The 72,089-nt window shown below is 36.1% G+C and overlaps 1 protein-coding gene across 1 annotated transcript; it reads left to right on the top strand.

The window, feature by feature from the left end:
- Positions 1-21,918: 21,918 nt before the first annotated feature.
- On the top strand, positions 21,919-34,373 carry Slitrk4 (SLIT and NTRK like family member 4). The gene is made up of 2 exons (XM_090326068.1): positions 21,919-22,037; positions 26,215-34,373. The coding sequence occupies exon 2, from the start codon at positions 26,265-26,267 to the stop codon at positions 28,776-28,778; it is 2,514 nt and encodes an 837-aa protein (XP_090182194.1). The 5' UTR covers positions 21,919-22,037; positions 26,215-26,264; the 3' UTR covers positions 28,779-34,373.
- Positions 34,374-72,089: the final 37,716 nt, after the last annotated feature.

The raw sequence follows: 72,089 nt of genomic DNA, 5'->3' as shown, positions 1-72,089 counted from the left end.
TTTTTCAAGTGGAGACAATTAATGGAAGCACTGAAGTTTAATTCATTACTTTCCAGAATTATCTTACATTTTTACTAGTTTAGCACTATGATGGCATATACATTTTACTAAGCAAGTCCCAAAACACTTGTATTCTCAATTGCTTCTTGTAGTGTACACCTAAAAATTTGATAAAGCATCCTCTTTCTTGACCTAACAAAAGAAAGCAGTGATTGACTATGTTGTGAGGGATTTTACTTGGGTGGGCATTTCCTGTGTCACATGCCTTGCTATCAGAGGTTGAGGGGTAGAGAAGAAAGTCTAATAGAAATAACTTTTGTATTGAAAGCAAAAATCTTTGGCAAATGCTAAGTCACTTGATGTACAAATGTGTCACATATGACAGATATATTTTCAAGGTTTTATGGAGGTTAATTTGTTTTCTCTGACTACCACTATATGCTAAAACTACATAATACAAAATTTATTCTTTTAAGCATTTCAAAATTCAGTCATATTGTATAACCACTTGCTCGAAATGCTTTTGTCCTGAAATAATGAAACTAGATACTGTGAACAATCCACGTTCTCCCTCACCTAATCTGTGGGATCGATATTTTGATTATTATTGATATCCCCTATACATAGAAACAAATTATTTGTTAGTGGCTTATTTCTCTTAACTCAAATGCTCTTATGATTCATGTATGCTTTAACATGTGGTATGATGTCCTTCTCTTAAAGACGGACGGGTAATTCATTATTTGTATATACCATGTTTATCTATTTCTTTCAGTGGATATTTAGATTATTTTCAAGTCTTGAGTATTGTGAGAAATGAGTAAGGAATTTGGGTGAAAGATAGGTAGACACACAGACAAGCAGACAGAAAACAGTTTTCTCAATTGTTTTTTTAAAGAATTTATTAACATTGATTTTTACATCATATTTCAAATGACATATTTAACAAACAAGTATTCAAGAAGGGAATCTCTTTATACAATCACTGGTACTTAGATTTTAGAACATAATGAAAATTAGGCTGAATGTTTGTATGTCATAGATACATATTAATCTATGTAATAAAACATTATGTCTATAGAGTCATAGATTTTTATGTCCTTGTAGTTATGTTTATATTTCCAGTACCATGTCCATAGCATTGGGTATGCAAATATTGGCTCCTTGCTGTTGTAATGTTCAGATCTAATAGCCACATATTAAGGATACCATGCGCCTTTTGTTCCTTAGGTCTTGACTTGTCTCACTCAACATGACTCCCTCTAGATTCATCCACTTCCCTGAAAATGCCATTATTTTATCTTATCTACTGACATGTAGAATTCCATTGTATATATATACCACATTTTCTGTATCCATTCATTTGCAGTTGGGCATCTGGATTGTTTCCATTGCCTGGCTATTGTGAATAGTGCAGAGATAAATATGGCTGAGCAGGTGTCCTTATCATATCCTGGGTTATGATGTTCAGGGTAGATGCCCAAGAGCGGTATGGTGGGATTATAGGGAAGGTCTATTTTCAGTTCTTTAAGAAACCTTCACACTGTTTTCCAGAGTGGCTGAACTTGCTTTCAATCCCACCAGCAGTGCAGTAGGGATCCATTTTCTCCATAAACCCGCCAGCATCTGTCATGGTCTGAGTTCAAAATCTTGGCCATTCTTGTTGGGGTGCGATGGTATCTTAGGGTTGTTTTTATTTTCATTTCCTTTATGACCATGGATGATGACCATTTTCTCATATACTTTTCTGCCATTTTAACCTCTTCTTTTGATAAGTCTCTCTTTAGTTCCCTTGCCCATTTAGTGATTGGTTTGTGGGGTTTTGGGGGGCTTAGTTTCTTGAGTTCTCTGTAGATACTTGTTTTGAATATATACTCAGAAGCAAAATTACTGGAAAATAAGGCAATTGTATGTTTAGGTGTGTGTTTTGGGTTTTTTAACCGAACTTCACACTGTCTTCCTCCATAAATTTTCATTCCTAATAGTGGTTCAGTTGTACTATATACTTAACAGTACTCATTATTTTTTCATTTGTATTTCTTTATGCTTAATATATTTGTTCTATTTGTATATGTTTTGCAAAGTGTCCACTTATATTCTTTGCCTATTTTTGTTTGCTGGGTTTTTATATCCTTGGATGAGTTGTAGCAGTTTTTTGTATAGTCTATGTATAAATGCCCTTATCAGACGCAAGAGTTATATTCTTCAGATTATTTATTCATTCTATTGGAAGTCCCTTTTAATGTGAAGTACATTTAAGGTTGAGAAAATCCCTTTAGTGTATTTGTTTCTTTTGATGGACACATTTTTGGTGTGATATCTGAAAAATCATCACGCTTAACATGGTGACTTTTCCTCTGTCTTTGTTATGCATTCTTAGGTCATATATTACGTAATGTCATACCATTTCAGTTAAATTTGCATACAATCTAAAAGGCAAGTCTAATGTCCCTCTTTTGAGTGTGTGTATCAAGATTTCTAGCAACATTGTTTGAAATGACTTTGCTATCCCAATGGTATGAGATTTCCACCCTGGTGTAATAGAATTTGAATAGATAAATTAGGGATTATTTATGTAAATTTTATTCTATTTCATTGGTCTGTATGTCTTCCTTTATACCAGTGTCATAGTATTTTGATTAGTGCACATTTGTAATATGCTTTCAAATCAGAAATTGTACATTGTCCAATCTCAGACTTGTTTCCGAAGACATTTATTCTAATGCAAATTCATTTTCTTCCTGAGAAGCATGAGAAAATATCTAGTTTTTGATGGTTAGTACCAATTTTTAACAGCATGTTTCATGCTAGCAAAGGAATCTCTTGAGGTTTGAATACAAATTCTCTTTCTCACAAAACAGGATTTATTCTTCACCTCTCATTTCAAAATTATCTATATTAATCATCATTCAAATAAGCCTTGTCAGGTCAAGTATAGCTACTTATTCATTTTCAGTCATGGAATTCCCTTTCTGTGGCTTACATATCAGAACCACTATTCTATTTTATGTTCTATTTTTTCCTTTAATGCTAATTAGACAGCTGTTTTTCTTCCTTGGACTGGCTTTGGGCAGTACCTTCTATGCTGCTAAGCAGTCACTAAATTTTCCCTACCAAACAACCAATAATCAGTAAAAAAAAAATACATTCATTAGTATTATGCCTTATCACACTGGCCCTGGCCCCAGGAAATAAGACACCCCTCACTGAAAGTGTCAAAGCTTAGGCACCAACATGTATAGTGACTGAGACTGTTTCTTTGGAATACATTATAGTATTCAACTATATGATCAAACTGATGTGAGAAGCCCTAGCAACTTTCTTTTTAAAATATATTTTATTGTAATTAATAGAAGGGTTACATTATATTCACCAGATAGATGGTGCATTACTTCACAAACATTGCTACCCTCTCTCATGTTTTGTCCCCATTTTCCTTAAGACTCAATGGAGTCTTTGTAGCTTTGTATCAGTACCCCAAAGCTGACTGAGTCTCAATCTTCTGTTGTGCAAAATAATAATAGAATTAAGGTTTACTTGACAAGGGGCATTTAGCAAAGAAAGTGCACTGGCTATCAAATGTAATTAATATGTTCTCTAAAGCATATAAGAACAATTTTTAAGAAGTAGAAATTTCATTTTGTCCACTTACAAACTTACCTAGTTGGTGATGTCTTGGTTGTTCTGTCATGTTCAAGTAGCTTAAATAAACAGACCTATACTTGAATATACTAGCATATTTGTAAATTTAAATGAATTATGACAATGGTATTGTCAGTTCAGTTCAGAAAGTATATATAGCTATTCAAGATAAATGCCATCCTTCATTTACAATGTCTTGTGGAGAAATTTATGCAAGCCATGGAAAACTTATTTCCAAACAAGATAGAGGAAAGGAGAAGCACATAGAGTTTCTGTACCTCAAGCTAGCTTTAAATAGATCATTTATTGTATACTTCTATTCACTCATTCAACTACACTTGACTACTAGCTAGGTGCAATGAAGGATTAGTTATATAGGGAAACATACACAGAACGTTGGAACTGGAGGTGTAGCTCATAGTGCTAGACCGGCAATCAGGAGGGAAGAAGCTGAGCAAGAGTGCGAGACTCTGAGTTCAAGTCCCAGAGACGGCACAAAAACAAAAGCAAACTTAAAACATATCCTTTTTTATTTTGTTGGGTGACCCACTTGTCTTTCTGAAGGCTCACCAAATACATCACAGGTAACTTGTCCTGGAAGTTAAATATTACCATTATTCATTCTCAGGAAGCCTGTACTCCTAGCACCTCCATCATACTGCAGGAATACAGCAATCTAACTTCACTCATTTACAATTATTATTGCTATAGCAAGAATGTTTTAAATTTTCTCAATGTTTTACCAGTGGTAGCAGTTTTACTCTTTAACACCAAGCTGCAGTTAAGAAATCATATTAGGTATTCTGGCAATCTGTTTTAATACTAATTAGCTAATAAAGTAATTAGCAAAGTAAGAAATTTATTACTACTATGCTGTATTATGATTTAGCTGAAATTGCATATGCAGATGCACAATGTGGAATTTCTAAAAATTCCATTTAGAAAATTTAGCAGTACATTTAAATATTTCTCATTCACAGGCAACCAGCTGTGATGGAGGAAGCTGTACTTAAATAGTTAGTCAAAATTGAAGGTGCCAGCAGATTTCAAACAGAACACGTGAAACAGAACTTTTTATAAACTCTGTATTCCTTCTTGGCATGGATTATCAAAACACACAGAAATTGAGGTGTTAGGTCTAATTTAGCAATCTATGTATACTTGAAACTTACATAACACAATGCTTCCTAAGTGTGCAACCATCTGATAATATTCATTGAAAATACCTGTATACCTGTCCCAGATCCTGTTCATGTGAGTGGTCATGACATTAGCATATATATCATCATACACCTGGACTATATTTTTATCTAACTTATAGACATAGTTACTTCAAGCTACCGTGTGTTTAAATTTGATTACATGTTTATTTATACAAAATATATATTTGGCTGTGTTTGTGTGTGCAGTATAGTTATGATGGGAATATGCATAGTTATTTCTGAATACATGTACATCCTCTGACCACAATTTAGTTACAATTATGTGGAACTATAGCATTGTTAATATATTTTTCTCATTTATTTTTATTGTAATTAATAGAGGGGCTACAGTTATATTCAGCAGAGAGAAGATGCATTACTTCACACACATTGATACATTTATAAAACTAAAATCTCAATCCTTCAAAAATAAATGTACTGGGCTGGGAATGTAGTATAGTGGTAAAGTGCTTGCCCAGCATGCATGAAGCCCTGGGTTCCACTCCTCCATACCACATACACAGAAAAAGCCAGAAGTGTCACTGTGGCTCAAGTGGTAGAATTCAAACTCATAGAGGACCTCAGGGACAAAGCCCGGGCCTTGAGCTCAAGCCACAGAACCAGCAAAACAAAAACAAAAAGACATGTACTCATTACTTGACATGCATATTTACCCCTCTGTACATTACTTTCACAATAAAATTTAAATTTAAAATAATAAAAGAAAAATTACAAGCCTTCAAATATTTAGACCACTGTATAATAAGCAATGCAAAAAATCTGAGAAGACTTTCATTTTTATTATAATCATCCTTTTCTTCCCATCATATCTTTCTTTCTATGCATAATGGCACAACACAGGACATTTCTAGGACAATGATACTTAAGTTGTAGTGATAATACATATCATTATTGATATTTCTAATTCATGATGTACATCAAAAATGGACTGCGAATAGTAGTCATCTGTCAATTGTAACAACTCTGCTACTCTGTTGGAGAATGTTGTTGAAACCAGAGGTAATGTATGTTTCAAGGAAGAAGGAGTAAGGGAATTCTCTGTACTTTCAACACACAGTTTTTGCTGTGAATCTAAAACAACTGTCAAGATATAAAAGGGAAAAAAGCATAGCAACCAATTATAACATGGGACAAATACTAATTTAGTCAAATCTATTTTAACATGATGAAAGGAACTTCTTTTCTTTAGGAGAAGATGCTTAATTAAAAGAAGTATGTGCATTGTTTTTCTTCTAAAAGGTCATATTCATCACTTAAAATGATCAGGCACCTTAATTTTCTTATACAATATGAATCACATACATTACTTATTGTGTCCTAGCAGCCTATATAAAATAATGAAAAGAGAATCAAAAAACCACAAAAGATAGCTAAGGCATAAGACGAAGACATATATAGAGTGAAAGCACAAAGAAAGAACACTGTAAAAGAGAACATAATTAGGTAAATTGCAAAACGTGGGAGGAAGTTACATTGCCAAATAGGAAAGGCAGAAGCAAAAGGCTGTTTTTTTCTAATCAGCGTGGGAATTCTGCAGGATTTCAGGGGTAACCGGGAATAGCCTAAAACACTTAGAATAAAAGAAAATAAAAGGAATATAGAGAGTAGAGTTGAATGTGATTTTTTTTGGAAATGTAAAATAATGTAATGTGTTCTTGGTAGAAGTAGTGTCTGCCTAATACTCTTTGCTCCATTGTGATTTAACTTTTAAATCCATTATAAATGCAAGTACAACTGAACAAATGTAATCTTGACTATTATCCTACCTACACTTAGTAATCTTTTCAACTGTTCTAGATCTATGACCTACTATATGATTGAAAGAGATGCTACAACGAAAGCACTAAGATGAAACAAAAACTAGTAAGCCAAAAATACATTAAAAGAAATGACAAAACATAAAGATTTCCCAAACCACTATCTATGACATTTTAATTGCATAGAAGATTGTATAATGTTGGCTGATTAAAAATTATTTTAAGAAAAGCTGATTAAAGTACATTGAATTTACTGCCAGAAACCTACAGTGATTTGCATGGATTTACAATGAGATTTATTTTGAGGGACAATATAAATCATTTAAAATTCAGATATAGTTAATGTTATTCACTGGTAGACTATCAGAAGTTATCCAGGAAACATGCTTTAACCTATTTTGTGAGGTACCTTAATTTAGGTGCATAGAAAGTTGTAATTATTCCCAGATTGGTGAGAGAAACAAGGGGAAAACTACTGGAAGGTCACCAGCCACTGACAAATTCAAGTGAACAGAAACACACCACTGATTATAGGTGTGAGAAGTTTAGGTGTGAAAGCCTAAGCCAGCTCCTGTTTTTGTTGTAGGATTTTAGGGTTTTTTTTCTTCTCTTACTTGACATTTATGATAACTTACTATAAACACAAGCAAGGATTATTTGTAAAGCCCATGTAAGGAAGAAATAAAGAAAAATCGGAGAGCTTGTCAGCACCCAAGATATTGAACTTATGAAAGGACAGTAGATTTGCCTTAAATATATTCATTATTGCATTTTTAAATCTAACCGTTATATGATAAGGCACTAAACAATCTCAGTTTCTTACTGCTGGCAATGAAATATAAATTAACCTCTTTTAATTGTAAAACTTGTGAAGTCTAATAAAAATCAATCCTTGACTTTTCCACATTTCCTATCAATTTTCTAGCCCAACCTGTCCTAATGTCCGTAGTCTTTTCCACTGTGCATCCTGTAGCCAAAGCAAGCAGAGATTTGGAAAACTAATACCAATAGAAGTTGTCATTTCATAATGAATATTATTTAAAACTGTGCCTATCAGAGTCATCCTCTACCTAAAGCTTTTGTCATCTCAGAAGATTAATCCTGATTAGAAAGCATAATTGGTTACAATGCAAATAGAAAGAAATGTGATTGAAAGTGTCTTATCACTTCCATTTTGGTAATACTGTCATTATCTTGAGAAAAAGTAAGTGGAAACTAAGAGGAAGAGGAGGAGGATGGAGAGGAGATGGAGAAGGTAGAGAAGGAGGAGAAGATAAACAGAGGAAGAGGAAGGAGGAGGAGGGCAGCAGCACCAGCAAGAGACTGGGTATGGTGGTTCGTGCCTATAATGCTAGATACTCGGGAAGTAGAGATCAGGAGAATTATGATTCAAAGTTAGCCCAGAGAAAACTCCACAAGTCTCCATCTGCTTGCACACCTGTTATTCAAACTAGATAGATCAAAAGGATTTCAGTTTCAAGCCAGTGTAGTGAGAAAGTTCAGGAGATTCCAACTTAATAGAAAAGATTTCCAGCCATGGCAGGGAGTGTTAAAAGGATCAGGGTTTTGAAAGCCTGAACAAAAATTAGACCCTATCTCAAAAATAACCACAGCAAAACGTTCCAAAGTCATGAATAAAATGTTAAGAATGCCTGCCTAGCAAGCATGAAGCACTGCATTCAAAATTCAATGCTATGGGGTGAATATCAAATACTACGTAGCCCAAGGGTAGGGCATTCAAAGTATAAAGCTGTGTAATGTCTTTCCAAGAAGCACTTGCATATACTGCTCTTTGACCCCAGGCAGGGGGTGGGAGGAATTTGGACTTCTTCTCATAACACCTTGCTTTCTGGTACTAGTTAGGTTTTGCCAAAAAAAAAAAAAGTGCTAAAGTGTGCCTGTCAGCTGTGATTTCATGGTTGCCTTTTGCTTTCATAGTCATAGTTGGTTACAAGCTCCAGTTCCTTAACCCAGTCCTTTTCTTTTTATACGTGCTGGGCATAGTTTGGCTACCTTTCTTCTAGAACTAAATACTTTTGTCCATCAGAAAGAAATAATTTAGTGTAACATACTGATTGCTAGAAGATCCAGTTTATTGCAAATTATTGTTATTTTTGGATTTTGCCAATTCCTAATATATTGAATAGTATGATATTAATTCAGTGAGTTTTAATATCTTTCTTATACTATAAATATTGTTGTGATTATGTATTTTTGTAATCTACAAGAATGCCATAAACATTAATAAGAACATATCTGTGAAGCTGTTTAAAGGAAGGGAAATGAGAAATCATTTTGAGCTAACATTCAATTTGATCAAATAATTTTCCATATTTAGTCTTTTGGAAAACATACAGGCAGCAATCCAGATGAATGACTAATAAACTGTAACTCAAATAATAGTACAGCAATAACAGCAGGAAAATATGTTCTTTTTCCCAAATAAATTATTTAAAGAAAAATTAAACTTCAAGTCAATTTATGAGCAACAGGGAAATTCAGCATAAGATACCCCAAACCAAATGTGAATAGTTACTTTTTGCCTTTCCATCTTTTCTTCGTTTGTGGAAAAATCATGCAATGAGGGATGGAATGGAGGTTTTTTCTTAATGCAGAAAAGGCCTGAAAGTAAGAACTACAAGGGTGAATCCTGACTTTTTCAAATGGTATCTTTCCTCAAGCTCAAGTATTCAAATGGGGCATTGAAACGAAATTATTTATTTGTGATGTACAAATTAGGTACTGTATTCGAAAAGGAATCACTGTAAACTGAAAAAAAAAGTGTAAAGTCTCTTGGCATCCATGATAATTAGAAGGCATCACTGTCAAGATGAGGTAAGAATCCCGAAGCTAAAGAAGTAAGAAGTTAATAATGCAATCAGATTTGACCTAAAAAGCAGTGAAATAGATAAAGGAATCCACTTTGCTATCTCGGTAAAATAATTTCAGTATAAGATTTCTCTCTTCCTTGAGAAATTTTTTTCAAATAAACCATTTAAATATTATGCTATATTTGTGTAAATCATTTACCAAAGAATCAATGCAATTGTGGTACTCACAAAACACTATGCTGGAAATGAACCTGGGGAGGAGGAATCAAGGAGGAGAAGATGAGGGAGAAGTGTTGGAGAAAAAATGTACTAATTACCTTACCTACATAGTTATGACCCCTCTGTGCATCATTCTTTACATTAAGAAAAAAAGAAAAGCAGACCTGATATAGGAGACTATTGCCAGTTGGCCTTATTTCCTTACAAGTTGAGGTTCTCTAGCCATGGTTTGTCCTTGTACACTCATCACTAGGTCAAGAAATACTACACAATACATAGGTGATTATACACATTCACTAGCCACATATTTATCACACATGTGCCTAGTGCATATAGGCACACACACACACACACGCACACACACCTAACCACCACTACTACTACCACCACCACCACCATGGGTAAGTGATAGGGATTTGGGAAGCTGAATTCCTAGTATTGACATGCTCATACTCCCGAAATGCATATGAATTCCTCTTTTCTGTCACTCATTTTGAACTTTTCATCATTTGGACATCAAATTTTAGATAATACTTTGTATTTTGTGGCTTCTTTTTCATTTTATTCCATTTGCTATTTGGGTTATTTCCATTTTTGACCCTTACAGATAATTTAATTTCTTATTTTATAGAACATTTCCTGTTAATGTCCCTTCCAAATATGCCTGGCACACGATGAATTTTGACTCTATATTCTGGAAGAATTTCAAAATTTTCGACTGTGTCATCTTCCGAAGGACATACAAGTTGATGACCTTGCCATTTGATGGAAGACAGTGTCCTGATTTTCTTAATTTCCTTGAACATGTGCCATGGAAGCCTACCAAAATTGCCTTCAACTATAGTATTTCACAACATTTAATAAAAGTGAGAAATTTGGTTATGTTTAAAGATGAGAATTCAATGGTTTGAGGGCATTTTCCTTTAACACATTTTTACAACAGAGTCCCATGCTATTATTACCAATCTCAGATCTAAAAGGACAGAGGTAGATGCTGTTACCTTGCTATGCAAAACCCCATGTTTGAGAGGCATTTAACAAAGAACTGAAGTTCTTAGAGTCCAAAAGGAAAGGCAATTTTTTCAGCTTGCCTAGATCAGGCAGAAAATGCCAGCTAATTTTCAGTATGTTTTCCAAGTTTCTCCATGCATGCTTATCAGTTATCACCAGTAAGGCTGGAATGGGAAAGATGACTGGTCAGAGTTGTTTCAGATTTTCAGATCTTATTATATGTAGTATATGATGCATTGTGGATAATTAGAAATTTTGAAGAAGCAATTTAGCTTCTAGAAAAGATTTAAGTGAAAATGCATTGACTTTTCAAGAAGGAAAATGCTGGGTTAATAAAAATTAATTATTGGATTAAGGTACTATTTTGACTGAGGACAAAAATGTATTCGAAAGTTTTATGTAACTTATAAATTGTATACATGAATATGCTAAAAATCATTTCTTCATCTTTACCCATTCTTTCCCTCTAGGCTAGTCTGTTATTGTTCCAAGTCTTTTATTTATTTATTTTTTGCCACTCATGGGACTTGAGCTCAGGACCTGAGCACGGTCCTTGGACTTTCTCTAAGCTATCACTTTACCACTTGAGCCACAGCACCAGTTCTGGCTTTTTCTATGTATGTGGTACCAAGGAATCAAACCCAGGACTTCATGCATGCTAGGCAAGCACTCTACCACTACACAAAACTTCCGACCCCGTTCCAAGTCTTAATAAGCAATATAAACAGAGAATCTAATGAATTGAAAAACTTTATATACTAATATTTAATACATTTGAAAAAGAGCCCCAAACACATGTACTTTTTTGAGCTAAAATCCACATACCCATCAAATCATCAGTTCTTTCTGCTATGAAAACAATGTATAAAACTATTAACAGAATGTCATTCTGTGTGCCAAATTCAATTTTTATTTTAATTATTGGAAGTGTTACGGTTATATTTACCAGATATAAGATGCATTGCTTCACACACATTGATACACCTTCTCATTTTTTGTCCCCATTTCCCTCCCGTAATCCACTCCCCTAAGTTCAATTTTTAAAGGACATAACATCACATCGCTTTACATTTTTAGTGTGTAAAATCTGACAGCCAATATCTGGGCACACTGGCTCCTGACAGTAAAGCCTGTACTTACATGGCAGAGCCCAGGTTGATTGCTGTTTGAGCCTTGGCAAAAAGTTAGCAAGTTCTCATCTCACCAAATATGCCAGGAATGGTGCTCTGTGCCTATGTTCCTCACAACTCAGGAGGCCATAGAAAGGGATCAATTGGAACTTTTCCCTGAGCAAATGCATGAGATCCTGTCCCAAGAAAAGAATTAAAGCAAAATGAACTATGGCTGTAGCTACAGCTTGAGGTATCTGTCTATTAGGTGTAAGACCCTGAGTTCAAACCTCAGCACCATACAAAACTAAAGACAAATTTTGACACTTGCAGATAAGGAGACATTTTTTCAATATATTTAACATTGTGTTTAAATACTAGAGATAACTTAGAACCATCCAACTTAACATTATTTGCAAGGCAGAACTGGCAAATTGACAAACACAAGTGCAGCCATTCACAATACTATAAACTGGCGAAAGGCATTCCCTACCAAGTCCAGAATGCCTTAAAGGATGAGGTATGAATGGAGGATGGGATTCCCAATACCACGGTCCCATTCAGAAAGGCATTTCTCTATACCAAGTAGGACAGATTGTCAAGAAGAAAATTGGAATGACTAGCAGCATTCTTCTGCCTTCAAGGGTTGGGAACCCTCACAGCTCTTGAAACACAAACAGAAAAATGAAAGGAGTCATCATTATATGGTACATTTATAATTTTATCTCATTTCCCTGAGTAATTGTAGCCTATAGTTTTGGCATTCTGAATATGCTTTCATCTATAAGATAATAAAAATGAAATTTTACAAAATAGCTTCAGCTATAAATGGAAGTAAAATGACCAACAATTTTAATGCTGTGGGAAAGAAGAAAAAAACCTGGCTAGAGATCATTGAACATTTTTTCCTTTAGATATTTTTACTATAAGGAGGTACAAATAGCATTCAGATAAAATAAGCTAGAGTTTAACATTTACAACAAGGAATAATTCTAAGAAAAGTCAATTAACTGTTGATATAGTAGACACTGTATCTGTCTGAATACTTATTGAATGACTGGGATTGAATTAATTTACATATAATTTATCGCACTAATGTGATCTTAGGTATAATTGCACCACATCTTGTCAGTTCTGCCTTTTCTTTTTCTAAAAACAGCACTTGCCATGGTTATGACACAATACTCTTAGAAGAATGTTACTTAAGTCATTAAGTTACTAAAAATATATGTTTTCTATGGATAAATTTATAAAAGTAGTGCCCCAAAATTGCAGGGACATTTTTGCATATTTCAAACCTTAAAATTGATGCAATTATTTCTCCTTTATTTCTCCTTTCTTTAAAAAAGAAAAGATCATGAGTGATACCATTCTGAAAACTCATTTATTATATTCTCTCCAGGGCCATTATTAAAAATTTTGTTGAAATGATAGTAATGTAATATCTACTTCTTTGGGGATTTCAATGAAGATTATAGATTACAGTCTAGCAAATAAGACTATTGTCAATGAGATAATTCTGTAATTGATAATGCCGAGCTCTTCCACAGTATTGTTGAAATGAATTCTGAAAGAAGGCACAATTATTAAACGAAAATGGAAAACTAAAAAGGAATCATACAAGATGCCATAGATATATTTTGTATCTTCTGTGCTGAAATGGATTTTGAACTCAGAGCCTAGTGCTCTTCCTGGATTTGCTTGTTCATGGCTGTTTCTCTACCACTGGAGTCATGTTTGCTCTCTGATAGTCTCACAAACTTTTATGCATGGACTGGTTTCAAACCTGAGTCATGCAGGTCTCTGACTCTATAGTAACTGTGACTACCAGCCACTGGTGCCTGGCAGCCATAGATTTATTTTAAAATAATAGTTGTAGCTTTTGAGATACAAAAATAAATCCCACAACTAATTGTGTATCATCTTGTACTCATTATCCTTAGATACCCTAAGGTAGAAAATGGATATACGTTCTTCATTGTCTGCCATTTGTATGTGAAAAAATTTGTCCTGTAATTGAATGATGAATAATAATACTCTAATAGGAAGTCAGGGTGGTAGATGTTTCTCAGACATTATAATAGTTGCTCCTCATAAAAATGCAGGAAGAGTTTGTCATTTCCATTCTACACATGAGACAATGAAAGCTAAGAGTTCTAAATTCATAGAGTTAATAAATAGTAAAGCAAGAATTACACTGTGAGTTCATTTACAGTAAAATTTCATATTCCTTGTATCCCAATAGGTTATTTTTGCATTTATAAAACACCAACGAATTTCAAAACTGATGTAATTAATTTTCTGAGAGATTCGCTGGCCATTTCACTCTCAGTGGGGCCTTCATCATTGGATTGATTCATGCATTGAGTATTTAACTCATGAGGATTTCATATTTGATTGTGGATGACAAAAATAAGAGCTTTAAGGTCCTTTTAAACCATAAACTTCCAATTAGCAAGAATTCTGCATATATATATATACACACACAAGATATACACAAGGCAACAAAAATTCTCTGAGTGACCACTTTTTCCTATATCATTATCCCTTGCTATGGAATGTAAGGATAGTTTTCTATGGTGACCTTATGTGGGTAGTTATTATTCAATTTGAGCAGAGGAGGGAATTAAAAGCTCCAGTTTTGAACTGAAAGAGATGGTAGTCAATCACAGATACATGACACTAGCTTACACAGATGTTCTTCTTTCCTCTGACTCACTCTTCAAAGCTTGGAAAGGGATACATTTTATTTTTAATATAGTAATTGGGATACAGTCACCATAACTCTTTTCTTCATATTTTGTCTTTTCTGCATTGTTCTATGACCCTGATTTTCAATTATCAGAAAAGAATCTCTAAAATAAAAGAGGAGGGGCTAGTAACAAGATGAATTTTGAAAAAAAACACTTATGTCTATATTTCTATGGAAAAATAATACATACACAGAAGCCTAGGGGGGAAAAGACCCATGACATTTTTAAAATAATAATTTACTGATGGGGAATAGCACACTCTTTTCCCAGAAAGAGTTGAAAATGGTAAAAATGAAAGTATGCTCATGAAACTTCTATCTCTCTGACAAAGCCTTGCTTGATGTTATGGAACTTGTACAGAACATGGGAGTACTTCTCATAGTTGTTTAGCTATTAACATCATAACTTTCATTTCATGATCTTCATTATCTTAGAGTTGTCTGAGAACAGTTGAGATTGTTTTTAGGCTCTCCTTTTTAGCAGTGAATGAAAAACATAATATTTATCCAAGTTGGAGAAAACACAGAAAGAAAATGGGTTAACAACAGAACATTTGCTATGATGTTAGCATCTGTGAGTTAGGAATATGCTGGAGAAATGTCATATGAACCAAAATTGCAAAGATCTTTCAACACAATAGGTACCTCTTTATTATTCTTCCAGAATTAAAAAAATGGTGGATAAAATATTTTAAAAAGGAATGGCCACAAACTGGAGTACAAAATCCTTAGGCTTATTAACAACTGATTGCTTATATGTGAAAAAAATATTGCTAGCTATTTTATAAAGAAGTCTAGAAAAAGAGTATATGAAGTTACTTGCTCTAATCTAATCAAATGATCAACATAGCTTTCATTTTCCACTTCATTTGGGGCCTTATTTGATGATAATTCTTTTGGCTTAATTTTAGAGTAAGTCTGGCGATGAACATTATTTTACAAAACTTTATTTGATTTCTGTATGCTTTGTGTTGTATATAGTCTATCTGATTTGAGGAGGGGAAAGAAAAGTGCAGAAACCATAAGACAAAAGGTGAACCAATTCAGTAGACATTATAACACATTCAACTTGGGTGGGGGAGGGGAGAAAGGAGGGGAAAAGCTGGGAGAGAATGAGGGAGAGGAAAACACTGTTCAAAAGGAAATGTACTCTTGTTTCCATATCCTAGATACCCTTTCAAAGAGCTTTATCTTGCTTGGTTGTTATTCTTAATGTGCAATGTTATTTCTCTTCTTCTTTGTTGCCCTTTAGTTAATCTCATATTGTTACAGTATCTGACTTTGTTACCTAGTATATTGCATATACATTGTGTGTTTATTTGAAATAGGAAAGGGGGAAAAACAAGATGATTGGGAGGTGTGGGGGGGAAATGGAGACAATAATGTAAGAAGGGGTATCAATGTGTAAGAAGTATCTGGCAAGTATAACTGTAACCCCTCTATATATTACCTTGATAATAAAAAGTAAACTGGAAAAAAATTAAATGTACTCATTACCTGAGTGTAACTATAGCCCCTCTGTACATCTCCATTACAATGAAATTTTACAAAGTAAGAATAGCAGGCCTGAAAGAACAAAAAAATAGATAAAAACAAGGGGAAGAAAACATACATTTGGCAGTAGCAAAAGCAACTGCTTCTGTTAAGAGAGAATTTAGATATTAAAAATTGGCAACTAACTTAAAAGTGAAGAAATGGGTGAGCTGAGAGGGATAGGTAAGAATATTAAAAGGGAGTGGCATAGATCAAGGCGCATTATATTCACAAACTCCTTTGTTAAGTGGCAACTTTATATGGATACGTAAAATATATACTTTTTGTTGTTGTTGGTGGTGGTCCTGGGGCTTGAACTCTGGGCCTTCAGCTCATGGCTAGAGCTCTACCAGTTTGATCCACAGAATCACTTCTGATTACCCAGTGGTTAATTGGAGATAAGAGTCTCACAGAATTTAGTGTCCAGTCTGGGTTTGAACCTCGATCCTCAGATCTCAGCCTCCTGAGCAGCTAGGATTACAGGCGTGATCCACTGCTGCCAACTCAAGAATAAGAGAACTGAACTGCATAGGGATAAAACAAGGCTGCCATTGGAAGAGTGTAAAAAACTCAGTTTATTTAGATATTCTACTATATATAATTGATATTAAATGTTATGTCACATCCTTTGCTAGTTTATTTTCACAATAAGTATTCAAATGCTTGTGAAGACTTTCACACTGACTACCTTCCATTGGAAAATCTAGTGTGCTTTCAGATCTATTTTTGATGTTAAAAGTGCCCTGATTCCTCTTATGGAGAAAGGATTGTTGAGTAGCAGAAAAATCTCTGGGACACAGTCAGTTCTTGTCTGTCAATCAGTATGCTATTTAAGGGAAATTACTGGCCTCCCTCAACACACTTTATAATATTTGTTTTTATTAAGTAATTGTACAAAGAGGCTTCAATTCCAGAGATCAGCATATGTGTACAATGCATCATGATCAATGTCATCCCGACGTTCTCCCCTATCGTTCCCTATATGATATTTTCCTTTATGTACAATAGTAAGAAAGTACATTCAATAGATAGTTATTAGCATTGTTTGAAGTAGAACTCAGCTGCTAAATGCTATAAAATTTGCAAAATTAAACAATGAGTACAAAGTTTAATGCTGTACAAAAATACGTTTCACTGACAAATAAGTATGCTGCATCCATTTGACATCAGTAAATAAGAATTCATTTTAGTGCAAGAAAAATGAGGGAGGGGGTATTTACAGTTAAATATTAAACTGTAACTGTATATCACCTTTACAATAAAATTAAATTAAATTTAAGAAGTTCATTTTACTTGTTTTAGAGAAATCTTAAGTTTTAAAAATGTTTAGCTGAAATGTTTAGCTATATGGAAACAGTGATCTTTTAAACTTAGCTCATCAAGAGAACTTCTTTTCACCAATGGATTAACAATCTAGAAATGGTTCTTTTGTGTTTTATTTACAGAAATGCCAAGTTCATAATTATTAGCATGGAAGATGATAATTGACTTATCAGTGTTAACCTGAATAAGCTGTAATAGCTGAGTATCAAATTAAGTCTAACTAGTAGCAAAGTAAGACACAATCAATGTGAAATACTATGAAAATATAAGACCACTGACTAGGGCCCTAACTTGTTCACATTCTAATAATTTAGGGTTGTTTAAAAGCTAAAACTGCCTCTGGAATTAAGAATATACATGGTCTTCTTGAAACTCCCGGTTCAATTGGTACAATTGTATATTTGCCTTAAGGAAAGAAACATTGTGTATCAGAGGAGCCCTGTGATTCCAAGCATTCTCTTGCAAAGACAAAATGTGAAAAAGACTCTGAGGTTATAAAACGCTGCAGATTTTCATTCATGTATTTTAGGAAAGATATTAACTGGAATTTTCCTTCAATTATACCAAATACTGCTGGAAATTTCTTAAGATTTCTATTTATAAATTATTCCCTTGGTAAAGGTAGCAATTTCTGTTAAGTTTGCAATTATTCTATCATATATCACATGTGGATCTAGGAGGTAGATTCAAAGATTTGGGTTTCTAAAGCTTTGTAAGTAAACAAGAGTAATACAAGGTTATAAATCAGTCCTATTTTATTTGGTTACTTAATCTTTTCAAAGATGAAAATATCTTAAAGTATTCTAATTATTGATTCAGTCTCTGCCTCTTTCTCTGTGTCTGTCTCTGTGCCTTTCTCTCCCTCTCTCTCTCTCTCTCTCTCTCTCTCTCTCTCTCTCTCTCTCTCTCTCTCTCTCTCTCTCTCTCGTGTGTGTGTGTGTGTGTGTGTGTGTGTGTGTGTGTGTGTGTGTGTGGTGCTTCCTATGTAACACAGGTTTGCCATAAACATTAGATCCTCCTACCTTAGTCTCCTGAGTGCTAGCATTACAGGCATGTGTCACTATTCTTAATTTGATTACTGAAATCTTTTTATTTATGTTAGTTTATTTATTTACTTATTTAAACATTTTTTATAGGTCACAAGGCTTGAACTCAGGGCCTGGGCACTGTCTCTGAGATTTTTGCCTCAAGGCTAGTACTCTACTACTTTGAGCCACAGTGGCACTTCCAGTTTTTTTGGTGGTTAATTGGAAATAAACGTCTCATGGACTTGCCTGCCTGGCCTGGATTTCTACTATGATCAGCTTATCTCAGCTAGGATTACAGACTTGAGCCACATCACTCAGCACTAATACATTTTTAGCAGTATTATTAATTGCAATTTATTAGTATTGTTCCAGTCACTTTCAGATTTCTACCTCCCTATGATATGAAAAAAGAATATTTCATAGTTATTGCAGTTAAATATAGCCAAGCTTAAGAAGTTTCTAAGATTGAATAAAGATAGGCATTTAAATCATCTGATATTTACTGTCCAAATCTGGCCTTTACAGCTATCGTGCTACCCTGTACTGTACATTATATTTTCAAGTATTTTTGTTCATTCTATTGAATCTTGTTAACATTTATAGTAAAGGACAAATAATTCACCTATTCCTAATAAAATACATTGTAACTTCCTGAATCCTTTGCATTTAGAATAAATGCCAAGTTGTTTTGGTATCCATTACCACTTCTAAATTGCATTATGCAATATAATGCAAATGTGAGTTCCTAATTAGAAGGATCTGTTTTGTTCAAATGTACAACAGTAAAGGGATTTTTTTCCAATGTACTGCAGCTGTTACCTATGGAGGAATCATTTCACCTTACTCAGAACAGCTACACAAGTACATATGTTGGTAGGGACGAACCCCTGAGTGCTTCCTTAAGTAATTCTATTTCATAATGGATTTCACATTGAATATAGCAAATGTTATCATTGCTGCCCACTCAATTTCTGCCTCTAGGTGGTTTAAAAAAAGATGAAAAATTTCAAGGCAATGAGAAGGAGGATGGAGGAAGGGTTCATTATGAAAGATGGCATGCACTATTTACCAAGGTCATAAGGAAATTTGTCTGTATACGCACAAGTGTTGAAATATTTATTTAAATGTTATATGTACACTTTTGTACACATGCTAGGCTGAAGCAAGATTTGCATGAATATAACATAGGCAGTATTACAAAATAACAGAACTGGAAAATGAGGAAACATATGAACATAGGTATACTATAGATAGTGTAGAAGGTAGGCAATTATTGACAAATAATATAAAAAATCCTGTGGGCATCAGATTTTCTGCCTGGATTTTGGACCTTTAAACATCAACCAATTATGGTAAATGTTTAACTGTAGGAGTTCAGGCAGGCAGCCAAATTCTGGTTTCAAAGCTATTGCTAGTTTTAGCTTAAAGACTTTTTTTTCATTTTTAAGCAAAAGCTTTTCTTCATTTTGCGTATACCGCCATGGTGGCTAGAGCCAGCAATATTTGAATACGTGAAATGGGCAGAACACCAATCTTAGAGATATGGGCCTGGCAGTCACAGTTGGAATGTTGCAAAGTCCTAAGGAGCATTTGCCATTTATAACTCAGCCCTATTTTGTCGAGAGCCAGTTTTTCCCCCTCATATTCACATAGCAAAGGAAGTTCTTAGTATTTTTTTTCTCTTCCTTAACCAAGCACCTATAAAATCAAAAAGATTGGTAGAAGGGAACAATATAAACATTGAACAGTTTTATTTTTCTTGTTTAGAAAGCCAAATAATTTGAAAGGTGTTTATGACAAGCAAACCTCCTCCACCATTCTCCCCCAGATTTATTTGCTTTCTTTAAGCTTATTAACTCAATTACCAATCTGCATGAAACTGGTTTGAACATTAGCTCTTTCTTGTCAAGACACTGTTATCTCTGGTGGAAGCCCGAAGGAATAGGTAAGAGAGGCCTAGACAATCCATAGGTTGGGATCTGCAGCCTTGGAATATTTGACCGCAAGAAATAAATAAAGCCCAACTTCAGCACTATGAGAGGCTATTGATATGACTTTTCCAAATCCATTTCAATGCCCTCAATCTCCTCTATGTATTATTATTCCTTCTTAAGTCTCTTCTGCACAATCTCACTGCTTCAAACTTAGCATCCACTACTTCCTTCCCTAAAGTCTGGGGAACCCCCCCATACACACACACACACACACACACACACATCTCTTTCTGGTCACCACCAAATCCTGGACAAGTGGAATGCACACAATGCCTCCCTTATAGAGCTTGAGCTAGGAACTGGGCATGCTCAATACCAAAGCAGATTCTTTCCCCCCCCCTTTTTGGTTGCCAAGTGCAGCATCTCTCCCAGTTCTACACCTCTCTTTCCTCTACCCATTGTACCAATCTCTCTTCCCAGCTCCACAATTAGTCCACTTAACCCATTTTTGCCCTAAAAGTCTCCAGAGTTCCAAAATGGAGAGAATTAAGCCATCTCGCGAAATAATTACATTTTGGTCTAAATCTTTACACTTTTACCTTAAAGCCCCAGGCCTCTTGCACACAGACAGGTAGGGGGAGTGCGTATACCACTGGATATTAGGAAACTGGCCCAAACAAGGCTCCACCCAGGATAACCAGAATCACCCATTACCCAGCGAAGTATTTCAGGAGCCCTCTCTACTGTGGGACAACAATTAAGCAAAGGTACTATACCCACGTTACAAAAGCCCAGAGCAATTGTTGTAGTTGAATGTTATTGTTATTGACTCACCCCCCTCCATCCTGGAATTGGTCAATTTTCTGCGTAGACTCGACGAGACCCTGTCTGCCTTGACCCCTCCTCTCCACCCCCTCCCCGGGCTGCCCCGGCTCTCCATGATTCTTCATCCTTTCCTGGATTCTTGGGTGCTCTCCCAAAGGAAGAGTGAGCCAGCCAGCAAGCAAGCGAGTGAGCAGTGAGCGTGCGTGTGTGTGTGTGTGTGTGTGTGTGTGTGTGTGTGTGTGTGTGTTCCTTAGATCTTAGGGAACTGGAGGTAGAGAAAGGACTCAAGTGTGCATATGTGGTGGTGATGCTTGGGGGGAGGGCTGATGGAGACAAGCAAACGGGCCTTTGGGAAGTGGGGTCTCTGTCCACGAGGACAGGGGCCACTCCGCCCCAGGGGGGTGTTTTAAGCAAAAGAGGGGGCGGATGGCAGGAGGGAAGCGCGCTTTCTCTCTGTGTTGGTAGCAAAGGAATGGTGCGGGGGGGGGGGGGGTGTCCCGGTGAGGGAGAAGGGATTCAGGAATGACGGTGTCTTGGTGGTTTGCTATGGTGAGGGACCAGTGACTGTGTGTGCCAGGGGGCGGGGGCGGGGGCGGGGGCGGGGATTCGGCGCGTGTATGTAAAGGTGCAGCCCGTGTGCGAGGCGCTGGGAGCGCGCTTGGTGTCTGGTCGGGTGCGCGCGCGCGCGCGCCGCTGTCCGCTTGCTTGCCTGCTTCCAAGTGCTAGGAGGTTTTCGACCGGCGAGCGGGCGCGGAGAAGCTCCATCGCAGATCACGCAGAGAGACCATCGCGGACACTGCAGCGCGAGTCGTGCCACGACTGGCACTGCACAACACGCGGGGGTCCAGAGGTGGGTGAATTTCCAGTGGGGGCTGCGCGAGCTGCACCGACGAGCGCGCTGCCTCATCCTGGCTCGCCTTGGCTCAGCAGCGAGTGTGTGTGCGCGCGCGCCCCAAGGGAGACAGGTAGCTTATTGTTTTTAGTTTAATTCGGGTTGATTTGGGGCCAGAGAAGTAGCCTAAGTGGATGTGTTGGTTAAATGGCCCCGCCATCTGACCTAGGCACCTGTCGTTTGCCGGCCAACAACGGGGTCGCATGTCCCCGAGGACCTAAAGGAGCCAAGTGTCCTTAGCATCCCTGTCCCTTGGGCGGCCGGGGCATGAGGGAAAGTGTGTTGGCGGCTGGTCGCTTGGGCTGTTTGAAGCCGCTCGGCTGGCCTGGGTTTGGTTTTCTGCGTCCTGCTGGCAGGCAGTGTGCGTGGATTGCGATGTGGGGTTCCCTCCCGGCAGTGGCCGGCGGGCTGGGGAGAGATTCCCAGCACCCCCCAAACAACAAGCCGAGGAAAGGAGGAGCTGAGCCATTGGGGAACTCGAATAGCCCCGCAAAGGTGGCCCAAGGCATGCAGAACGAGTTTGCAAGGTGCTGAAATATTGAGCTCATTTCTCATGTTGGTGAACAGGAATGTGAAACTAGCCTAGGGTCACAGGGGCCGAGCAAAAGTACCTGGGCCGCCCCTCCAGGCCTTGGAACTGTGGGGTCACTCTGTGTATGGCAAGCGGGTCATTGCCACCCCAGTGCCATTGCGGCCTGAGCAAGCAAGCTATCTGTTCTTCCCGCTCAGCTTCCTCCCGGCCGGCTCTGGAGAGAAGAAAACTCCAGCCCGCTACCCCTGGTGGGACGGGAGCGCGCAGGGAAATGTGTGCGCAGCGGGGCTGGAGGCCCCCAGGCTATCGCGCACAGTCTCCGCCTCCGCCACCCAACCCGCGAGGCTGCCACTCGGGCAAGGGAACCAGGAGGGGGCTGCGTGCCGGCTCTGGGCACTGGGATGCGGCAAAACATTGCGGTACGCGCCAGCGCCAGCGGCCCCTCCAACCGCGTCGCGGCCGACCCGAGGTGGCGCACAGGGGGCGGCAGCGGCTGGGTCTCTCCGCGGACCTCGCTTCCCTTCCCACCCCCTCCATCCTGGCCTTAGTGAGGGCCACAGAGGATGGTTTTGAATGATGATGATGATTTCGATTTCGAATCAGCTCGTGGGGAGCTCCCTCGACTTGAGGACCCTCCTGTCAATGGCTTCCACACTGCTGGTTGGCCCCCTGCGCCTGGACATGGAGCGATACAGGGATGGAGGCTGGATTTCTGGTAGGACTTGATTTGTGCAGTGCTGGCGGGCCATGGAAGCTGAGTAGTGTCTTCGCTGAGCCCGGAGCGAGAAGGGCAGATAGGAAGTGGATCCGCTCTTGGCAGCCTGAAAGATAGCTGGTGATACCCAACTTGTACTTTGTAGGCATTTTTTTTCCTCCCTCATTTTCTGCTTTTCTTTTTTCCTGTGATTTTTTTTTTTTTTTTTTAGCTTATGCCATGTGAATAAGCGTTTTCTTTCGGTGACAGCGTCTCTTTGCTTTCTTTCCGGCTTTATTTATTTATTTATTTTTGTCATCCATTCTCTACCTCTCCCTTCCCCCCTTGGTTTGATGAAACGCACTCTTCCTCTCCCTCTTCCTCATTTGCTCCTCCAGCTGCTTTTGGCTTCCTCGGTTTCACAAGAGCTCCATTTGGGAACTTCCCAGCTTGTCCTTTCGCCTCCTCCCCTCAGAGAGTTAAAGTAGAAATTCCTCAGAGGGCAGTTCATTCTGCGTTTTCAGATTCGTTGATGCTTCTGATTCTTGGTTCTGTCTGTGCTGAATTCAGGTTATTCGAATTCATTTTCTTTCAGTTTGTGTTTTGTTGGGCTGCTTTGGGGTTTCTTTGTTTTGGGGTGGGGGTGGGGGTGGGGGTGGTTAGGAAAAAGAAATGACTCAACTGAACTAAAATAGCTGTTAAAAACCCACATCAACACGAGGCACATAGAGGGGGGAAAAGGGACCAGATTAAATTCAGATTTTACAATTAAAGTTGTCTTAGGTGATGTCATACTTAAAAATTATGACTTCTTTTTGCAATACCAATCATGAACAGGAGGAATATACTTTAAATGACAGCCAAATAGATTGCCAGCAATGCTGACTGTATTGTAAACCAAAGTACTTAAAATGCTAATCCTTCTAGGTCGTGGCTAATGGATTGTCTACCTTGAGACACATTGGGTTTTATCAATAGCTGATTCCTCCTGAGCAAAATAAAGACATACTCAATGTGACACCTCTTTTTTCCCCCATTATGGCCTCATTGTGTGTTCCTTGGTATTTTGTTTATTTAATTAATATTTGGTGGTAACCATATTGGAATTGTAGCCAGCTTCCTTTCCATTCAAAATGGAAAGAAAATATTCACATGATTAAAATTGCATCAGTGAAATGCATGGCTTGTTTCCTTTTTATCTGTTTCTATGAAGCACCAAGCACTCTGTGTGTGTTTGTGTGCGTGTGTGTGTGTGTGTGTGTGTGTGTGTGACAGATAGAGAGAGAGAGAGAGACAGAGAGACAGAGAGACAGAGAGAGAAGAGAAACAGAGACAGAGACATAGAGAGACAGAGAGGGGGAAACAGAAAGACAGAGAGACAGACAGTGACAGAATGTGTAACTGCACTCTAATGGGTTAATTTGCTTAACATTAAACTCTTTCAAGAAGTAATTCTTTATTTGTTACAGAAAGGGGCACCACGGTCATTTTCAGAAGAGGTTTGAGAAATGGTGATTTTAAGACAAAAATATTTTTGCTCTGACTGTGTGTGACTCTTCAGATAAAGCCTGTAAAAGATTGTAGTGTGTGAATGCCTGTCCCTCGGCAGTGGCAGTCTGTGGTCAAAGAGAAGGAGATGAGCATTGAAGCCAAATGTCAGTAGGACCTGGGTTCCAAGTGGCAAATGAGGGAACACAAAAGGCTATGCAGACTGAAGAGCCAGTTGTGGTGAGAAAAGCTGCTTGAAAATCAGCTAAGCAATGCAGGAACAAGCAGGTCCCTTTCCTATCTTCAAGACCTAAAGTCCCAAAAGATTTTCTTCATCCACTATTTGAGAGTGGACAGGATACTAGATGTTATGTATTTGCTTGAAAATGAAATGTGGCCATCCCCCTACACATTTGTTCTTTTATAACCCTATCAGTTGTGTTGTCTTTGGTTTTAGAGGTAGTAATGTACAGGTGAACTGACTCATGACAATATACTTAACTGGGGGACAAGGCTGAGCAGATCTCTTTCCAGGGAACCTTGCACACTGATTTTAAACTAGATTCTGTCTAGCACTGAGACCTCAATTGCCATCCCCTGTTGAAACCAGAGTCCTAATAGTCTTTCCACCCTGCATATTAATCTAGCTGCAACCTAGAGAACAAATATCCACTAATTGCAGTGTCTCTCTGGTTCAAAGGACATGTCACACTTAATATTGTAGGTGCCTTTACTTCAACTGCAAATAGAAAGCTTAAGATTTGTGTTCAAGGGCAATTTGGTGGTCCAAGTTATAAATGAATTCAGGTTACTAAGGTGTATATATATATATATATATATATATATATATACACCAAACAACCAAACAACCTTTTTGCTATTGTTTGTTGTGTATTCTGTATATCTCAATTTTCCATAAACTGCACAGGTATGAGAACAGAAGGTGTATCATTTCTGGTGGTTATTCCTGTTCAACTGAGTGCAAATACTTGGAGTTTTCTGTGCCTTAAAAATGCAATGCTGTTACCTAGGTGCTGGGGCTCCCGCCTGTATTAGCTATTCAGGAGGCTGAAATTTGAGGATGACATTTTGAAGCCAGGCCAGGCAGGAAAGTTTGTGAGACTCATTTCTCCAATTAACCAGGAAAAACCCAGATGCGAAGCTGTAGCTCGAGTGGTAGAGGACTAGTCGAGTACAAAAAGCTCAGGGAGAGCACCTCGGCTGTGATTTCAAGCCCAGGATACACATGCATGCATACACACAGACATGTGAGTGCATGTGCACACACACACATGCACACACACACCCTTACACACAGAATACAATACTGGTAATTATAGCCATCTGTTCACAATGGTATGATTTAAACCCATTTTTTTCAGTAATGACCATTGAAAAAATGTTTTCTTTTTATTTTTTAGATTATTTCTCTTTATTCAGAAGCATAAAGTTGTTTGCTGATTGCAAGAAGATGTTTCTTTGGCTCTTTCTGATTTTGTCAGCCCTGCTTTCATCGACAACTGCAGATTCTGATATATCGGTGGAAATTTGCAATGTGTGTTCCTGCGTGTCAGTTGAGAATGTTCTCTATGTGAACTGTGAGAAGGTTTCAGTCTACAGACCGAATCAACTGAAACCCCCGTGGTCTAATTTCTATCACCTCAATTTCCAGAACAATTTTTTAAATATCCTTTATCCCAATACATTCTTAAATTTTTCACACGCAGTATCCCTGCATCTGGGAAATAATAAACTGCAGAACATTGAGGGAGGAGCCTTTCTCGGGCTCAGTGCATTAAAGCAGTTACACTTGAACAACAATGAATTAAAGATTCTCCGAGCTGACACTTTCCTTGGCATAGAGAACTTGGAGTATCTCCAGGCTGACTACAATTTAATCAAGTATATTGAACGAGGAGCCTTCAATAAGCTCCACAAACTGAAAGTTCTCATTCTTAATGACAATCTGATTTCGTTCCTTCCTGATAATATTTTCAGATTCGCATCTTTGACTCACCTGGATATACGAGGGAACAGAATCCAGAAGCTCCCTTATATTGGAGTTCTGGAACACATTGGCAGGGTTGTCGAACTGCAACTAGAAGATAATCCTTGGAACTGCAGCTGTGATTTGCTGCCTCTAAAGGCTTGGCTGGAGAATATGCCATATAACATTTACATAGGAGAAGCTATCTGTGAAACTCCCAGTGACTTATATGGCAGGCTCTTAAAAGAAACCAACAAACAAGAATTATGTCCTATGGGCACAGGCAGTGATTTTGATGTACGAATTCTGCCTCCATCTCAGCTGGAAAATGGCTACACCACTCCCAACGGTCACACTACCCAAACATCCTTGCACAGACTTGTGACCAAACCACCCAAAACAACCAATCCTTCTAAGATCTCTGGAATTGTGGCAGGCAAAGCCCTCTCTAACCGTAATCTCAGTCAGATTGTGTCTTTTCAGACAAGAGTGCCTCCTCTTACGCCTTGCCCAGCACCTTGCTTTTGTAAAACACATCCTTCGGATTTGGGACTGAGTGTGAACTGCCAAGAGAAAAATATACAGTCCATGTCTGAGCTGATACCAAAACCTTTAAATGCCAAGAAATTGCATGTCAATGGCAATAGCATCAAGGATGTGGACATTTCAGACTTTGCTGAGTTTGAAGGACTGGATTTGCTCCATTTGGGCAGCAATCAGATTACAGTGATCAAAGGAGATGTATTCCACAATCTTACTAATTTGCGCAGGCTGTATCTCAATGGCAATCAAATCGAAAGGCTGTATCCTGAGATATTTTCAGGCCTTCATAACCTGCAGTATCTGTATTTGGAATACAATTTGATTAAGGAAATCTTAGCAGGTACCTTTGACTCCATGCCAAATTTGCAGTTACTGTATTTAAACAATAATCTCTTGAAGAGCCTGCCTGTTTACATTTTTTCTGGAGCACCTCTTGCTAGACTGAACCTGAGGAACAACAAATTCATGTACCTACCTGTCAGTGGAGTTCTTGATCAGCTGCAGTCTCTTACACAGATTGACTTGGAGGGCAACCCATGGGACTGTACTTGTGACCTGGTGGCATTAAAGTTGTGGCTGGAGAAGCTAAATGATGGGATTGTTGTGAAAGAACTGAAATGTGAGACACCTGTTCAGTTCGCCAGCATTGAACTAAAGTCCCTGAAAAATGAAATCTTATGTCCTAAACTTCTAAATAAGCCATCTGCACCATTCACAAGCCCTGCACCTGCTATTACATTCACGACCCCATTGGGTCCCATTCGAAGTCCTCCTGGGGGCCCAGTGCCTCTGTCTATTTTAATCTTAAGCATACTAGTGGTTCTCATTTTAACTGTGTTTGTTGCTTTTTGCCTTCTTGTGTTTGTGCTACGTCGCAACAAGAAACCCACGGTGAAGCACGAAGGCCTTGGGAATCCTGAATGCGGCTCTATGCAGCTGCAGCTAAGGAAGCACGATCATAAAACCAATAAAAAAGATGGACTGAGCACAGAAGCATTCATCCCACAAACCATAGAACAGATGAGCAAGAGCCACACCTGTGGGTTGAAAGAGTCAGAAACTGGGTTCATGTTTTCAGATCCTCCAGGACAGAAAGTCATGATGAGAAATGCTGCTGACAAGGAGAAGGATTTATTACACGCGGATACCAGGAAGAGACTGAGCACAATTGATGAACTGGATGAATTATTCCCTAGCAGGGATTCCAATGTGTTTATTCAGAATTTTCTAGAAAGCAAGAAGGAGTATAACAGCATTGGTGTCAGTGGCTTTGAGATCCGCTATCCAGAAAAACAACAAGATAAAAAAACCAAGAAGTCCCTGATTGGTGGCAACCACAGTAAAATTGTTGTGGAGCAACGGAAGAGTGAGTATTTTGAACTGAAGGCTAAACTTCAGAGTTGCCCTGACTACCTACAGGTCCTCGAGGAGCAAACGGCGTTGAACAAGATCTAGGTTTTGCAATTTAACTTCATACGAAGGACATTTATTTAATGATGAAAGTGCCTTTTGTTGACTTCTAACTCCCAAATACTATATTATCAATAGGCATAGAGGCAGGCGTTTTCAAGGTTGTCCCATTAATTGTAGCTGCAAAGGTGTATCAAGTAGAAGAGAATTTCCTTAATAGATTTTACTACAGAAAACCTATACTGTGGAGTCCTGTGGGGATACTGCAAATTCTATTGCCAAAGGGATGCTTTATACACATAACACACTGAATTTAACCTAAGAGGCCAATACGTTTTGTACCCCAATACAAAACCTTCGTCTCTTTGTGCTTTGTAAAGCAAGCTCAAGAAAACTGGTACCAGTGTTTGTACTTCAACTGGGTCCTTCATCTTGCACGTAGATTAAGTTGGTGGAACTGGAATAATCCTTTTGATTTGTGGCATTGTAACAACTCTGTGTAAAGATTACCTGAAAAGTGTAAAAAAAAAAGCATGCAAAGAGAGAACGTTTGGTAGTATTTGTAAATCGGTAACCTTTATGGCCTGCATCTTGAATTCGCTGGATTTATAACATTAAATTGTGCAGATACTTCTTTAAAATATACCATGCATTACCTAAGTATAAAATAAATTTGAAGACTTTAAGCATTACCTGTCTATACATAAAGTCCTAAAAGAGAAAAAAAATTCCACGTGAGTAAAATAGTATTTGTGGTGACCTGAAGAAATGCGTGATGTTTATCAAAATTAAAAACTGCTCAAATTCATCTAATCCTAGAGTTTGTTGTCAGTTATGTGAAAAACCCACAATCCTTAAAGGTTGTCCAAAATTAGCAAAGTGCTTACCGTGTGAGCGCAGTCAAAGCTATTTTTGTAACATAATTCATATTTATGAAGTACTTTGTATACTAAATAGGAAAATATGTACTCCTTAAAATGTATTTACTATGCTTGACTTATTTTCCTGATCACAGCAAATTTATAAGTAAGTGTAAAATTTAGATAGAAAAAATACTTAAGTGAAATGAAAGGAAATGGTGTACAGACATTTTGGACTTTGTGATCAGGTGTAATTTAAAATTAGAAAAAAAGTTTAAAAAATCAAAAAGAAACAAAAATACAATGAACATAAAAGTAAAGATGAGTTCTGTGCTATTCTTGTGAATTTAGCATATTATATTCAGATTTGTTAACAAGTGTGCATTTTAAAATAGGTTCTTTAGTTTCATAGTATTGTGTCTAGGGCACTGGTTATTTGCCATCAGTTGTCTTGCTTTTCAGGATTCTATGAGATTAATTCAAGTAGTTTTCACTATGATATTAAAAACAACTAGTGACTAAGCTTAATAGTATCTCATATGCATCTGTATCGTGTTCTTTCATCATTCTGACTACTATCAGATAATCTAGTAGAACTACAAACATCATGGTAGTCTCGGCTTTCAAAGCCACACTGTAACATGCTTGTATTGGATGCCCATGAGCTCACAGTCTGAAACTAGAATGATATGTTCCTGTGTTTGCTCATGCTGTAAAGTTGTAAGTAAAAATTGGTCAAATGAATTAAGTATTTGGTAACAGGTTAACATTCGAAGATTTTTAAGAGCTCCCAATTGCAAAGTGATTTTCCAAAATATATTACCTTCTTGGTATGCTGATGTGTATATGTGTGTTTGTGTATATATGTATACACGCATACATATACATATATGTGCGTATGTGTATATGTACATATATGAACATGCATATGTATTTATTCATTAATTACTATATCAATCAGTAGTTAACCAAGAAGGCAAAACATAGGCATTCTTCATGAATTTCAAGTGGAAGATATTTTGGTTCCATTTCTGAGATTACATTACTATTAAAAGTTAACAGCGATTCCTTTATTAAGCACTATTTTCAGGGCTTTATGTGTCTGTTCCAAGATTAAAAGTAAATCTTGGCATCCTTGGAGGCGTGTGTGTGTCAGTGTGAGTGTGTGTGTGTGTGTGTGTCTATTTGAGTATATATTGAGTATATATTCATACATATAGATAATTTGGAGAATTTTTTAAATAGCAAAAATATCTCCATACGTATGTGCTGGTGCTCTTAAAATTTTAATGTGTACTTTTAATTTTCATGACAATGTCTGTGAAAATTTTATATGAATATAAAAAATCTAGACAAATAATTGCTTTATGATCTTGAAAGGAAAGACAAAATGTGTGCTCAACAGCTTGTATTCATCTACAATTTCATAAGGACTTTTAATATGCCATTATCATGCATGCATGCATTCATGGAATAAAGGGCTCCTTAATGCATACTGACAGGATAACAATGCAATGGCTGCAAAGAAAGTGTTTTAGTTTATCCTGTCAATAATGTATGGATGGAGAAATCTTAAATAAACACTTATGGGAGAAACTGGAAAGCTCCATCCATGAACTGGGAATAATGAGTCATTCAGAAGAAGCCTTTTTATTCAGTGTGGTGATGTTTTAAGATGTTTCCAGATTTCTGCAGAATTATCAATGGCAAGAGTACCTGCCACCATCTCACAGCTTGCTGTAGTATATTGGCTATTTCATATTCTTCTGATGAAAGGCATAAATGTTAAAAAAATAAGGATCAAGTAATTTAATTGTATGTGGTTATTTGGAGATTCTAATTGTAAATGAAAGTAACAACTCCTCAGTTAAGGCTAATATAGTTTCCTTAACTAAAGTCATTGTGCCTACATTATACAGTGTATACTATTTTCACCTGTCTCTCATTAGTTCTACTTGTATATTTTATGATAACGTATCTAGGCATTAGTTCTGAGTTGAGTGCAAGAGCAGTTAAAATACTGTATCTATATTTTGTTGAATTCAACTATAACCTTGATGTTAGTTTAACCCCATAAGGTATAATATGTACATCAGTTCAGAATTTTTAGTAGAACTTTGATTAAAATATAAAAATATCCAAGAAATGCTAGGTTCTAATGGGCGAGACACATCATGAGTGTGTTGGTATCATAGTCGTGTGTGGACCGCGTTAGAACAGCTACAAAGAAAAGTAGATCACATGAAATCAGTGAAGGGGTTGAGATAATATATTGTGTTTGTGTAATATAAATCAAGTTTTAAATTATTTTTTTATGAAATCAATAAATATGATTCAATTCTTCAAAAGCAAATCTTTGTGTAATTTTCTCAGAAAGCAGCTATTAAAGTACAATGATTCAAGTCTATAAGGCAATATTCTATATTTAATTTTTCATTCTGAGTAATAAAATGATATCAATTAGAAAGTCATTTAATATCACCTTTCTTTTGGTGTTTTTAGCATTTAATTTTTAAGCCATAAAGATGCATCAATTAACAGGCCATGTCCCCATGAATAATGTCAACATATTTCAGAGATAACAGAAGACACTTAGAAATGTATGGTGATAAAATTAATCTATGATAATTTTGCATGATTTTTACATTGATATTGTATGAAATGAGTACAGTGAGCTTTTTTGTTTTCATTTTTGTTTTGTTATTGATGTCACATCCAAAGACTTGGGGAGGAAATATATGAAGAATGTATTTCTAATCGCTATTTTGAAATAAATAAAACACATTGTATTGTTTTTAACCTGATTTGATTTATTACTATTTTACATTCATTTATAAAACAAAAATAAAAAACACTATAAAATCTAATGTAAATCACAGAAAGGAACTATTTTAATGAATTTCATTTGCTTTTAATTACATCAAGATATTAGAGAGAATTTATTAAATGCCATTTTTATGAAAGCATTAATAAAATTGTTTGCTACAATGGTACTTCAGAAGCCACAGTTTATTAAATATATTTGTCTTTCTATTATTTTTCAGAAGAAACAAAGCAGTAGGCCAAACTGATCATTGTCACTCAAACTTGAGGGTAAGACATATAACTCTAAAATAATATTTGTACCACTTAATTGTTAAATCTCTGTTAAAAGATGCCTCCTTCACAGACCTATTTGCAATCTGTGTTCCTTCCCACTGACAGCGCCTTTGGAGAAGGGTGAGGCAGCGCCAAGATCAGCAGTTGCCCATTCTTATTAATCGGTTGGACTCTGGCTAATTAATCAGTTGAATCTGACTTCAGATAAACAAATATTAATATCTAGCCTTAAAATCATCTCAAACATTCTTAGAAAATCTTCAAACATCTAGTTTTTTTAGTGAAATAAGCTTTACTGCTGGTAGAATAGTTACACTTTCATAGGAAAACTGTCATTTTTAATTTAATTCCATTAAAGGTAGACAAAATGATCAATGTGTCACTTAATGCAATTATGATGATGAAAGAAAATGAACCCATTGCATTATGACCAATGGTGGGCAGAAAAGAATATGAAGAGATTGCATGGACCAATAAGCTGTGTTTCGACTATGTGTGTTTAGAGCAAGAGAAGTAAAAATAGAAAAGAACATAGAAAATGTAAGTTAAGATTGGTGTACCCTTATTTTTACATATAGCTTTGACAAAAGTATGAATTCTATAGCAGTATTTTTGGACTAGATACCTCATGTGTCACAAGTGACATATCATCAATTGGGTTTTATTAGTTCTTTGGAGTATTGAGTAAAGGGCCTTGGGTCTCAGCCATTTTGTTTTGTAAACAAATGGCCTTAAAAGTTGACCTCCTTTCTAATCCTCATTCTCACTCACTCACTGTAGTCAGCTGGGATGAACTAGAATATTCTGTGTGTGATATTACTGAGAATGTCAGGTAGTATATAATCAAGTTCATCTGATAATTTTTTTGCCCCTGATCTCAGACTTTGTGATGATTTGTTTTGTTTTATTAAAAGCAAATGATAAGGTAAAAATAACTTTCATAGGTTATTTTTAATAAAACTGCCTTAACCTAATTTTTTGTTATTTATTTCATTTCTACTTCTATTCCATTAATTTATAGGATATAATTTTAGGAACAAAAGTTAAGGAAGAAAAAATTCTCTTCTATTGTATATAAAATAATACTATTTTTACTTTAAAAATATTTAACTTGGCTGGGATTTTGGCCTAGTGGCAGAGTGCTTGCCTACCATGCACAAAGAACCGGGTTCGATTCCTCGGTACCACATACATAGAAAAAAGCCGGAAGTGGTGCTGTGGCTCAAGTGGTAGAGCTCTAGACTTGAGAAAGTTCAAGGACAGTGTTCAGACCCTGAGCTCAAGCCCAGGACTGGCAAAAAAATATTTAACTTGTTTTTTTCCATGTCTATAACAGTACTGCATAGGAAGACTCTGAAACCCTTGAATTCTTTGGGCCAAGAAATTACTATTGAGAGTGAAAACCATGCAAATTCCTCACTGTATGATAATCATGAGACTCCCTCCCATATCTGTATAACCCAGATCAAGACAGAATTTTTCAATTCTGCACTTTAGTTGACTTTGGTATATAGTACATAACTAGAAATAGAAATTCTGATGATTCCAATAATACAATAAGAATGAGAAAATTACATGTGTCACTTAAAAAGCCAATGAAAAATCTTTCAAGAGATAATGTGAATATGTAGTGAATAAACACACAACATTACTTTTAAATTAGGAGTAGGTACCAGATAGTCCTTTGAAGTTCATGTACAATATAATTCTCTTAGTTGGCAATTCAGAAAATTTACAAATACTAGATACTGCTGATTACTAGCCTAAGAAAGCCATGTTGTACGGTGGATATTGCTCATGAAATATTTGAAAATCAAAAGTAAGCTCTGTTCTTCTTGCTAAGAGTGCAATGTATATGTCCATTATTGTTTCATGTAAACTGAATCATTGTGCTACAGTTCTGGAGTTGATATGCAGTGACTTTAATGCTGTTTTCATGAATAAAAGTCTTTTCTTATAGGTCACATTTGTAGCCATTCAGTGTGTTTATTAGTGTGATATTAGTGGAGCTCAAATTCAAAAGGAAATGCCAATAATCTGATATTTAATTGATATTGTATTAATTCCTTCGCACATATGCAATCAGAAAGTGTAACACAGGTAAACAGTTAAAAATGTACAAAGGCAATGATCTAGTTGATGTTCACAACTAAAATCCTTCTTCCTAGATCAACTAGGTATTTCAAATCAATTTTGTTGTTTGCGAACAAATGATAGTTGTCTTGCTTTTGCTTTCATTTTAAATTGTAACAAGATTAACCTATCACACACAGTAGGAGTTAGTCCCAGTTCATCTTGTGACTTCTTTCAGTTTCAGTAATGCCTGCTGTCATGAGACTTGAATTTGTTTTTTTCTCATTTATTAACTTTATCATCTTCCTCTTCAATCTATAAGCTTACTCAATGAATGATACTGTGTGCTATTTCTAGGCAACCAGACACGTGCAAATTAAAGCTCTTATACCTTTCACAAACATTCACAAGACCATGTAAGGACATCTATACCCAAAGTAAGGAAGCTCAGTGTGAAGTTATCATTTGAAATCACTGGAATAGGCAAGTTAAAAAAAGATCACTGGGTTGAAAATTATGACTAGAGAGAACATATTTTTATTAAGGACACGGTACTTAAGAGCAAAGAAATGTTCAAAGGAAAAAAATGATAGTTTGCTTGGCACACAGAATATAGAACTCAATTGTTGAAAATGGTCATAATAAAATATGCCAAATCTTAGAGATACTTAAACCTATTTTTTAATGAATTTGTAATCTAGGATCTGCCAAAACAGCACCAGTAAATTCAATTTTCTTTTAATGAACACCAGTTTAATAATATATCCACTTATATTTAAAGTTTCTATGTTTCCCTCATGGACACTACTTGGTTTACTGACATTATGAACTGTCTGACTGAATCTTATAGTTAAAATAATAAGTAAGGTCGCTATTGTATAAAAGTAGAAAGTGAAACATGGATATTGCATATAAAGCATGTTGATAGGGAAGGAAATAGACCTTTACAAATATTTTGGTTGCCAATCTTGTGATACAATGCTATGATGTCTTCTGATTTGATTTCAGAAATTTTAATTCCATGAAAATGATCAAATGCAGGGCTGAAAGTTTGGCATAGTAGTAGAGTGCTTGCCTAGCATGCATGATGACCTGGGTTTGATTCCTCAGTACCACATACATAGACAAAAGCCAGAAATGATGCTGTGGTTCAAGTGGTAGAGCTTTAGCCTTAAGAAAAATCCAAGGACAGTTCTCAGGCCCTGAGTTCAAGGCCAGGACTGGCAAAAAATGACCAAGTGCCTGTTTAAGCAACCATTCCTTCATGACTCCCACTCTCCCAGGAAACAATGTTCCTGCCATGGATTCCCTTGCTCTGTAGCTACGTATGATATGTTTGCCATGTTCTCTCTGCTGGAAATCCTGCTCTTCTGCTGCTAAAAATAACCAATAGTATCTCTGACAGGGACTAGGTTAGAGAGATTGTTTTACTTTGGTATGTAGTAGTGGCAACACAAAAATTTAAGATTCTCAGTCTAAGCATATATTCACCATCACAATATTCCCATACTAGAGAGCATATGGGTTGTGTATATTTTCCATATAGCAGTTTTGCTTTTGCTCATCAGTTCACCCTCTAACCCACAGAAGCAATAGTTCCCTTATCAGTCTCCTTCAAAGTGGAAACTACAGTCTGTTTTGGAAACGGTTATTTATAGAAAAAAATCATCAATAATGTTTTTCCATTTATTTCCTTCTGTAAATCATAGACATTTAAAAAAATAGATGAGTAGCTGGACGGCCCCTGGCTCATGCCTGCATGTAATCCTAGTTACTCAGGAGGCTGAGATCTGAGGATCACGGTTAGAAGTCAGCCTGGGCAACAAAGTCTATGCGACTCTTATCTCCAATTAACCACTAGAGAACCAGAAGTGGTGCTGTGGCTCAAAGTGGTAAAGCATTAGCCTTGAGCAAAAAGAGCTCAGGTACAGCGCCCAAGCCCTGATTTATACTTTGACAACTGACAAAAAAAAATAAAGTAATTGTAAGCACATGGATTGTACTATAATCCTGGGAATGTGTTTTTTTTGCCAGTCTTGAGTCTTGAACTCAGGGTATGGGCATTGTGCTTGTTCTTTCTCAAGGCTAGAGCTCTACCATGTGAGCCACAGCACCACTTCTAGCTTTTTCTCTTTGTGGTACTGAGGAATCGAACCTAGGTCTTCGTGCATGCTAGCCAAGCACTCTACCACTAGACCAAACACCAGTCCAGGAAAGTATTTCTTAACATTCAGATTTTCTTTTCTTTTTTTTTTTGCCAGTCCTGGGCTTGAGCTCAGGGCCTGAGCACTGTCCTTGGACTCTCTCAAGGCTAGAGCTCTACCACTTGAGCCTCAGCACCACTTCCGGCTTTTTTCTATGTATGTGGTACCATGGAATCGAACCTGGGTCTTCGTGCATGCTAGGCAAGCACTTTAACCACTAGGCCAAACTCCAGGCCCACATTCAGATTTTCTTAAGCTGTAATTACAGATAAATGTATTGGCTACAAACTGCATTTCAAGAGGTCAGTTTCCACAGTGGAGTTACCACAGAAGTCTATTATTGCTAACATACTGACCAGGTTTGCCATATGTTATTATACATAGCTATTGTTTTCTCCTTGCAATGTCCAGTTCACAAAATATTCAAACTAGGCACAGCCGCTGAAATGACATTGAATCAATTCTTGTCATAAAAATGTACAAAATTTTGCATATGTAGCTATGCTATTACACACCAAAATGTACATTCGAAACTGGTTTAAAACCATCACTATTAAAATGAGAACTACTGTATCTCGAGTAGGGATTTAAGAGAACAGAACTGGAGGTATTTAATTAGAATTACATCCATTCCATCCTCTCTTTTAAACAGGGTGTTATATAGGCTTCAATGTGCAAAATGTAAAATCTAGGACTAAGTTCAAGGGTAGCATTTCTACTTTTTTGTTCAGTCTCCTTAGCTGCCTCAGCTGATCTGAAGAATAGAATGTAGGGTCACACACTTACATAACCTCAAAGGAATATATGGTATCATCTAATCATTGTAGTGCCAATACAACAGAGAAGACCAGTTTCTAACATGATGACCTTTTCATAGCTGAGGCGGATTAAAATCAGTGGCTTTTATAACATTTTGCTCAATATTGTGACAGTGCAAAATAAGAGTCCATTAATGAATAATGATCTTGCAAGGTTTAAGGATCTTTGAAAGATGACTATACGTACAGTAGAGTTTTAAATTCTCATTGAATTCATAGCCCATCATTTCATCCTAGATTCTTCTCTGTTTTAAAGAGTAACTAGGGCTTGAAAAGGAAAGTGATTTACATAGCCAAAGTCACATATGGACACTGCTCCAGGATATGTCTTTTATTTTGAATTTTATTTTTATTGTAAAGGTGATCTTCAGAGTAGTTAGTTACGTAAGTAAAGAAAAGTACATTTCTTGTAGAACATTGCTGTCCCTTCTCTCACTTTGTCTAGCTTTCTCCCCCCTCCAAGTTCATTTCTAGCATAGGGATTTTCAGTATTACTATTGCAGTGGTTCACCCTTTATGATTTGTTTCACCATTTCTGTGTTCAGGATCTGATTTTCCTGAGTCATAGGATACTGTCACTTGGTTTTGTCACTATTTGGAAATTTCAGGAAGGTGAATGAGGATCTGTAGGTGAGGATACAGGGAGACACTGGCACATAAGAACAGTCTTCATAGGTTTAGAGCAGCTTATAACTGGAATGAACTAGATATAAAATATATGCTTCTTATCCAGAGAATTGTCCAACATAAAAACAGTATGAAAAGGAAGACAAATATTATTCAAGAAAATCTATTTGAATGCAGACCTAGACTACATGATCTTAGAGGACATTAATTTTAAGATCTTAAAAATTTGCCAATGTATGCAGCAAACTCATTCAAGTCAAAGTTATCATATGTACTTTGCTCTAAACTTTCAAAAGCTCATTCTATGGTAGTATAATTATTAATAATTGATTATCTAATAAATATTGAAATTACTAATAAAGAACTTACAATACCAGTTATATATTAGACATACTAAATGAAAAATACAATAAAATCTCTCTTACTTTGTAGGGTTTTCATTTGAAGTATTGGCATTCTCAGAGGTTTAATCTTTTACTAAGGTAAAAAAAAGACAACTTCCTTTATACATTGCACTGAAGATGGCAGTCTAGTAACAACCTCACAGTAGAAAAGATAAGACATGCTTGTGTCTTCTAAATTACAAATTTGAGATGATTTATTTCACCTGGCCAAAGGAATACAATGATTAAAACTATAGTATTATTTTTACAAATTGGATCTAGCACAGTTTTTATTAGTTATCCTCATTTAGTTACAACTGATATTCAGTATACTGAATTGTGGGTATTGTAGTTCACTTTGCAGCTCTAAAAATATATTAAGAATAGCAAATGAACTTTCTTCAAACTAAAAATAAGATATTTTCAGACATATTCATTTAAATTTTATTCCATTGAGACAGGAACCTTAAAAGACAAAATAAATACTTCAGACCTCAAGGATTTTGTTTGTTCTTCATTTTTGTTTATGTATTTTTTTACAAAAGGTTTGGTGCATATGATTGCACGAAATTTAAACATTTTCTTCTTTTAATTCAATACCCTTAGAAAAATACCTCAAACATGACTAGTATGTATTCCCAAGGCCCTTTAATTATTTCAAAAAATATGCCTTTGTGTCATGATAACTCATTCAAAATTAGCAGCTTTCTACTTTAGAATCATACATTACTTATAAATAGTCACAGTGTTAAAAGTGTAAATAACCTCTGTCTAATTAATTTTAGGTTTAAGATGAAAGGAAGGGAATAAAAATGTCAAGTTTGATTCACCACTGACAAGCTAAGATGTCTATCAGAGTAGGAAAATTGACCCTCTGCCACCACTTTCTTTTCATCTCATATACCCTATGATGTTGCCACTTCCTTCTGCCCTTGAAACACAGTAGATCCTCAATGAAACATCCTGTTTTTTGGCTGTGGTCACATGCCCCCATTCCCATTTACATCCTCATTTTGTTTAATGTTTTATTAACCAGATACCACATTCATATACAGGTAATTCACGTGCACACTTAACATGTTTGTTCACTTGAAAATATTTTCATTTTTAAAAAGGGTTTCAAGGGGTAGAAAAGGAAAGCACATTAGCAGAACAAATAATGGCATTTCAGAACTATGATAGTGAACTAGGATACATTCCTTGTTTTCCTTTATTCTTTCCATAGTTGACATAGTCAGATCGTCAGTGGGGGAGACTGACTTAAACTTCTACTCAATAATTCTCGTATTAAGTTTCTTTATTGACTTCCAAACACTTGGTTTTCTTCAAATTAAACTGGGAAAGTGGGTTCTCGTTCATGTAAATATTTCCCATGGAAATGGCATTTAAATTCAAGTCCTAAAGGAGTCACAAAGTAATTATTAAAGAATAGGACTAGGAAAGGGATATGAGGCTTGCCAAATAACCTGAGTTAGGACAGCAGTGTGGGAATGAGCCCATTACATGGTGATGGTGTGGTAGAGAGGAAAGAGATTAGTGGTTGTTGGCAAAGGGCCAGATAGTAAATACTGGATGTTTCCCAAGCCATATGGTCTTTGTTACAACTAGCCAACTCTGTCTTCATAGGAAGAAAACAATCACAGACAGTATATAACCAAATGAATAAGGCTTTATTTCTAATTAAAAATTACTGACAAGAACAGACTGGGAGAAAAAATTGGCACACAAGCTCTAAATACAGACCTCAAAATAAGATCATGAAGGGTGTGGCATGAGTCTGATTTTCACATACTTTGGGAACTCAAAGATTTTTCCAAAGAAGAGTTTTATTAGGTCAAACTCCTTTTCCATTATTGGGATTTGAACGGAAGGCCTTGTGCTTACTAGGTATTTATATTGGCTAATATTTGAGCTATACCTCTGGCATTTTTTTCTGCTTTAGTTTCCAAGTAGTATCTTATAATATTTAGTCAAGGCCAGTATCAAACTGCATCCTCCTTTCTCTGTGTCCCAAATGTAAAATTACAAGCATGAGCCACCATACTTGCCTGGAGCTCTTTCATGATATCAGCCTCCCACAGACAATTCTCCATTAAATTTCCTCATCTCAGGGAAAGACATATTCATTAACACAATCATGTGGCTCTACAGTCAACACTGACCCTCATATTCAGGTTATTGTCTGCCTACATAACATAGCCCAAAACTAAATACATCCTTTATCTTACCTAGATGATATTTACATTTTTTTTTACTATTACTAGAATTCCCTCTCTGGCTTCCTCACATAAACTCTCCTCACTACCTCTCTCACTACCTCTAAGGTAGCTTCTACACAACACATAGTCATCTATCCTAAGATTTAGAAATGGTGCATCACAATTAGAATCTCAACTCTTAGCATGTAGAAAATGGAAGGATAGTGGTTCAAGGCGACCTGGGACAAAATTGAGAGAATTTCATTTCAGCTAACACGCTTGGAAAAGAAAGGAAAAGGAAGGAAAGAACAGACAAAGAAAGGGAATAAAAATGGGTTCCATTTAATTTGAAGTGGCTAAATATTTTTCATTTGTCATGTAAGTCTCTGGCTTTATCCACAGAAACTCTTAGAACTAGCTTAGGACCAAAGACACCATTGAACTACATCATCATTGATAACTTAGATCATGGAAAGATATCACAGGATGTGGAAAGTGAGAAAACTCTTCCCTTAGATTAAAGGTGCCTTAGAAATTTTTTCAGTGTTTTCTCTGCTGTGTCCCTCTGTACCACTAGCACAAGTCCAGACCCACAGGCCCTTCCTAAAACTCCTGTTAGCAGGCCTTCAGAATGTATATTTTGAACATTTCAACAATTACTATGATTTGTATTAAATTGTGCCTATTCCTGCTGTTGAGATAGCCTGGAAGATAAAGCTCATAAAAAACAAAGAAATAATAACAGGGCAGTTAAAGGGAAAACCAGGGTATAGATTCCTAGGAACAAAGACAAAAGAACATCATAAAAAGGATTCAAGTCACTATGTCCAGTGTTGCCAAAAGATAGCAGTGCTATCTCTCATGCCTTTCTGGTGTTGCTCCTGCTGGATTCTATACCAAACAGATGTGAGAGCAGATGGGACACTTGAGGCCGCAAAAGGAAATTCACAGGAAAAAAAAACATTTTTTGAAAAAGGAAAGAATTGAGCCAGAATCCTGGGCAAAGAGAAAACAGATTAGTGCAAGAGGGACTGTGAGATTCCATAGGAAGGTGACAAAGCCAGCAGCAGGGTCAAAGCCCATTGAGCAACAGATGTGGCTGAGGGGAAAGCTCACCAAGCTCTAGCACTTTTGAAATGCTTTATATCTGATGATCCTCTCCCACTGGGAGTGTGGAATAAACAGGGGAAACTTGAATCTTCAGCTCTCTGCTATGAGTTCTGAACTCAGCAAATTCTGCAAGAAAAACTACTTCCATCCAATAGTGCCATGGCAACATTTTCATTGAACATGTTCTCTAAATTCAAGTTCATGTACATTCATTGAATGACTATTATGTGTTTAATGTGGACTGAAAGAGGTAGAAAAGTATGGTCAAATCCCAGTCCATCTGCAGGTCACAATCTAGAGGAGGACACAGATGTGATAAAGATTGAATATCTAGAAAATCACATTCTCAGTGCTATAATGTAAACATATTTCAGTAACCAGCAGATATGCAGCCATGAGAAGCAAAGAAGGCTTCATGATGATCTTACATTTTAAGGATAGGTTAAAATTTCATAGAAAAGCAGAGAAATTCTCACTGGTCATATTTTGTTTAGAGAGTTATAAATGCAAGTTATACTGGTTTGATCATTGTACATTATATCAATGTGTTCAATGATCATGGTATAACTATAAGTAGGTGCACTCTTAAAAAATTAACTCTGGAATATACGTACCATGAAATATTATTCAAGTTTTAAAAGGGAGATACTTCCAGCTGGGCACAGTGGTTCACGCATGCAATCCTAGATACTCAGGAAGCGGAGACTTGAGAATCACAGTTGAAAGACACCCTGGACAGGGAAGTTCTGAGACTTTTTTAAAAGGCTTATTAACATTGATTTTTACATCATATTTCAAATGACATGATTAACAATTAACTACCAAAAAGTTTGAAAGGGTGCTGTGGTTCAAAGTGGTAGAGCATTATCCTTGAGCACAAATGCTCAGGGACAGAAAACACACACACACACACACACACACACACACACACACACACACACACACACACACGATACTCTACCAGTTGAAATTTGAGTGCTTCTGAAGAGCTTTAGGCAAAGTAAAATAAGCCAATCATAGAAAGATAAATGCAGTAATATCTCACTTATATTTATGATTTTAAGCAACCTGAATACATAGAAACAGAAGGAATCCTGGTAATCTGCAGTCAAGAGGAAGAAATAGAAGTACTGAATAGTACAGATTACAGTTATGAGGGATGAATATTTCTAGGAATTTAATGCATAGCTTGAGGACTTAAAAGATTAGATATTGTGTGATATTACCCCAAGTGAAATAAAAGGAAAATACAGAGGAACCCTTGATGGAAACAGCTATTTTACTGTAGATATAAAAACATATTGGTATACAATTAAAATACATAAAATAAACACAAAACACAGCATGATGTTCAATAAGCAGAGAGAACAGCAATAAAAGAACCAATACATATAAAGTGTTAGATCTGCTCATGTTGTGTCCCCATTACACTGCCTGACAGTGTATTGCGACTATTTCTTTAAAAAGTAAATAAATAGGTATGACAGCATACTAAATTTAGAGATAGGTTCTTAAAGACTTAGGATAGTATGCTAATATATTGTCAGCTAATATATGTAATTTTTTGTTTGTGGCCAATGGGGAAGCCATTGAAGATTTTTTGAAAGGACATATATGACTTAAACTTTTGTTTTAAGATGAGTCCTGATACACTTCAGAAATTGGAGATCAAATGTTGACAGCAAGAAGAAAATTAGAATGTTACTAAGAAAATTAGACAATTAGAGTATTACTCAACTATTTTAGCATTAACAAATGTCAAAAAACTACAACATACGCTAGAAGTCACATGCTTCAAGCTATGGATATGGAAATCTTTTCTAAAGGCTCTCCTTCAGACTGAAACCACACAGCATGGCTGATCTCGGCTGATTGAGACCATCTTAATTCTTAACTACCGGCTCATTTCTCATTCTTTTCTGACAAGTTTCCCTAACACCACCATAAAGAAAATTAATTTTTTTTCAGGCAATGTCACTATGATGTGAGGGCAATGTCAACTAAGCAGCACATATCAAGCTCCCACTTGCATCATGGTATTATTGATCAAAGCCAACTCTGTAGCAAGTTCTATTTTGCCTAGGTAGGGAAACATTCCTGCCATGAAAGATGAAGAAGAGGGAGTATCTATTGCTTAACAATAATCTAAGATGACACATCTATTGTTACTGATAGGAGTATCATATCCCTGAGTTCAGGAAAAATGGAATAAGAACTTGAGAAACATGCTACAGATGATTGATGATGTAGGCCAAAAAGATGAGAGAAACGAAACATAGAAAGACAAATGATTGTAATCAGAAAATAAGGAGAAAGAAAAGTCAGTGATGACCTGAAATATGAGAGACAAACTGATCGATGACACAGAGATGGCTTGAATGAAGATAAAGTATGGGATGAATGAATTCATTAACTTGAGAAACACTTGACCTTATATTCACAATTCCTTATTCCCAGATGTAATTTCTATCCACATAGATCTTATAGTCCAGTATATATACAGATTGGGTGCATAAGACAGGTATGTTGTAGAAAATATTAAATATCATAAGAAGAAGAAATTGGGAGAGTCTAAATCTGTCAGTATCAATTAGTAGTAAAGCATGTAATCATAGACCTAAGTTACGATGAAGTCTCGATAGATAGCAGAAAGCATGAAGGATGAAATGTATAAGTATAGAGCCGAAAGTGCCTATAATTTTCATACAATCTTAGTGAGGAATAATGATGTGTGTGTATGTGTGTACATACATATATATTTAATAATGGTGGATATATAGATATGTAGAATTTTGGACAGCAAATATTTGGAAACACAAAGTCAACTTGGATTATGCAGAAAAGTAAATTTCTAGAAAATGTTGTAAGGTGTGTCAAAAATGTGATAAAGGGTAGGCAAGAATAGTCTTGTAGACATGACAGTCTTGTAGACAATATGATATTACAAAGCATCTCTAACTTGACGTTTCTAGTTTTCTCTGTTTGCTATTGTTTTCATATTTCAAAGTACTCCATTTGCAAATTATGTTAATCCTGTCTTCAATATATATCCAGAATCATCCTACTTTCCATTAGTGAACAGATATCTTGGTCTCAAACATTATTATCGCTTATTGAATTATACAGTGCCTTCCAATGGCTCTCCTTGGGTGGCCCCTTTCTACCTGTTCATTCAGTCATCAATAGGATTCTTGCTTTTTGTTGTTTTGTTTTGTTTTGTTTTGCCATTCCTGGAGCATGAACTCAGCGCCTGGCCACTGTCCTTGGCCTTTCTAAAGGCTAGTGTTGTACCACTTGAGTCACACCACAACTTTTTCTTGTATGTGGTACCAACGAATCAAACCCAGGGCTTCGTGCATGCTAGGCAGACTACCATTAGGCTATTCTTCTGGCCCTTTTAAGAGGATTCTTTAAAATAATGTATTCCAGGCCATGCTTATTTATCCTTTCAAAGCCTTCCAGGTGTGGCACAATCCTTTAGAATAAGAAGCTATAGGTTTTGGTTTTTGTTTTTCTTTTTTATGGCCTGACACAATCTAACTACATAGTTGTTCATACCCAACCTTTCAATGCTTGCTCTAACATTCACTCTCTTCCACTTAGGCTGGCCTAGTGCTTCTTCAGTCATATCAAATACATTCCATTCTCTTGTCCATTCGGTTTCTTATCCTGGAATACTTTTCGTTCCAGGGAGCATCATTATTCATTCCTCCACTGCCTTAAGTAGTTTTAGCTCAAAGCCTACTATGATTGACAGACTGAAGGTAGTAAGCTCATGCCCGGCCTCCAAATACAACCCTTACCTTATAGTATGTAACTTATTTATATGTTTATTATTGTCCATAGTCTCCCAAATTATGAACTTTCTTCTTAGGAATACTCCTTCTCCTGCTAGCAATACTAATATGGTTTCTTCATCCCATATCCTACACTAATTACATCAACATTCGGCAAGAAGTAGGCTTAATAATTTGTTCTATTGAGCGATTAAAAGTAAGAAGATAACTGAGCTCTCTTGACTATCATGATGTTCAGTGGCACATTATTAAAGGTTGTAGAGCAGTATGTAGGAAGAGCTATGAGAAAGGAGCTGAGCTTCTCACAAATGAAGTAAATCTGTTACAAATTCACAATGTGATGTGACTTTTCTGTGACTCCTGCCCTGTATCCTAGTTAACGGAGCTCTTGTCTTTGTTTTTTCATAGCTCTTTGAACAATTTTCTATAAAAACATGGATTTGGTTGCATTGCTCAATCAGTTACATAAGGGTGCATTATCTTGTAAGTTTCAAACTTTACCTGAGTTCTTTGCTCCTGACAGATAAGTAAATCCTGTTATTGCCAGTTAATTCCTGACAGTTAAGAATAACAGCTAAGGAGAACCCTCCCCACCTTGTCCTGTTCTCTGAAACACTTTACTAAAAAGAACCACACTTCCCTACATCATGTAGGTAAGACCCTTGTGAATGTACCCATTGACTAGAAGAAATAAGGCTTAAATACACACATTGTAAATTGTGATCCTCTGTGTTGTAAGTGGTAAACTTTAACGATGAGTCAGAAGACAATGTCCCCTAAATGACCAAATAATATCAGGTTCTTTTCTATTGTCAGATACCTGAATTGTGACATATCTTCAACTCTGAGTCAAATCTCCTTAAGAGGTTGGCTTCAGAGAAAAGCATTTTCTAATCTCTCCAGTCTACACTCACTGTTCATCCCAGTTCCCTACATCCAATTCTTTCTGCTCTAAGAAATGCTCTACCCTGCTTGAGCACTTGACACAGTGGCAGATCCCAAAGTCAGAGCTTTATTACTGAATAGGCCCCTCACTCTGTGTAATAATTTCTATCCCCTCTCCTCTTATAATTCTTTTGGGTAAATTGTCTCCTTATCTAAGTCCAGAATTGTGTTTTCTTTGATATGCTTTCCTTTCCTTAAGAACAATGGCAAAGGGTGGGAGCAGGTCTGTCAGAGTAGGTGAATTGACTCATGTGGATGAATAAACACTACATGCCAAGTGATATAATGCTTGCTTGGAAAGACAGATAAGGTCTTTGCTTCTTAAATGATAATGTAATTCAGATATTCTCTTAACACACACGTTTGACATTGTTTAGATAGCAAAAAAAAACCCTTGCTTTATATTTGTGAAAAGAATTGGTCCAAGTTATACATTTGCTTATATTCTATTTGTTTCCAATCTAAGTTAAAATGGACTGAAGTTAAGATACATTCTTGCTCAAGTAGAAGTATTTGTATTTCTTTGTAGCTCAACAAGGCCTTTGATGGAGATAAGAGTTATTGTCTTTAAAGCTTTGAAAGCCTAGAGGGTGATGGGTTATGCCTAATCTATTGATGGAAGGAAGCTGTTAAGCACAACTGAAGTTTCTGTTGAAATCATTTAAACTGCCATATTTTTTTGTTTCCTTTGTTATTTCAGTCATATCTCAGCAATTCTATTCTAGCCAAAGTCCTTCACGCACTTAGCAATTTCTCCATACACTTTTTCTGTGTTTCATTTTTGCCCTCATCTCTGGTTTCAGGTAGTATGGAGCAGGTTCTTTCACCTCTTTAGTTGTCTTTCTTTTTTTCATATAATTTTTATTGTAATTAACAGAAGGGTTACATTATATTCACCAGAAAGAAGGTGCATTACTTCACATACATTGATACCCTTTCTCATATTTTGGTCCCCATTTCCCTCCCCACACCCCCATCCCTCATCTTGTTTTCCCCCCTTCCCTATCCTATTTCAAATAACCAAATAAACATACATAAAATATACCAGATAACAAGGTAAAATACTGTAAAAATATGAGATAACCAAGGTACAGCAAAAGAGATGAGAGATAACATAGTACTTCTTTCTTTACAAGGAAGCCATATTCCATTCTGTTTTCTGTTGTTTTTCTGTCATACTGTTGAGGAAGGAGGATCTTGGTGATCAGAACATATAGAGGAGTCTGCATTGTTCATATTAGAAATAAACCAACAGGCTGGGTCATCTGCTCAAGAGGCAGAATGATGTTGCTCACACATCAATGGAGTGGGAATAGGCTGTGTTTCTAGCTCAACTGAGTTCAAAACAGAACTTACTTAAAATGAACAAACAAAAAAACAACTGCTCAAAAGGGAAGAGTTTATATCTGCCCCTTCCTGCATGCCTTTAGGCTATTGTTAACAGGGATCAAGTCAACTTTGTGTCCCGGCAAGGAGATTTTGAGAGAATAGCCCACATAATCAAAACCCTGCCTTACAAACTGCAGCAGACAAAAGCAGATATCCATCTGCAATGTAAAGTGCTGTGAAGGCAGCCTGCCCTCAGAGCTATACAAAGTTCCATGAAGTTAGTCCACCCTTCCCTTTCTAACTCCTTTGAGGTTCTATACGCCAGTATTTTTTTTTCTGTTTTGCAAGGAAGAGATCAGAAAGAATTGTGAAATCCTTTTATGTGACTTTAAAACATTACTGAATTTTCAATGACAAAATGTTAACAAAAAATACTTAATCATTTGCCATGCTGGTTCGTAATGATCATCCTTCCTTCTTAGTTTTCTATATAGACAGATTGGCATGTCACTAATGGTAAGACTCAGAATTATTTTAGAGTCATTGTCTCCTTTGTAAGGGTCCAGGAGAAGTTTAAAGGCAGCAACAATGTCTTACGATCATTCTCCACCATTCATCATTATCATCTACTCTTTATGGCAAGAAACTGAGTAACTCAAACGAGCAGTGAGTTGATATTTTTCTGACAAAGTTTAGGGGGGTAAAAAAGGAACAAAATTTGGGAAGAGATTGATTATAAATTTCAGGGATTAAGCAGTCAACGTGTTTATCATTATTTAAAAATAAAAGAGTAGGGAAAAGAAAACAGACCGTTTTGTGCAATGTTTGGATTCTTTTCTTTTCACCCCACTTTCTCCTTTCAAAGTCCATACACGCTTACTAAAAAAATTACTGCTAATTTTTCTTTTGTGACCTAAGATGTTCACACACTTTTGCTTGTTTGTTTGGGTTTTCTTTCAGCTTTCACTCTTGGGCACATTGCAGGCTGTCTGGCAGTACCCTGAGCTACCGTCATCTGTCCAACAGACATCCCCTATGTGGGCCTAAGATACAGTAATATAACACTTGAAAGGTCAACTGTGGCTAATGTCTTTCTCCATCTGGTAATGGATCTTTTCCTTCCTGCTTACTCACTCTCTATAGGAGTGCTGTTAACAAACAAGAATGATTAAATGCATTGAACTATCCAACTCAAGGAAATTCGATCATATCAAAGAGAATAATAACTTCTGGGTAAATTCCCATGCGTGATTAAAAGGAGCAATTTTATCTGTTCAAGATGAAAAAATCTTCAGCAACTTAAGATAAATCCAGTTTCCCATGATACTTTGTAGAACCTGTAGAGGAAGGCACAGCAACTATATATTTAGTGACATGAATAATCCAGTGAGTTATTTGGTTGTTAGTTTTCAACAACCAATTCACTGGGCTAGAATTCTCACATGCTGTCGAATAATCAAACAAATTAGCCCTTACTGAATATTTCAATGGCTTATTTGGTAGATGAATTAATTCCTTCCCATGATCTCATTCATTATTTAGAATCTATTCCTGCAGTTTATTTTGTAATTATTTTGTATTACATGTTATTATTGTAATAAAACAAAAAATTCAGTTTCCATTTTATTCAACTTAACACATAAAATCAATGGTAAAATACCATCAACTTGCCTGTAACTCCCCATTCACCCCTCTCTCCAGGAACATAACAACCATCATTGCATTGCCGGTTTTGGATTCATCATGCACTCTTTGTCCTTCTGTTCCTGGCTTATTTCACTAAACATGTTTTCCTCCAGGTCTGTCAATGTTTTTACATATGGGAAGATCTCGTATTTTTCTGTAAAATTTGTTTACTGTTGTATACATATAACACAATTACTTAGTCTGATCATCTAATCCTTGAAATACAGATTAATTTTCACCTTCTCACTTATTCTAAGCCTATATATAGCAACAAAAATATGCTTCCACCTCTTAAAAATGGGTTAATGGTACAATACACATAAAAATATGCTTCCACCTCTTAAAAATGGGTTAATGGTACAATACACATTGGTGTACAAACAACTCTGTCACAGACTAATTTCAATTTTTTTGGTAAATGTACGTATTTTGGACTGAATAGTACATTTCATTTTATTTTTTCACAATATTGAGGCTTAAATTCAGCCTCCTGAATTTTAGGCTAGTTAAATTCTACTACTTGGGCCATATCCCCAGACTTTTTCACTTTACATAATTTGCACAGAACCCGTGCTTTCCCCAGAGAAGTCTCAGACTGAAACTCAACTACCTATACCTCCCTTTAGCTTGCTATAGTTGTTTGAACTACCATGCCTGTTTTGTTCATTTAGATGTGTCTCACTCATCTTTTTTATCTGGTCCAACTTAAAAGTGTAGTCCTCGTTATGTCTACTTCCTGAGTACTTGGGATTTCATGAGCCATCATGTCCTCTCTCTCTCTCTCTCTCTCTCTCTCTCTCTCTCTCTCTCTCTCTCTCTCTCTCTCTCTCTCTCTCTCTCTCTCTCTCTCTCTCTCTCTCTCTCCCTCTCCCTCTCTCCCCTCCCCTCCTTTTTCTTTCTTTTTCCCCTTCCTTTCTTTCTTTTCCTTTCTTCTTCCCTTACCTCTCTTACTGATTCCTTCTCCCTCCCTCCTTTCCTTCCTTCCCTCCCTCCCTCCCTCCCTCCTTCCTTCCTTCCTTCTTCCCTTCCACCCTTCCCACTCCCCCTTCTCTTTCTCTCTTTCTCTTTCTCTTTCTTTCTTTCTTTCTTTCTTTCTTTCTTTCTTTCTTTCTTTCTTTCTTTCTTTCTTCTCTTTCTCTCTCTTCCTTCCTTTCTTTCTTTCTTTCTTTCTTTCTTTCTTTCTTTCTTTCTTTCTTTCTTTCTTTCTTTCCTCTTTTTTTCTTTCTTTCTATTTTTCTTTCCTTCTTCCAAAACCATCTTTCGTATATTGCTAATGTGTAAGTAATCTCACCAGTAGGTTCCTGGCAGGAACCCCATTTATCTTGGGAAGCTTTTAAAGAACACAGTTGGTCTTATACTACTAACATCTATGCATTGGTCCCATTGAATTTACTTTGTTTCATAGTTTCTTCAACTTTTTGCCAGGAGCCTGTGGCTTGCACCAAGGTACTCAAGATGCTGATATCTGAGGTTCATAGTTTGAAGCCAACCCATAAGACAAGTCCATAAGATTCTCATCTCCAATAAACTACTCAGAAAAAGCCACAAGTGGTGCTGTGGCTCAATGGCACAGCACTTACCTTGATCTTAAAGAGGCTCACAGAGAGTGCCAAAGCCTAGATTTTAAGTGCTAAGTCCAGAAAAAAAATCTAATTTCCAGCCAGGAGTTTGGCCTAGCATGCACGAAGACCCGGGTTTGATTCCTCAGTACCACATACATAGAAAAATGCCGGAAGTGGTGCTGTGGCTCAAGTGGTAGAGCTCTAGCCTTGAGAAAAATCCAAGGACAGTGCTCAGGCCCTGAGCTTAAGCCCACGACTGGCAAAAAATCTAGTTTCCTTTGTAGATTAATACATTCATATTGCATTCCATCAGTTATGTCCATAAAATAACATAATATATTGTAGAATGATTGGGTCAATTGATTAATTTACAAATTCAATGCAAATGACGAGGATATGAATTTCAGACTGGTATGAGTCTATACAAGATACAAATTTAGAGGACCATATTTGGGAAGAAATAGGGTATGGAGTAGATAACAAAGCACAGTTTCTTTTATATGCTTTATGAAACCAAGCACAATGAATTTTCATGCTGAATGAATTGAATACTGCTTGTATGTTTGCATTAATTCTGTACCAGGCACCGGGCTAAGATTTTCTTATCTATTTTAATTTACACAGAACTTTATGTGATGAGCACTGTCATTCTCTTCTTATATATAACAACAACAACAACAAAATATCCTACAATGTCCAAGAAGCCTAAATAATGCCCAGATTATGCCATGGGTAGTTGATCAGAATCAAGATTGAAGCATAGGGCTTCTGATAGTCAGTTTCACATGCTTTAATCTATACTATGTTACCTCTAGAAATGTAGCATACATTCTGATCTCAGGTTACAAGCAGAAAAAAGACAATATGCATGTGTGAACAGAAATTGTAAAAAGTGTGTTTCACGTATATGTATGTATACTTTTAGACACTTCCAGCTAGAAGATTATATAATATATTCATGCATCTAATTCAGAATGCTGTACCTAATTGTTCCTGAAGATTATTCCATTGAGTACAAATTTGGGGGACAATGAATAAGATGTTTCCCCAATTAATTTTGCAAAATCCTTTAAAAGGGTTGTATGTGCCAGAAAACATACTTTGTGAAAATATGAGTCATTGTAATCTCAAAAGAAATGCCTTCTAACTAGAAACATGTACATATGTTTCTATGTCACTGTCTATGAATACATAAAAAGATGGTTATGTACAGAAATTTTATCCTATTTTTCTTGTCCTAATCTGTCACTTTCCACTGTATATGTTCCTAATTAATCTGAGAGTGGATATTTTGCAGAACTTATTGACAGGATTATTACTAGATCTGTGCATTAGATGAAGGTTTAACAGTTCAGAGTGGATCTTCAACCAAAGAGTCTTAACCCGAATTATGCATCAAACCCAAATGTGGTACTTGATAACAGTGCAGATTTCTGAGACCAACTACCAAAAATTCGATTTCTATTTTTCACTGAGAAAGCACTAAAAACAGATTTTAACAAGCTCTCCAGGTGCTCTGAAGCATATGTTTGGTCCATATGTGAACATTTAGAAAGAGACTAAGATAAAGTGTCAAGAAAGCCTATGGATAGGGGTGGGGGTGTAGCTCCCTGGTAGAGCATTTGCTTAATATTACGTGTTTCCCTGAATTCCATTTCCACCCCCACAAAAATTATACTATATATTTGCTCTAAATGAAACCTTCCTTCCTTTCTTCCTACTGGTTTTTCAATTCAGAATTGCACACTTGCAAAGAAAGTGTTCGGCAATTTGAGACATGCTTCAAAATTTATTTGCTTGGTTATTTTTTTCCATTATTTCTTAAGTATTGGACTGAGATAACAATCTTCTTGCATGTATTTCCTGTGAAATCACTTATTTATATTCTATCAATGTCCTTCTAAGGATCATCTTGTTTGATCTTAATGAATATGGCATAACTTGCTAAAATGAAATTAGAACATGAAGAAAAGCATGACATCCAGATTCAGTGAGTTTTACTCCCAACTGGTGGTGATCCTACTGCTTAAGAGACAACAACAGAAGTCTTGTTTTCATATCTATTGATAATTTTTTTAAAAAGCAGAGGCAAGGAAGGGCCCATGGTAATGCAAGTATTCAAATACATGGCATACAAGGCATGACTGGGGAGCTAGGAGAGAATAATTATGAACTGATAGAAACATTATCTTTAAATATTTAAGTAGCTGAGCTATGGAGGATATATTAGTCTGACTGCATCGTATGCTAGAACAAAAGCAGAAACATCTCATATATGAAGGGCAATGTACTCTGCTAGGGAGCCTATTATACCAGAGATTTTGGACATATTTTATACTGATTATTTTATTTCATGCTCATAACACCTCCTTGAAATGGATATTACTTAACACCTCCATAGATTAAGAAATTAGCCAAGAAATATAAAATTTTCCATGATCATATGTATAAATAGTGCAATAGTGATTAAGACTATTTACAAACCTTCCATTTTTCCTTTTAGGAATGTAATAAGATCGTGCTGTCTGTATTTTTTTCTGGGTATAAATTTTAAAAGTCATTATGTTAGTCACCATATTCCCTTCCCATACAGAGCAGATGATAAAATCGTGACAAGATAAAGCAGAAATGCTCTCCCAATACAGATTGACTATATAGTAATAATAGAAAATAAACCTTTCTCATTGGACATGAAGATATAAGAAAAGGTTTATATGCATGCAAGCATACTCTCTATTCTGGTTTTAGTTGCCTGTAATGCATTATATGAATTCCTATTCATCACTGAAATTTGGAGGGGGGGAGGATACAGTAGGATAATTCCATTTGTTATAGTTGAAAATGTCAAAGCTACTCAGGAGGCTGAGATCTGAGGATCAAGGTTCAAAGCCAGTTCTGGCACAAAAGGACATGAGACTCATCTCCAATTAACATCTAGAAAACAGGAAGTGGGGCTTGGTTGAAGAGTAGGGTGGCAGCTTTGAGCTAAAGAGCTCAGGAACAGCACCCAGGCTGAGTTCAATCCCCATGACCCACAAAAAAAGAAAAGAAAGAAGGAAGGAAGGAAGGAAGGAAGGAAGGAAGGAAGGAAGGAAGGAAGGAAGGAAGGAAGGAAAGACCAAGAAAGAAAGAAAACGTCAAAGCTGAAATGAATTTAATCTGCTTCCAAAATCTGCACTGCTCTATTATAGTCTTTGGCCTCCCTGGTAGCCAGTTTGATGTCTGTAGTTCCTTCATGTAGGAATTTGAGAATTCATCAGTACTATTGTAGATGGTATTGATGAATCAGATTCTTGAATAATCTATTTCTATTCTGGTATTCTATGATTTTCTGCTTCTGTGACAGGTTTTAAATTCCAAACAAAAATTTATAATTGTCATTGTTGGCAGTGGTATGTGTGGGTATGTTTAATTGGTATTTTTTTTGCCAGTCCTGGGCTTGAGCTCAGGGCCTGAGCACTGTCCTTGGACTTTCTCAAGGCTAGAGCTCTACCACTTGAGCCTCAGCACCACTTCCGGCTTTTTTCTATGTATGTGGTACCAAGGAATTGAACCCGGGTCTTCATGCATGCTAGGCAAGCACTTTAACCACTAGGCCAAACTCCCGGCCCCTTAATTGGTATTTTTTAAGACAAATAAAAGTTCTGCTTGTATTATAACAGCCATGAAATTTGGTGCCTATAACAGACCTTTTCTTTCAACTGAATTTCCTCAGGGGAAAATATTTGCATTTCAGCTCATTATTTTTAATGCTTAATCTATTCGTACATTTATTTATAATTTAGGGCATTCTACCCAGATTCGGTTTGATCCTCAAAATTTAGTGTTATGACAAAATATAATTTCTCCATATTATGCTATAACAGAAATGAGAAGCAATTCCTATCTTGAGAACTTTTTATCACTGGAATGAGTTCTACATTATCATTGAAATTGATATAATGTAACAAGTGACCTCATTAAAGTCAAGATATGAAAACAATCAAGAAATGTCATCTTCTTATCTTCCCATTCTTTAAATACTCTTCTTATATTTGTTACTACTCATTTAAACCTATCTTAATTCACAGATTTTTTTGAAGATAACAAAAAGCTAGTATTTAATAAGCTTTACCAAAATCAGAAACTACATTTATACCTCACATTGTTGATTGTATCCTTGAAGATAGTGGTCAATGCATACAAAGGGTCTTGAATTTCTACAAAAACTACTTCATAAGAATACACTGGGAGCTGGGAGTTTGGCCTAATGGTAGAGTGCTTGCCTAGCATGCACAAAGACCCGGGTTTGATTCCACCGTACCACATACATAGAAAAAAGCCAGAAGTGGTGCTGAGGCTCAAGTGGTAGAGCTTGAGAAAGTCCAAGGACAGTGCTCAGGCCCCGAGCTCAAGCCTAGGACTGGCAAATAAAATTACACTGTTTTGTTTGGGGGAGCATTAGGAGGTTGGCATTTTTTTTTCAGTTATGGGGCTTGAACTCAGGGCCTGGGTGTTATCCCTGAGCTTTTTTGCTACTACTTTGAGCAATAGCCTAATTGTTTGAAGCAGAAAACGTCCCAATCAGCAATCATATCTCACAGTGAATATTGTTTAATTGATATCATTGAGAAAAGCTCTTTACTGCGTATCTAACAATATCAGTGTCTCTAAACTGAAAAACAGAAAGCCAAGTTCCATTTCATCTAAATAAGGTCAGAAAATAGGTGTGCCATGCATTTAGCCAAAGATGTAGCATACATTTGTTGTTAAAATACTCAGAGAAAGAAGTTCCATGGTGAAGATACTAACATACACATCTCTTAAATCTTCAAAAGGCGTATTAGCAAATCAAAATCCCAGGAGACTTGTAAAAAAAGACACTTTTTTGCCTTGCTTAACCTTGAGTTCCCCAAAATTCTTTACTAAGGGAAAGTTTTTTATTTAGTTAATACCTAGTAAAGTCTAATGAACTTGTTTTGGGAAACAATTGGTTAAGGGAAAATTAGTCTAACTAAATCAAGTATTCTGTAAGTATGGAGAGAATGATAGACGAGGCATAGAAATTCCGTTTTCTAGTTGCATTATCTTAAATCATTTCCTGACTCTGCTCCAACACTCAATATCCTTTCCTGTAAAATGTGAATAAAGATGATGAATATAATAAGATATTCTACCCCTGAAAAGGCATTGGAAAATAATGTTTAAGCAAAGAGATTCTGTAGCAAACTTCCACATCCTTTGATTTTGAACCCTGTATGCATTGTTACTTATCTGATGTTGGGAAATTTTTTGACAACCTTTTCTTATATCTTCTCACTGTAAAATGGATAAAACACTACCTACCATAAAACGTTTTCTCTAAATATATATATATATATATAATATATATGGGTTAGTGTGATTGTCAAATATAGGATAGCTAAACTTCAATCAGAGGTGAACAGAAGGACTGAAGTACAATATACAGAGAAAAGATATTAATGAAAACTCACATTCATCCATCCAGCAGTTTGCTACATTCTTCTCTGATTAATATCCAAAATAGTTTCTTCTTTTTGACAGGTTAGTATCACTACAACAGTACATCATTGTTAAAGGACACTCTTCAAGTTCTCAGCCATTTAATTTTAGATGGCTCTAGTCACCAAATAGTCCTCTATGAGATTTTCTCAAGAAAGATTCTTGTGGTGGAGAGACAAAAATCAGTATTATTCCTTCTTAAAAATTTTGATCTCAATACTAGTTTCTAAGGGGCATTTAAATATTATTTTAATTGTCTGCTTCCAAAAGAGATTTATTACGAGGATGCTCATATAAAAGAACATTGTCACAGAGGACCTAAAAACAGAGAAATGGGGATGATGATTGTATCAGGAAATGGGAGAAGATATAATTACTATAATTAAGCACTAATCTCAACTCTAAAGTAACTAAGATGTGAATTCTACTTACTTTTCAAACTCAATCAACATCTTCCATGACTTAATCATCAACCTTATGCCTTAATAAAACTTAGAATTTTATCAAGCACTCACTCAAATCATTTTTTAATTCAAAAGAATTTATTTTTAATTCAATTTTATTCTCCAGGTGATGAACAGAGGGGTAACAGTTACATATGTAAGGTAGTAAGTACATTTCTTCTCTAATATTGTTACCCTCTTCCACATTTTTCTCCAACTTTCCCTCCCCCAAGCCCCACTCAAACCTTTATTAGGTAGAAGACTCTGATGGCCATTGTTCAAATATTTAAAACTTCTATATGCACTAATTATTCATTAAAAGAACCATTATCAATTTTAGGGTACACACACATTTCTCCTTTAGTGTATCTGTTAGAGCTGAGGTCGCCATCATAGATCAAAAAACTTGATTATTTTTACTTTGGATTTTCTCAACTTCCTCCAACCCAATATATGAGCACATTGTCTTTTTTGTATCACATTAAAACAACCTAAGCAGGTCCAAGAAAAGAAACTTGCAAGTAGCATTCTGCCACATACAACTGACTGTCCTCAACCTTCTTCACCTCAAAATGGCAGTTGAACTAGTTGGCCAGTCAGTCAAATCTAGCTTTATTGTCTACATAAATGTTTTCTAGGGTTTTTTCCTGTGTTATTAGCAATATCTTAGTCTCTTATGGTGAATAATTCTCTCTCTTTATTCTCTCTCTTTAGATATTCTATCTCTCTCTCTTTAGATATTCTATCTCTCTCTCTTTAGATATTTAGGTATTCCTAGGATTATAGCTTCGTATATCTCAAAGTGTACCCAAAGATCTTCATGACCTACATGAGTTGAAAATCACACACTTTCTAATGAAAAACCAAGAACATTTCTATGTTCTTCATTGTGTAACTATCATGTAATATATATATATATGTATATATGCACATATATGCTGGTATATGTACAGGAGAGAACTGTCTCTCTCTCCTGTGTCCCCACCCAACCCTCTCTTTAAGGCACTATATGCTGTTGTGAAGGTCACAAGTAACTTCCCCACTGGAATATATAAAGATCCATTCTTACATTCTTAGTTCTTCTCTTAACCCAACTTCCCACACTATTTGAAACATTTATTAATTCTGTATTTGTAATATACTACTCACTTAGATTTAGATTTAGAAGCCCACTTTTGTTTTCATGTTTCTTTTCTTACTATGGACTTCTTTTTTGTCAGTAGTTGGACTTGAACTCGGGGCCTGGGCATTGTCCATGAGTACTTCAGCTCAAGGCTATTGCCTTACCCTTGGGACACAGCCCCATTTCCATTTTTCTCATGATTTATTTTACTCAAGGACTTTCGTGCCTGAGCTAGCTTTGAACTGCAATTCTCAAAACTCAGCCTTCTGTAGCTTGGATTACAGGCATGAGCCACTGGCCCCTAGCCCTTTTATAACATACACCAATATTTCTGTAAATCCTTCTAGTTTTAACTTTAAGAGGAAATACAATTCAAATCAAACAAAAAATAAAATGTGACCACGTCTCAATTATATTCTCCATTGCTTTCATTTTTTATTAAAGAATTTATTAACATTGATTTTTTATATCATATTTCAAATGACAAGTTTAACAAACAAGTGTTCAAGAAGGGGATCTCTATATACAATCACTAGCACTTAGTTTTTAGAACTTAATCAAAGTTAGGCTAAGGGTTTGTATGTCATAGATACATATTAAATTATGAAATAAAACATTGTCTATAGAGTCATAGGTTTTTATGTCAATATAGTTATGTTTATATTTCTAATACCATATCCATAGCATTGGGTATGCAAATATTGAGTCCTTGCTCTTGTACTCTTTGGATCTAATAGCCACATATTAAGGATATCATGCGCCTTTTGTTCCTTAGGTCTTGACTTGTCTTACTCAACATGATTCGCTCTAGATGCAAACTCTCCATACTTCTTGTTAGGATAACTTTAAATCTACCTTTGTCTCTTCATAAATTCTTCTTTACAGAATATAGTGATGCTTTGATGATGTTGAATTGGTTTGATCAAAATCTTTTGATGGACCCTATTTCTTTTACTTTAAAAGTAAAGAGAATTCTGAGATCTGAGATCGGAGGATTGTGGTTAAAATCCAGCCCAGGAAGAAAATCCCTATAAGACCCTCATCTCCAATTAACCATTTAAAAATCAAAAGTTGAGTTGTGACTCAAAATGGTAGAGTGCTATCCCTGAGCAAAAGATCACAGAGACACTGGCTAGGCTCTGAGTTCAAGCCTCACAGACAAGAAAAACAAAGAAAAAAAGTAAAGGCAAAGACAGACAAAATCTTATAAAGATTTACATTATTCAGTCATTTATTTCTATAAACTTATCTTCCACAAGTTTTTCTCATGTTCACTGTTCCCAAGTCACATTTACTGCTGTTAGTCACTGAACATGATGTGCTATACATAGTCTTCCTTCAGTACCTTTGAATTTATTACTTTTTCTGCTTGGAACTCTCTTTCCCATAGATACACTGTTAGTGTGCTCCATTTCATTCTGGTCTCTATATTTAAACATCAAAAATACATCCTTTTTCATTTCCTTTCAAATGCATGATGTCACTCTCTAATTACATTATTCTGCCTTTATTCTTTACAATCAGTACCACCAGTTGAAATATTAAATGTATTTGTTTATTGTTTCTGTCAAAGAACTACACTATAAATTCATGAAGATAGACCTGCAATTGTTTGGCTTACTAACAAATCCTCAGAGCCTGAAATTCTACCTGAAATATAACACAGTGCATGTTAATAACTACAAACTCAATTCACACAATGGAGTTCATTCACACTCTATAGTAGAAATAAAGACAGTTCTTTTATGGAACAATTCCAGTATTGGTTGAGCCAGGTGCTTGAACTACAATGATTAAATGAGTGATGTATGCTATTCTCATTAATTTTTTTAGCTGTCATCTTTCTTTCTCTCATTTGCTAACCCCTGCATCCATTCCTACTGAAACAGGATCTTTCTATGATTTGTATTCTAGTACATTGTTATTTCTCATTATATGGTCAAACAGACAAAAGCATGAGGGGATATTTGGTCTCTTCCCTTTCCTCTGTATCCCCAACCCAATAAGATATGATGCCCCATCCATTCTATCTAGTAGTATCTCTAAGATTTTTTTCCATTCAAATCCCAGTATCAAATTAAACTCTCCACTAGTCCACTACTACATCGTAAGTGTTTATTATCTTTCATTTTAAAACTAGCTGAATAAATTATTTTGTCTTATCTTGTCTAGTCTCCTAATCTCTTCTTCTCTATTCTGTTATGTATACTGTAGCCAGAATAATTTTTTCTTAAGTGTAAATATGATCATATTTCTCTTCTGCTCAAAACTCTTTTAAGGCCTTTCATTGCTTCACTTGTGTTATGTCCCATTCTTGTAAAGTTTTTCACATTTACCCTTTTCAAACAGCCTTCTGATATCCCTGTGCTCATAAAAGTAGTTCACTTAGACCACCAACATAATCGAATCACGCTACATTACAGTGAATACTGTGTACAGGAAACTAGCTTTATTTTCTACTCTAGTGTAAGCTTGACAAATTCACGAGGTGACTTCAAATTTCTCCTCTATTGATACAGCTCTCTTCATTCCCTAAACTCACTGTTCAATTTTTGCTCCCTGGATTTTTTATTTCTGCAGTGCTGATCCCCACTACAGGTTCAGGAACTAGTGAGGCCTGAACTGTGAGTCACTGCCTCCACCGTTTGGACTGTGCACTGATGAGCCTGTTGTTTGCCAAAACTCAACACTCAACTAATTTATGCAGAGTAAATAAGACTTACACATTTGTGTATGTGCTGCATCACTGTCACACATTTTATAATATTTTTTCCTTACAAGTTGTCATGGTATGTAATATGTACATTTTTCTGTTAAAGAATTGTTTATAACTATCTGCTCTTTTTATTTTGAAAACAAAACCATATGAGGTAAATTGTTGCTGTTCTCACAGAAATCCAAACACTTGTATTATGTGAGTATTTAGATTTATTGGGTTTAGATCAGGTCAATTCATGGTTGATCTCCAATTTACAAATTTATCTCTTTTGATTTATGAAAAGACATCTTCTATAGATGATTTTACTATTAGATGATCTCATACAGCATCTGACCTACATGTTTCAGAACAAAACAATACTCTTTTCAAACATTTAGGAAAATTAACCAAAAGAATAAATAACCATGCCAACATTCTGAAATGGATTTTTCTTGTTTCGAATATTTATACATTTTTCACCAAAATTGCTTTGTAAAATAAGTACTAGAGTTTGAACTCAAACTCAGTGCATTCTATCAGCCACTCTGCAGGGAATTATCAACAATCTGAGTTGGGAATCATAAAAACTTAGAAATTATGTCTCAGAAAATTAGAGGATGATACATTTATACCGTCACTGATCAATTACTGTGGATCTACTTTGTATAGAGAATGAGAATAAGGAGATAAATAAATAAAATTTGTTTTTTCAGTGTTCACAAAACTAGTAGAGTTGCTTTTAAACGTGTTTTGCTCATGGATTCCTTTTAAAAAGCTAATTAAAACAATAGATTCTACCACAAGAAATTTGAGCACATAATCTCACATAGCTACATAACCTTAATAACTGGTAGGGAGAGTAGGAAAGTCAGTCTGTGTGCTCAGAGGGAAGTTAAAGAAGACTCTTATCATATAATATCATTTCCACTACAAACGATCACCACATCATTTTATACTCCTAACAGCTTTGGGAGGTATATAGCAAATATTAAAATCTTCCTTTTTTGTCTGCTGGGGCTTAAATGAAGGGTCTGGCCATCATCCCTGAGCTTTTTCAATATTTTTTCATGCTATTGCTCTACCACTTAAATTACAGTTTCATTTCCAGTTTTATTTTTGGTGGTTAATTAGATATAATAGTCTAACAACCTTTCCTGTCTGGTCTGGCTCCTAACCACAATCTTTAGATCTCAGCCTCCTGCGTAGCCCAAAACATGGTATGAGCCATCAATGCCTAGTAACACTTCTTTATATGATTCTTTATAAGATTTAAGGACTATTAGTGGTGTTATATCAAAGTGAAATCTGGGAAACGCAGACATCAAAAACATTTGAAGGAGCCCTTAAAATACATATCTTCTGAACCCATCCTCCGTTCTCACTGACTCATCATCATCCAGGGGTGGCTAACAAGGAGAATTCTTTGCTTTGGAACTTCATTTCAATTATCTAAATGTTTGAAAGAGAAAAAAATAAAGATTCTTTTAGAGAGCTACTTTTTTTCATATATTTTTATTGTAATTAGTAGAAGGGTTATATTATCTTCACCAAATAGAGGGTGCAGTGCTTCACATACATTGATACCCTTTCTCATTTCTTGGTCCCCATTTCCCTCCCCCCATCCTACCCCTCATCTTGTTATCCCCCCTTCCCTATCCTATTTCAAATAACCAAGTAAGCATATGTACACTATATCAGATAACAAGGTAAAATACTGTAGCAATATGAGATAACCAAGGGACAGCAAATGAGATGAGAGATAACATAGTACATTAAGGACAACAATCACTCATTATATGGCTTTTGTTTCTATATCCTGGAGGTCCTTTCATTTACCATTATATGATATGCGCTATTGTAAATCTTATGAGCTACTTTTTTACATTCAGTTATTGATATTGACTGGAAGACCGCCAAATCTGATATGCTCACTTGTATTTTAATGGTTAAAAACAAAGAGATATCTATTGAAAAAATAGTCAAGTGAAGGTAGGGGAAGACAAGAGTCTCTGGAAAATTACTCACATGGAAAGCTGCTTAATAAAGGTAACTATCTCTACTTAAAAAGTAACCAAGGACCAGAATCAAATTTTTCAGCAATTTAAGTAAAAAAAAAACCTTACTTTCTCCTGAATCAGACCCTTGTGTGCAATGCTGAGATAATGCTTTAAGTTGAAGTTAATTTTAGAATCAATTTAGTTAACGGGTACCTTCCCCTATTCTATCGTCCAAATATTGAATATAGATTTCATTGCACATATGACAGAAATACTGTGTGGTCTGTCACATCAGGAATATAAATATTTTATAATTAAAAGAAAGATGTAGTAATCACTCATCCAGTTTAAAAGCTTCTGAATTTGTACCTTTGCATGCCACCTCCAAACTGTGAAAAGGCTGATAAGCTTCTCAATTATATTTTATAATATTCCATTTTAATGTAAAAATTATACACAATATTGCACTTTCAGGCAGAAATCACTGGTAATTTGAAGAATGCTAAGTAAGCTACCTGAATACCTTAAAATGTATTATTTGCCTAGTCAAAATGTTTGCTTTTCTTCCCTTGAAAATGAGTTCAGACATTAATTGAATTAATTCCAACTTTCAGCTTAAAATATCTTCCCAGTAGCTATAACTTACTGTGAATTATTTATCATCTTCAGAAGAATCATGCTGAGCAAAATGCTGAATCATGAAATGATCCTTGGTTCTTAGGATAGCAACAACCATTTCCAAGTTTCCTTGAGTGGATTTATCTTCTGCCTTATGCCATACAAGATGGGTTGTTGGTTCATAGGTAGCCAGACTGGGAGTGAGTAGGACACACTCTTCATAATTCTGAAAATAGTGATTGAGTATTCTGATTTTCAGAGAACTGTGGCCAGAGTTTCTATTATTTGCAACATAAAACTAAATGCTCAGTTCCTACTTAACTCTTCCTCTTATAAATGAAGCCTTAGTGTTCTCATCTGGGTTCAGTCAAATTGATGGTAATGTGTGTGACTGAGGTGTCATTTATTATTTCATATGCACATTCAAACACTAGCAGGACTACATATATAGCTCCATTCTTGCTTGAAAATGCCAAAAAGACAAATACAAGTATTTCAATGAGCTTTACAGCAGAGTTTAAGTAATAGTAATGTTGGAGAGAGTAAACTACTAGGAAATGTTGGCATGGTATATTTAATGAAATAATCCAGAACTTTGTTTCAAATGGTGGCTCTATCATTTTCTAGGAAGTTAATTTTCAAAAACTGGATCCTATATTCATCATGTAAATTAATATAAAACATGATAGAACCAAATTGATTTTATAAAGCTATTGTTGGGATTAAAACATCTATCCAGTTTATCAATTCAGATATATATGTCTTTTTACCCAAAATACATACATACTCTAAGTTCTTGATACAATACTCAGCACTTAAGTACTGAAAAATGACCCAGAACTACAAAGGATAATGTGAAGAGTGCAACCAAAATCACATGGGAGAGAAAGCTCAGGAATGCTGAACTTGACTCTTAATCTCTGCATCAATAAGCAATATGACTGAATGTGGAAAAAATAATCTCTAAATGTATTTCCAGAATCTATAAAATGGAACCACGGACAAAGTCAACTGAATTTGAGACACTTCTGTAAGTTACTTACAACAGTTCCTGACACATAATGGACACTTCATTAGATATTAGTATAGAGCCAAAGGAAATGTTCTTTAAAACATAGAAATGGCCACAGAATGCAATGTTAAACTTTCCCATGGAATGTGGCATAAAGAGTATCAGTTATCTTTACCAACAAGGGTCATGGTGATGACTTTGAAGACAATGTTCTTACTGGAAGGATATAGAGCAGGTGAACAATAAATGAATTAGTTGTGAGAAAGTGGAAATGGTAGGGTAACACTGTTACTAAAAAACATATTTTATTACACATTCCTCAGGATTGTTCTGATTCACAATATTGTCCTCATTTTATAGAAGAGAGAACTGGGAATTATAGTTTTAAGCAACATGGGGAGAATTATGATTTTCAAGTGGTGTAACTAGATTGCAAATACAACTTATTTTCACACCCCTATGTTAGCACTGTGAAATGTTAGAACACTTTAAGGCATTGATTTAACAGCTGCTTGCGATTAGAAGATACAGTGTACTTTGGTTTTCTTAACATCAGGCCTGTGAAGAGAGAACACATAATAGAACAACCTTCGAACTCACATAGCTGCACTTCAAGGTTGGAACTTTGAACCCAGGCCTCTACACATTTGCTGTGGTGATAGCTTTTCAGTATCACTAATGATGTGTCCATAGACACTGCTACTCCAGCTGTGGCGGCCCAAACTGACATTCTCAGAGCAGTGGGATGCATTTATCTGGAATCAGAGGAAACTCAGCTAAGAAAAATTTATAGTAAAGGTTTTGCAAAAATGAAGCACAGAATTGGAAAACATATATACTTCCCACTTACACTTTAGAATGCTTTCAATGTAGATAGATGTTACTTTTTTATTATCAATAAGTAGTTGTACAAAGGAGTTGCCACTTACCAAATTAGTCTATGCATATATTTGATCAATGGCACACCTTACACCATTCTCACACATTCCTCCCAACTCAGTCTTCTTAAGGTTGTAGGATATACACTGAAATCTTGACTTCATTCTCCCCAGCACTTGTTGTCTTCATTTGTCTCCCCCTATGCCTTTGACCTCACCCTGCCCTATTAGAATAGCCATTTCCTGGTATTCAAATGTGTTGACTTTGCTTTGCTGAGAAATTACAGTTATAGATCGCCCTTGAATCTATATTGCTTTCATAAACACATATTTTCTTATAAGTCTATATGGCAAATCTTGCTAGTAGATGGACCTTTCAATTAGAATTTTCTTGAGAAACTCCTTTGCGATTGGATTCATGACCACCTGTACCAGTGGATATTCAGTTCAACAGGTCATCAGAAAGAGTCCCAATGGTGAAGCTACGATCACTAGAAAGGCCCACAGAAGCCACAGTGCTATTACCACTTCAAAGTAAAGCTACCTATCCTAGACCTTATCATAATTCCCAACTTGAAAGATCAAATTAAAATCCTCCTTCCTTTAAAAATTACAGTTGATATCTATGAACTTTAAACATCCATTTGTTCTCAAGCCAGACATTTCTTTTAGACTTCATCTCATCTTCTGTCTTAATCTAAATACTACATCTATCTCCTTAGTTATTCGGTGGATAAAATCATTCATTGCTTTGATCCTTCACTGTGCTGTATATTAAATGGGCAATACCAGGGACCTAGATACAACCCACTGTCTTTTTTGTCTCCTACTTTAACTCCTCCATCAAATCACAACTGACAAAGTAAACCAATCTGAAGGAGATCCCACTTCCTAGTCCTCATTCAAGAATGCAATTCATGAATGATGCCATTTGCTATAACTTCCATCTGAGGTGAACCAAGTTTTTTGTTCCTTCTCAGTAATTTTTACATATATTTTAGTGTACAGAACAAAAATGCAAAGAAACACTTTCCCACCATTCTGTGTCTCCCTCTAGCTACCAATGAAAGACAGTAGAGCTTCTAGATTCCAAGTTTCTCAAATGTTAAAAGAGCACATTGCACAATGTTGACTTCACATGATCAGCTGCATTGTTGACTAGATTAACCATGGTCTGTAGCTTGCCTGTTCTTTTCCACTGACATTGTTCAGGAAAAACTATCTGTAATACATGTTAGAAATCAAAGGTAGAAAGACACATAAGAAAATACTTCCTTTCACCCAAGATAGTTTAATACATGGCATTCAGTAGAAGCTCAAAAAAATGCTTCTAAAGAAGATGGTGAAAGCTTCCAAGATGATGAAAAGCCACAAAGAATCAAGTTCATCGTGACAAAAAAAATGACTTGCACAATTCTGTCTCTAGCCCAAGCTGATCCAACTTCAACTGAAATGTAGTAAGGAAAACATTTTTTGCCAGTCCTGGGGATTGAACTCAGGGCCTGAGCATTGTCCTTGGACACATTTTGCTCAAGGCTAGAGCTCTGCTGCTTGAGCCACAACACCACTTCTGGATTCTTTTCTATGTATCTAGAATGAAGTAATTGAACCTAGGGCTTCATGCATGTTAGGTGAGCACTCTGCCACTAGGCCACATTGCTGGGCCTGAGGAAAATTTTTTACAAAGAAAGGGGAGATGAAGTTGATTTTTATTAGGTTATAAGAAATTATATCAATTTTCATTAAATATCAGAAAATCACTAATTTGTTATAAAATATACAAAGAATGGCCTATTACCGAGTTTATTTCATTAACTTATTAATCCAGGAAGATTGTGAACTAAGATTTTAAAATTCACTAAGCTCTCTAAAATGTATCTAAAGAAAACACAATCCCTTTTCCTGAGTCTCTCCTCACTGCTTTATTAATCATATGACCACTCAATATATTTATATCCTTTTATTACTGTTACATAGGGATATACATTCAGCGAGTATATGGTACCTAATTCAAATCCAGTGAATGTAAAATTTCCCAGAGTTTTGTCTTGAGTCAATTGTCTGCTTAAAAAAAGTCCACAAGACTATATCACTGGAGTAAGCTTAGTGTGATAATATATGATCGACCAAAAATTTAAAATAGATTGAAGTTCAGGTGCATGCCCCCCAAAGAAAGTAAGAACTGATGTCATAATAACTACTGTAAAAAGAAGAACCCCTGCCAATTAAGTGTGAGGCCTACAATTCAAACCCAAATGCCCTCAAATAAAAGGTAAATGTGCTTTCTATGACACTTCTCGATAGCTGCAGTAATTGAGAGTAATTTTCTCAAGCATACTGAAGTGAATTCATATATACATACATATATATTCCAAAACTCATGACACAAAAGTAAAACAATGGAATATCTTCAAAATAGATGAGTCCTTTAGCTAACTTCCTTCTTTAGTTTGTTCACTTTTGTTTTCCCTTCTTGCCCCATAGATTCACATGTGTTTGATTTGAAACCTATACCCTTCTATGTAGAGATGTAGTCTTCTAAAAAATTGTATATTTTATATTTCCTCATCTGTTAGATGGAAGAAATAATAAACATCAAATGAGATCTAGAACGTATACAAACATTGCATAGAAAAGGCTGGCTTATTGTCAACATACATACATAAGCATGCAAAAAAATCAGTATTGGAACATTGTTGTAGGTGGAGAAAACCTTTTGTAACTCATATCATGTGTAGTTAAAGACATATTACACTTTTATCCTAACAAGGATGGAGCCTAGAAGAATGAAATGTTTCTTTGTGTTTCTGTATCCCCAACTACTCCTCTGTCTATTTCAATATAGAATTAAAAAAAACTTCAAACTTAAGAGAAAAAAGTAATTTATTAATAAGAAAATCTCTTGAAAGTAATAGTAGGATATACATATTTTACCTAGATAAACCTGCTCAGCTATGTTTATCTCTGCACTATTCACAGTTGCCAGGAGGTGGAAACAAGCCAGATGCCCTATTGCAGATGAATGGATATATACAGTGGAATTCTGCATAGCAACGCACAAGATAAAATAATGGCATTCGCAGGAAAGTGGATGAATCTAGAGTGAATCATGTTGAGTGAGACAAGTCAAGACCAAACAAACAAAAGGCATAAGGGTATCCTTAATATGTGGCTATTAGATTCAACCAGTACAAGAGAGAGGACTCAATATTTGCATACCCAATGCTATAGACATGGTATTGGAAATATAAACATAACTACATAGACATAAAAACCCATGACTCTATAGACATAATGTTTTATTTCATAAATTAATATGTATCTATGATATACAAACCCTTAGCCTAATTTTGATTATGTTCTAAAAACTAAGTGCCAGTGATTGTACATAGAGATTCCCTTCTTGAACACTCATTTGTTAAACATGTCATTTGAAATATGAAAAAAATACACATTAAATATTATTCCCATTTTACAGATAAGTAAACTTAGGCCAAGAATGGCAATATAATTGATCACATAAAACTATTTTTTGCCTTTTCTTGGGGCTTTGTAATTTTTCCCATATCTTTATTTTGATTTAAAGTTTAGAAACTTTTCTTCACTTTCCATGAAAAGATGTTTTAAAAATAGTTTTGGAGGTTTCATATTATTGAAAGAAGACATGTGAGTTTTTAAGTGACTCATGTGTTGATCTGTTTTGCTTTTTATTTCTCAAGGTACTTATATTAACTATGAAATATTCAATTATTTTACAAAAGAAAGATGCCCTTGGCAGTACTTACTAATGATTTGACACGGTAGTAAGCACTGGATGGTGAACATTAGAATTGACTCATCTGTGGGCTCTTTGTCTTCTTTATTTATTTACTCTTTGTCATAATCCTAAGCACTTCTTGAATGTGTGCTTTGTCATTTGCGCCTTTTGCAAACATCAATCCCTAGCTCAGGCTTCTTGGAGCTCCAGAATCAGACATCTGCATGGTTAGTGTTATCAGTTCTCTTTAGAATTTATCCCCTAAGTAAACCTTTGGAAAGGGTTTTGAATGGGAAAAAATGGAATTTTTTATTGCTTTCACAGCTGGTTTTGATTAATTATAAGGTAGAATAATTAGTGTAATTAGGTGTTTTTATAGCTTTAGAATAACAGTTTAGTATGAAGAAAAAGTCAGAAAGAAAAGGGAAAATCACAATGTTGATGACTGATATATTTGGTGAATACTGGACTGGATGTGATTTCATTTATGTAGCTTAACTTTATCTTGTGAATAGAATATAAATGATTAATTGAACTAATCTGTGCATCTGAGCACATCTGAGAGTTTCAATGAACATATGGAAATTTCATTCATTCAAGATATATTTATAGATACCTAAATGTGTCTATTGCCTATTGTGTTAGGGAGGCCCACTCTGGTGCTCATACCATGCCAACAATGAGGGAAATAAGATTTTTTTTTGCTAGTCCTGGGGCTTGAATTCAGGCCTTGGCACGGTCCTTGGGCTCAAGGCTAGCACTTTACCACTTGAGCAACAGCACCACTTTGAGCAATTTTTTTTCTATGTATGTGGTACCAAGGAATCGAACCTGGGTCTTTGTGCATGCTACTCAAGCACTCTACCACTAGGCCAAAATCCCAGCCCCAAGAGAATGAAGATTTAAATTCATATACCATACCAGACACCTTTGAGAAGAGGAAATTAAGTCAGGGATATCAGAGCATGTTTAAAGTCAGGCTCCTGGAAAGTGTAGAAAAGCTGACATTTTAAATAAATGCATCATCTCCAATTTTTTTCTGGTGTCGTATAACAAGAGCAGTCAGAAAAGTGCGGTAAGATTTTGCAGGATGTAGTGACTAGTGCTTTCTTACAGGTTACAGAGGGTCACTGATGGTTGAGTGTGTTTTGATTGGCAAGGGGTGACATTTATTTGAGGAGGTGAAAGGCTACAAAGGGTTAGAAAAGCATTATGAGCAAAAGCAATGCACAAGAAATTCACCTAGATTTTCAGAGTGAGAGTAGTGGGTAATTCTTGTGCAGGGTAACTCACAAGCTGAATGGGATACAAGGGGGATGCTGATAGCCCTGGAAAGATAGTTTGATACTCCACTGTAGCAAGCCAAGTTCTTTAGTTTTCTATTTATCCACAGGGCTGAATGGTGGAATACAAAAGAACTATGCATCACAGGGGTCTCAAGTCAAACAGTGGCAATGAGTATAAAGCATGGTAGAAGTGGTGAATTTTATGATGTACTGAGGTTGAGGAAGGGGTCAGAAAGTTGCTGAAGTGATGAGCCTCCTGCTTTTCACATAATGTTGGTTGCAGTTTTGTTCAGTTCATCCACAACTTGTTGGCTAACACTGGGATGTGACATGAAGGATGAGGAAGGCTGGTTTGCTTTTGAACAAACACTTCAGATCTGCAAGACTCAAGGGAAATATTTTGATGCTGCACTTCCTTTGATACTCTGCTGCAATGTAGAGGATATACTAAACTTTCTATAAATCCTTGAAGTTTAATGAAGTACCTCCCAGTTTATCTTATCAGACTCCTTGACCTTAAAAAGGAGTTCCTTTTTTCTTATCCTCTCTGCAGATATTTAAAAGTGCAAACCATCAATGCCCTACAATAGTTCGCGGATTGTCTACCATGTCTAGTATTTGGGAAAAATGATTGATAGCAATTTACATAGTTAGAGGAGCTCTGCTTGGTGTCTAAATAATCCTTTCTTTGATACATATTTAAAGAGAGGTTGTCATATTTGCCAGCTGCTAAAAATCATGAGGCAAAATCTCAGCTTGAGAAGAATGGGAGGAAAAGAGAGTGCTATGATGGAGTAGAATTTTCCACAACATTCTCCCATGCCCCTTGTTGCCATGGACACGGTTGCTTTTGTTTCTACTGCCAGTATATGTTTAAGAATAGCCCCCTTTTTCACCACTGATCACAAATTAAGCCTCTGTGGGACTAGGAAGCATCAGAGGGAGACTGTCTTAAGCATTGGAAATATGCAAGAAAAGTGAGCTAATGCTTTGGACTTCAGAAGATGCTAAATAGAGTTAAGTGGGCAAATATCTGGTTATCATGTTTAAGGATGGAGGTCTGGTCCACATGTTGTGGTTACTATTATGTTTTCGTCGACAAAGTGGTAGGAAAAAGATTCGGCAGGGTTTCCTGAAAGTGGTGATGTGTGAGCTGTCATCTTAGGATAACCAGTTGATCTGGTAACAAAACAGGGTAGATAAGAAGGATTTCCAGCTTGTGTAATATGGTGTGATATGCTTATGAGACTCCTTAAAGTGGTATCATCAACCTGAATCTGCATGGTCTTCATCCTGACCATTGCTTTGCTTTCCCACCCCTCACACTACGCATCCTTCAAGGTTTAGTGAC

The sequence above is a fragment of the Megascapheus bottae genome, chromosome X (genome assembly GCF_031878675.1).
Source record: "Megascapheus bottae isolate mThoBot1 chromosome X, mThoBot2.hap1, whole genome shotgun sequence".
Taxonomy (NCBI): domain Eukaryota; kingdom Metazoa; phylum Chordata; class Mammalia; order Rodentia; family Geomyidae; genus Megascapheus; species Megascapheus bottae.
The sequence above is the reverse complement of the archived record's forward strand: the minus strand, read 5'-3'. Positions and strand labels throughout refer to the sequence as shown.

Coding starts and splice junctions, on each gene's coding strand:
- Slitrk4 (XM_090326068.1), top strand. CDS start 26,265: ATGTTTCTTTGGCTCTTTCTGATTTTGTCAGCCCTGCTTTCATCGACA.